Source organism: Zingiber officinale, chromosome 9B (genome assembly GCF_018446385.1).
Source record: "Zingiber officinale cultivar Zhangliang chromosome 9B, Zo_v1.1, whole genome shotgun sequence".
Lineage (NCBI taxonomy): Eukaryota > Viridiplantae > Streptophyta > Magnoliopsida > Zingiberales > Zingiberaceae > Zingiber > Zingiber officinale.
In genome coordinates, this window is record NC_056003.1 from 75,150,255 (window position 1) to 75,222,343 (window position 72,089).

General features: G+C 38.6%; 1 long non-coding RNA gene across 1 annotated transcript; it reads right to left on the minus strand.

Annotated features, from left to right (window-relative positions):
- Positions 1-26,578: 26,578 nt before the first annotated feature.
- LOC122022625 lies at positions 26,579-26,939 on the minus strand. Its single transcript, XR_006123045.1, has 3 exons — positions 26,923-26,939; positions 26,770-26,830; positions 26,579-26,688 (listed from the first exon to the last, which is right to left on the minus strand). It is a non-coding gene; the product is annotated as an uncharacterized LOC122022625 (long non-coding RNA).
- Positions 26,940-72,089: the final 45,150 nt, after the last annotated feature.

Consider the following 72,089-nt stretch of genomic DNA (forward strand, 5'->3'; position numbering starts at 1 on the left):
AATTATTAAATAAATATTTTCCAAGTAAATACCAGTATTTTCCCTCTTTAGTTGACACTCCCCCTTAAAATGACATTCCCCCTTAAGTTACCCTTTTAGTTAGGGGTGTTCATTTGGTTCAGTTCGGATTATTTGAGTTATTCGGTTCGGGTTATTCGAATTTTATAATTTTCTAAATCCAACCAAGAACCAAACCGAATTAGTTATAAACCAAACCGAATTACCCGAAACTAATTCGGATTATTTGGTTCGGGTACCAATTAACCCAATTTTCTTTTCATTTCAAATTTTCAATTTCTTCAAATAAATAAACTCTTAATCATTTACATTTATAAATAAATAAGCTCCGAATTTGATAAAATAGTTTCATTCGATATAAGAAAAAAAACTTATGCATTCCAAAGTTTCCAAAGATTATACTAAAAAAATTAAAAAATATGTATTAATTCCTTATTCGGGTTTCGGGAGAGTTATTCAGATGGGGAGTTAAATCCAAAATCAAACCATTAACCCAATTAACATTTCGGGTCAGTTCATTCAACCGACCCGAATTTCATTTAACCAAACCAAATAACCCAAATGTTATTTGGATCAGGCGGATTAATAGATTGACCCGAATAATGAACACCCCTACTTTTAGTTACAAGGAACTCTACCTAAGTGTCGAAGAGACTTACTGTTGAAAATAGTAATTTTCAAAAAATGTATTATTTTAAAAAACTAGTATTTTCAATTGTCCCATTCAAGTTGTTAATTAACTTGATTAATTTATTAAAATAAAATTATTTAAGTTAATCATTAATCAATTATTCATCAAAAATTAATATCAGAATAAATTGATTAAGTTTAATTAGTCTATGTTAATTAGGTTTAACTTTAACAAAAGTTAAATTAAATTAAATTATTAATTAAAATTAAGATTAATTAAATTAAAGCTATTATAAAGTTAAATAAAATTAAGGTTTAATTAGAGTTATTCTATTATGAAAAGTTAATCAAGTTAATTAAAATTTCATTAGGGTTGAGTTATATCGAGTTTTAATTAAAGCCAAATTTAAATTAGAATTTAATTAAAGTAAAATTAAGATTTTAATTAATGTTAAAGTTGAGATTTTAATTAAGGTTATAGTTAAAATTTGATTAGATTATATGTTATATTAATTGATAAAACAATTTAATTGAGTTAAATTAAATTAAATTAAATTTGATTTCAGTTTTAATTAGGTTAAATTAAATTTAAAATTTTTTATTAAGGTTAAATTAAATTCTCAATTAATACGTACCTAAATCCTCAATTAAGGATAGATTATTTATTAAAGTTAAATTTATGTTAAATTTTAATTAAATTGAGTTGAATTTAGTTTAACATTTTAATTAAATTGAGTTAATGTTATATGTTTAATTACATAGAATTTTTATTTAAGTTTTAATCAAGTTTAATTAGGATATAAGTTCAAATTTTAAATTTCCTTTATTTTTTTTTATTAAAATGATTTTTTTAAAATTTTTTTAAAGAATTTTTTAAAGATTTTCAAAGTGATTTTAAAATAATTTTAGAAAGAATTTTAAAAGATATATATATTAAAATAATTTTTAAAAATAAAATGTTTTAAAAAATTATTTTTTGAAAGTTTTTTAAAATAGTTTTTAAAAGGATTTTTTTTAATATTTTAAAATGATTTAAGTTTTTTAAATGGTTTTAGAAAAATATTTGGAAAAGATTATTTGGAATTTGAGTTTGAATTTTATTTGGAATAAATTTAAATCTGAATTTAATTTGAATTAAGTTAGGTTTTAATTAAATTTGAATTCTATTTTAATTGATCTAATCATCATTTTTTTTAATGTTAATTTATATTTATATTTTCTTTATCTTTTAAGTTTATATTATTTGTTAATTTATTAAGATCTAAATTATGAGTTTTTAATTTCAAATTTGTTAAATAATATTTATTTAACATATTATTTTTAATATTTATGTTTTTATTAATTTTTAATTTTAAATTTGTTGAGTTATCTTTGTCTTAGATAAAAATTCCTAGATTGATATTATCTAAATTATAAAATATATTATTAAGAAAGTTATTAATTTTACCTATATAATTGACTTCGTCATTTTTAGGATTTTTATTAATTAATTAATTTATATTTAATTTTTTTGAATTAATTGAATTTGAATTTTTTGCATTAATTATGTCTGATATTTTATTAAGTTTGGAATTATCATAATTTATTTAAAAATTTTAACTCTAATTTATCATACAAAATATTTTCTAGTTTATTACCCAAATTATTCTCTAATGTATCATTTATAGGGGCATTTTCATAATAAAATGTACTAACCAAAATAGCAATCCCTAATTCTATAGGCTTCTCTATTGGATTGGACTCAAGCCAAGATTTTTTTTGTCTTGTTCCTCCAACTTCAACGGCTCCTCGTGAAGCTTGGTCAAGCGGGTCCAAAACTCGTGTGCATCTTTGACCTTTCCTATCTTGCATGTAACTTTATTAGGTAATACATCTAAAATTTAACTTTATTACCTTTTTATTTACTTTCGAGTTATGAGAAGATCGCTTTAGTGTCATGCCACCATCAAAGTCGTTCATTATGACAAAGCTTTCCATTTGTATCTTCCATTGATTGAATTCGTTTATCTTGTATGTCTCGTATGGAGGTAGTTCGTTGGCATTTCACCCGAGCATCTCTTTGTGCTCTATTTTTCTTACACAACATAATTTCAAATAGAGATTCCAACACTAGGTCTTAGGGTAAGTAGTGTGGGAGAGAATAAAGTGAAAAGAACTTATCAAGTTATGTTGTACCAATTTTGAGGAAAATAAATAATAAATAAAAATAATAAAAAAATAATGATAAACTCAAAAACAATATATTTTTTATTTTAACAAGAAAGTGAAGAAAAGAGGTGAAAACCCCCTACATAATTAGCGGTTGCACCAATTCAAAGTGAACCTATTCTGATACCAATTGTAGGATTATAAAGACTCTAGAGGAGGGGTGAATTGTGATCATCACTTTTTCTAAAATCACAAGAATATGCAACGGGAAAGAACAGAAAAAAATTAGGGCTAATACAAATAGTTTTACTTGGTTTGGAGCTTTTGGCGACTCTTACTACAAAGCCCACACTCGCTGATTGTTTTTGTTGGGAAATCACTATAATCACGAATGATAGATACAGAAATTAAGTATAAACTACAAGAAATAAAAGTATACTAACTGATCCTGTCCGAATCAGAAGTCAACGGACGCTGGGGACGTGGCGCTCCCTGCTGGACCCTCGAGTGCTCCGGCGAACCTGCAACAAACCGAGCCGGGAGGGGTGTCCCAGCGACAGCCCTCCGACGCTCAAGTCAGGCGAGGAATAACAAAGAGGTGGCTTCAGAGATTAAGACCTGCGTCCCTCCGATGAAGAAATGGAGGCCTTATATAGACCTCTCGAAGGAGCCTGGGCGCGCCAATCAAAGCAATCACCTGCTTTCGACCATGCTCAGGTATGGGTTTGTCAGAAGGGCATCCATAAGGCCATACCGCTACTGTATCAACCTCTCCATGATGTGACGGCGAGATCCTCCATCGTGCACTCTCGTGTACGGCGTAATCATCAGACATGCCTTTGCTGACATCCCATATCCTGAGCCGAACGAATAGGCCGCTAGGCTAATCTTTGTATCCTCGCCCTTATCCTTGCCGAGCAGACCACCCGCTCGGCCCTTCGGTCCCAGCCGGGCGGACACCCGCTCGGCCATTCAGTCTTCCCGCCTTGGCGTCGGAAACCCAAGCCCATGGCTGGGTTATCTTTGGCTCCGCTCGGACCTACTCAACTGCTCGGCGCGGCCATTAACCGCTTAGTCAGCCCTCCATCTGTCCTCAAGCTGGGACCCTTCAGGAAGTGGGTCCCCCATTCTTACCGCCAGATCACTAACAATACAAAAATGGAAGACTCGAGCGTAGCTTGTCGGAGCAATTTTTTGGTATCCTAAAAACCTTTTCGAACCAGCGCGCGAGTATGAAAGTCGTAAGAATTGGTGTTTTGAAGCTATTGGTTGAAGCTACTTATATAGGCTGTTCTGAGGACCTGGAGCACCTCTCTGGGTGCCTGGACTGTGTTGACATAGTTGGACCTTGTTGAAAGTTTATCCCATGAACTTTATCCACCTCCGGGTGTCCGGACCCATCCGAGAGCCTGGATCGTGACGTGTGTGAGTCAAATAATAGTCGCTACCTCAGCTAGTTGCCTCCTTGTGCACCCACCTTGTTTGGGCACCTGGAGAAACTCTGAGAGCCTAGACCTCTGCAAGCCTAGACAGCCTTCTTCTAGCTTTTTCCCTGCATCAAAGTGTTTAGTAAAAATACCCTACAACACAGAGTTAGGACAATATAAAATAAATAGAATGATTATTAATTAGATCTCATCTTCCCAAAACTAGAATCTAGTCATGGTCTCAGCTTAAACTTCTAAAATGACTCTAAGCTGAACTGACACCTAACTGGGGCTCGCCCTCACTAGAACTCTCTCCTGTAGTGCTTACCTCACTTACCATTGCAAACCTACTCGACTCTTCAACCCACCAGGTCTTCCTATAGATGCCTCATCTGGACTTCAGCCAGTTGTTAAGTACTATAGACCAAACTGAACTTCCTACCAAATATCATATTACTCCTTGACCTATTTAGACTTCGTGCCTGTTATCAGGTCCTCCAAACTTAACTGAGCTTTAGCCTGGTGTCAAGTCGCTATCTTTCAGTCCTGCATACTTGGTAAAATGATTAGACAAATAACATATCTAACTTTAACCTATTTGTCATACATCAAAATCTAATTATTAATGCAACCTGCACCAACAAGTCAAACTTTTTAGAACAATAATAAGACTTAACTTAGAACCCCACTACAACAAAAACATTAAAAGACAACGGTTTAAAAGTGGGGGGCCCTTTAAACCGTTGTAATTGGCAGTGTTGTTAAAAGTGGGGGGCTACGACAACGGTTTTAAACCGTTGTCTTTGAATGAAAAGACAACGGTTTAAAATCGTTGTTATTTAAAGCATTTTTACTGCCAGTTACAATCATTTTTGGGGCTACGACAATGGTTTTTAACCGTTGTCTTTGAGGGTGATAGACAACAATAACGGTTTTAAACCGTTGTCTTTTAAATTATTATCTTTTAATACCAATATATCATATTTTAATTTAAATATATAATAAAGAATCATAATCAAGAAAGAATATTCCCCACATTAATATCATTCAAAATGTTAGTTATATAAGAATTACAATCACAAAAGAAGAAACACATCTCATGTCAAATAAAATTTATCCCAATACAAATAAACAAATAAAAAATAAACTCCATTTACAACTAATGAACAATAGCCAAAAGACTAGAAACTTGTGATGGTGGTTCATGCTGTTGGATCGAAAGCACTAGAGGGGGGGGGTGAATAGCGCTCGTGGCTATTTTGTGTTTCGGAGTCAAAAATTGTTCGAGAGTTAATGCAGCGGAAACAAAAAGACAATCACATAAGAACTCGAGGAGTTACTTGGTTCGGAGCCTGTAATGACTCCTACTCCAAGGCCCACGATCGTTGATCGCTTCCGGTGGGCAACAACTATAAGCTCATTAATGTGTTTACAAGATAAAGTACAATGATTAAAAGAAGCGACTAAATTATACCAACGACGGTAGGAAAAACTGATGATTCGGAGCTCCGGGTCGTCGGTGTCAATTCGAAGCACTTCTAGGTCGTCTCGTTGGCAGCACGTTGAGGAAAGGAAGCTTAGAACTTGATTGTTTGAGTTCTGCCTCAAGACCTTCTTTTATACTGTGCTGAAGGAGCCTCCAGGCCACCGAGTCGCACGCGTGGATCAACACAGAACTGGTCGCACCTTATCTGGTTTAAGGCGCCTTCAAGCCTCTTCAAGGCACCTTCAAGCCTTGGTCCAAGGCGTCTTCAGTCCCAACGAAGGCGCCTCCAACTCTTCTGGACAGCTAGCTTCGGCTTGCACCCGAGGCACCTCCAAGCTCCATGGAGGCGCCTCGGACACTGTTCATCCGAGGCTTAACTTGTTCCTTTTGTACCTACAAGATATGTTAGTCCCAAAACAATACAGTACCCTGCAAGACAAAGTTGGAACTGATATAAACATGATAAATTAAGAGTTTGGTAGTCATCGAACTGTCCGAGTCTGACTTCGAATTTCCGACCAAAAACCCTAGGTAGTCATCGAATTGCCTACTGTTCCCTCTACGGGAAACGTGTCCTCACCTACTCTCCTCAGGAGAGATTACCTGGTGCCAGTCTGATCCTCCAGACCAACTGGACTTTTTGCCTAGGGTTACCACCCCTAGGACCTAGGGTTACCGCCCCTAGGGTTTTTCTCCACCTAGGGTTACCACCCCCTAGGACCGAAGGTTGCCGCCCCTTAGGGTTTTTCTCCAACTAGGGTTACCACTCCCTAGGACCTAAGGTTACCCCCCCCCTTAGGTTTTTTCCTTCACCTAGGGTTACCACCCCCTAGGACCTAGGGTTATCACCCCCTAGGGTTTTCACCTTGCCTAACCGCAGCTAGGACTTTTGCCTAAGTATCACTTAGGACTTTTCTGTAAGCTCCAAGAACATATTAGATAACAAATAATCTTAACTTTGAATCCCTTTGCCATTATCAAAACTAAAGTTCAATCGTCGGATGCTTCCCGCACCAACAATCTCTCCCTTTTTGATTATGGCAACCAAAATTCAAAGTTAAGAAAAAAGATGCAATAAAGAAAGTCATAACTAGCATAAATTTAGCACAAGGAAAAAAAATAAGTAAGTCCAATAGTTTTATAAATTTTGTAGAATGCTCCCCCTTAATAAAAGTTCTCCTTAAATTTATAAATTTTATTTTCAAACTTTCTTTATAAACTTTCTTGAATTTCTTCTACTCTCCCCCTTTACCATATATCAAAAATAAGTAAGAATGATCAATGGCCTTAGCTTATTTTGAGAAACGTAGCTTTTCAAAAAGGTTTAGAGAAGGAAAAATCGAGGGTTAACCAAAATTTGATAAGCACTTAGCTTTTTTTTTTGAATTAATAATCATTGTGGACCTTTAGCTAAGTGAGAATTTTTTTTTTTTGAAAACATAACTTTTTAGTTTAAAACTAGCTAAGATAAAATTATATTGACTCTGAAAAGTAACTTAGCTAATTGTTGATATCAAAACATTTAGTTAAACTTTGACCAGATACTTAGTAAATCTTGAAAAATCTTTTTGGAAAGATATTTAGTTAGATTTGAAAGCTCTTTGAAAAATATTTAGCTGCTAAAACTTGAAATACTTTGAAAATACTTAGTTTTTGAGAGGTACTTTTAAAAACCATTAATTTCGAATAGCCTTTTTAAAAGCTTTTAAAAAGTTAGGTTAACTTAATTTTTGAAATAAAATTCAAAAAGCCCTTTGATATGATGGCTATAGAAGTTAAAAATAAATTTTTAAGAAATTGAAAATCTTTAAAGGCAATGGAGGAGTTTAAGACCCTAATGTACAAGCATGAGCTGAGTTTAATTATTCAATTTTCTTTTGCAAGGTATCAAAGCCCTAAAGTGCTAGTTGAGTAAATTTGTAGTGTTAATATTCTTAACCAACTGTCTAACCTTTAGCTACTGACTGAATGGCTAGAGGGCTACAGTTTTCACTTGGTTAGTCAAGTTAAATTAGTAATCCAGTGTAACGACCCGGCCCATTTGGCGGCCCATTTAGCGACCCTCGGGTCGTCGACCGTCGACCGTCGGCCGTACCGTAACTCACTAGGACTTTCCACCACTGGCCAGGGGTGGAAAGTCCTAGTGAGTAACGGCACGGCCAAAGGTCATCGGTCGACGACATTAGAGGTCTCCAAATGGGTCGACGACATAAGGGGCAGCCAGTGGGCCACCGCAAGGGCCGCCTAAGAGGCCAAAGGGCCAGGTCGTTACATCTAGTTAGTTTTGACTAATGCTGGATCATTTAACTTGATTAATGTAAAGTTGGTTTTTAACACCCAGACTCACTATGATGCACAAAAATAAGCATTCTGGAGTCCAGACTGTACCCTATGCATCTCACGACGTTCTAATTTTCTTTCAAACACAAACAAGTTATGCCTAGTGTGTTTGTGAGATGCTCTGGCTGAAGCTAGGGGAACATGATTTCTAGGGGGACGATTCTAGGCTAAGTCCAAATTTTGAAAGACTAATAAAGTTGGGATTTTGAAAACATTATTTTTCCTAGAATTTTAAAATTAAGAAATTTTGAAGATAAAAATTTTAAAATCAAGATCTATTCTATCCAATCACATTTCTTTGGGTGCAGAATTAAGTAGAAGAAGGCTGGTAAGTAGCTAAATTTTACTAAGCACAAGTATGACTGGTAAGCACAAAATAAGTAGAGCAACTGAGTACAGCTAGACTGGTAGATGAAGGTGTCTGTGTCTAAAATCTAGGGTACAATGCATGAGATGATAGCGTCAAAGAGTAGGGTCATTAGCTGGAGGGTCGTCAACTGGAGGTGGTGCAAGAGGCTGCTTAGGTGCAGGCTGTCCCTGGCGACGTATCTCACCCCGGAGAGAAGCGAATCCGGCAGCTATCTCGGATCATAGGGATCGGAGGGAGCGATGGCTATCTAGAATCACCCATCACGCCTGAGTGGACTGAACCTCGAGACGAGCGAGTCTGTCCTCGACAGAAAGTGGTGCCATGTCGAAGGTCCGGCCGAAGTGGAAGGCCCGGTGGAGGTGGAAAGTAATGGATCTCCAAAAACCTTCTCGGCTAAGAAGTCATGCCACTCAATGTCGGGCAATGCATGCTCGGCCTCTGGATCAATCGGAGCAGCGGCTGGCTGTGGTCGACCCTTCCAGGCTAGAATCCTCTCAGCGGTGACCTCTATACTGGCTACTCGAAGACTACGCTGCCCTAACTCGTCGTATGATGTAAGCAGGATAAGTGTCCCTACGGCTGTGTCTATCCTGAAGGTTGAAAAGATCTGAGTCAAGATATGATAGTAGGGCATGTGGACTACTCCAGATGTGACTGTACTAGATGCATGTATAATGTTCTAGAACATATGCAGTGCAATATCTATGTCTAAACGTTGACTCAGGGCGTACAGAAAGAATGAGTGAGAGGGTTGCATCTTCGGGACGTACCGAGATGTGATTAGCAAAATGTATGCTGCCAGGACTCTGTACATAACGTAGTCCTGAACCCTAAGAAGAGTGGACCTGAACTCATTCAGGCCGAATGGTCTCTCCTCCCCGAAAAAATGCATATAGATGGTGTCTAGTGTGATATGCGAATAGGGATCACCAAATGGTAGATCTCTACCTAGGTAGCATAGGAATGCACATGTAGACTCCATAAACTCTAAGCTAGTGTGAATCAGGGAGGGAGTAAACTGGAAGTCTGTTCCACCAACTCTGGTGGAATACGTACTATCATCAACCCTCTCGAGGTTGTGATAGAACTGTGCACACAAATCCTAGTTTACTGTATTGTTGCAATAAACTAGTTTCCCTAACTGATAGTGTTCTATCATCTGGATTGCGGGATGATAGAACTGGGTAAAAAATGACCTACCTACATACCTAGGTTTAATGGATTCAAATTTAAATCTAGCAAAGTCTACCCTAAGCCGCTCTGAGGGGAATCTAGGATCCGCAGATGGGGTCCTAGCCGGTGTAGGATCAGCATGTCGGCGTTTTTTGATTTATGCAACATATAACATAAAATGCATAAAAATAACATATAAGGACAATAGGATGTTTGAAGATATACCTAGGAGGCATTGTAGGATGATTGAAGGAGTTTGGATGGGTTGAAGGCGCCTTAGAGGGAAGAAATCGCCGGATTTTGAGAGAAAATCGAGTGGAAACGTTGAGACGTGAACGAACAGAAAGTATTCTGTTCGTTTCTGAAATTAGGGATTTAAGGCACCTTAGACTATTCTGAAGGCGCCTTAAGTAGGCTGTTGAAGGCACCTTGGAGAGTATCCGAGGCGCCTTTAGTTAAGGCGGCGGGAGATTTCCCTCCATGATTGAGGGCGCCTCACTCGTGTGGGAGGCGCCTCTGACGCGCGGCTACGTGTTTAACAGGATTTTTTTTTTGAATAATGTTAAGTTAATTGAATTTTAAAGAAAAGTTAAGTTAATTAGATTTTGAAAAAATGTTAAGTTAATTAAATTTTGAAAAATATTAAGTCAATTAAATTTTGACAAAGTATTAAGTTAATTAAATTTTGGAAAACGTTTAAGTTAATTAAATTTTGGGAAATGTTTAAGTTAATTAAGTTTGAAAAATATTAAGTCAATTAAATTTTTAAAATATTAAGTTAATTCGATTTTTAAAAATATTAAGTTAATTAAATTTTGACAAAGTATTAAGTTAATTAAATTTTGGAAAATGTTTAAGTTAATTAAATTTTGGAAAATGTTTAAGTTAATTAAGTTTGAAAAATATTAAGTCAATTAAATTTTGAAAATATTAAGTTAATTAAAATTTGAAGAGTTAATATTTTGAAAAATATTAAGTTAATTAAATTTTGAAAAAGGATTAAGTTAATTAAATTTTAGAAAATGTTTAAATTACTTAAATTTTGGAAAATGTTTAAGTTAATTAAGTTTGAAAAATATTAAGTCAATTAAATTTTGAAAATATTAAGTTAATTAGATTTTGAAAAATATTAAGTTAATTAAATTTTGACAAAGTGTTAAGTTAATTAAATTTTGAAAAATGTTTAAATTAATTAAATTTTGGAAAATGTTTAAGTTAATTTAAATTTTGAAAAATATTAAGTTAATTGAATTTTGAAAATATTAATTTTTGAAAATATTAAGTTTAAATTAATTTTGAAAAATATTAAGTTAATTAAATTTGAAAAATATTAACTTTATTTAAATATAATTTAATTTTAATTTAATTTTAATTTAATTTTAATTTAATTTAATTTAATTAAGTTTAAATTTAATTTAATTTAATTTAAATTTATTTTAATTATAATTTTACTTCATTTTAATTTAATTTTGATTAATTTTAATTTTAATTTAATTTTATTTTATTTTGATTTAATTTAATTTAATTTAATTTTGATTTAATTTAATTTAATTTAATTTAATTTAGTTTAATTTTAATTTAATTTAGTTTTAAAGTTTTGTTCTTAGTCATCTCACCCGATCTAGATTTCTCAATCAGGGAATCCTATAATTTTGTGAGATGGGTTAGGTTTAATTATAGGGTTTGGTTTAACTTTATGTTAGATTCAGGTTTAGCTTTGGGTTCAACAAATAGACATTCTTTGGATAAACTTCTGGGCTATGGTGAGTCACTTGGACATCATTAAAGTAACCATGCCTTCGAGGTTTTACAAATAGTCCTATCCACTGAACTTAGTACAAAACCTTAGTCTAACTAGTTAGGATCCATAAAGGGTATCTTCGGTCAGTTCCACTTAGCCAAATGCACCAGGTCGAAGCCATATCTTCCTAGGCATGCATAGACTAAGCTTCCCTAACATACTATCATCCAATACTTCACCAGTACCGTGGGTCAAGTTAAACTTAGCCCTTTTTATTCTAGTCATAATTATCATGTCGTGTAGGTTGCGTTTAGTTACCCTGTCGAGTAGGTTCCTTTTTGGAGGTGCCAGATATTCTGGAGCCTCCATTACTGATTTTCCTATAAGATTAAATTAATTTTAATTTAACTGATTATTTATTAAAATAATTTTATTTATTTATTTTTTAAGATAATTTAAATAGTTTAATTATTTATTAGTTAAAATAACTTTTCTTTTTGCTCCCCCTGGATCATAGCCCCGATAAGGTCTATCAAGGTAATGTACTTGATCCTTGGGGACCCAGTATTGACCAAGTCCAACTTGATTGACCAGGTTGGACTTGGGTACCTATGCTTGGACCAGTTTACTATTTAGTTTGTTGTCTAACGATAGGTAAGATCGATATTTCCTTCTAGATTTAAAACCTAGTCCAGTTCTATTGTAAACGACTCTTTGATTTCCAAGAATTAGGTCAAGGTTCTTGGACCCCAAAGAAAACCATTCTAGGGTAGTCTTCAAATCCTTAGCTTGACTTTTCAGGTTGGAATTCTCTTCCTCAAGTTTTTGAACTTGAGTTGAGGTTCCAGTCTGAGCTGGATTAGTCAATGATTCGGTATTAGTCACTTCTTTAAGGAGTGTTACCTCCTTTAGAAGCGACTTGATTCAAACTTTGGACTTAGCTACTTTATACATTAAGTAATTGATTAAACTGTTTAAACGACTTTTACTTATAGAGGGGTTTGGCCCTTCGGAAATGGATGCGGATTCGTGGCTTCTCTCGGACTCGGCTTCCGATTCGTCCTCGCTTTTGGTGTAGTCCCGGGCTGTCAATGCGAGGAGGCTCGCCTGCTCGACTTCTTCGTCGTCGGATTCCTCGGAAGAAGATTCATCCCAAGTTGCCTTCAGAGCCTTCTTCCTTCTTGGTTTCCTTGGGTCCTTTTAATTCGGGCAGTTCACCTTGATATGCCCCTTCTGATTGCACCCGTAGTAAGTCACCTCGAATTTGACCTTTGAGCTTGTTTGGGCTTCTTTGGTTTGGATGGCCTTTTTTGCATCCTTTTTGTTGAAGCCCTTCTTTTTGTAGAGTTTCTTCATCAGGTTAACGAATTCGGTTGTTAGCTCGTCGTCGTCTTCCGAATCTTGTTCCTCTTCTAATTCTTGTTCGTTTCTACGTTTTGATTTTGACTCGCGTGCTCTTCCTGTACCTGCAATCAAGGCCAACCCTTTCTCGGCCGGACGTGAGTTAGTCTGTTCGTGAAGCTCAAACTCAGAAAACAACTCCTCCAATTTAATAGTAGAGAGATCCTTAGAAACCTTGTAGGCATCTACCATGGATGCCCACAAGGTGTTCCTTGGAAAGGCGTTTAAGGAGTACCTTATGATGTCCCTGTTATCTACCTTCTGTCTGATTCCATGGAGTCCATTGGGTAGTTCTTGAATTCGGGCGTGGAGCTGGCTAGCTGTCTCACCTTCCTGCATTTTTAAGTTATACAATTTGTTGAATAACAAATCTCGTTTACATACTTTGGTATCGGAGGTCCCTTCGTGAAGCTCGATCAGCTTCTCCCATAGCTCCTTGGCGCTCGAGAATGGACCGACGCGGTTTAGCTCCTCCTTTGTTAGTCCGCACTGGAGGGTACAAGTTACTCTGGCATTTGCCTCCACCTTCTTGATTAATGCTGGTTCCTAGTCCTCGCAGGGTGTAGGTTTGCCATCTTTATCAGTTGGTAGATCCAATCCATTCTTGACGATCATCCACGTCTCGAACTAGATTTTGAGGAAATTCTCCATTCATCCTTTCCAGTATCCGAAGTCTTCTCCAGTGAAGAGCGGGGGACGAACGATGCTATATCCTTCTTGCTGAGCCATATAGTTAATATGCAAAAACACAATAGTAGAGATGTCCCAAGACTAGGTCTTGGATTAGTAGTGCGGGAATAAGTTTAATAAAATAACGAACTCGAGTGGTGTTGCACCGACTTTGAGTTAAAATCGATTTGAAGGAAAAGTAATTCGAATTTAGCTATTAAGCTAATTCTAATTGACTCCGTAAAACTGAAAATACCACGAAAAAATTTCTTGAACGGTGGTTGCACCGATTCAAAGCTACCCCGCTCTGATACCAATTGTTGGATCGAAAGCGCTAGAGGGGGGATGAATAGTGCTCGTGGCTATTTTGCGTTTCGGAGTCGGAAATCGTTCGAGAGTTAAAGCAGCGGAAAAAAAAAATACAATCACACAAGAACTCGAGGAGTTACTTGGTTCGGAGCCTGTGGCGACTCCTACTCCAAGGCCCGCGATTGTTGTGTTGGGTTCTTCGGGCCGCGAAAACTGCTTTTTCGCGTCGCGGAAACCCCGAGTCACCCAAAGCCATGGATCTCGTGCAAAGATTCGTAAACAAAATTTTTGAAAAACCTTTTCTTGTACGAGTTTGTAAAAACTTTAGATCTACACTAAAGTTAAGATCATTACCCTTGTAGCGAAGCCCTTCGCGTTCCCGCTTGTCCAAGATGTCGCCGGATCTCTAGTTGTCAAAGTAGACAACCTCTATATGTATCCACACGGACACAAGTAGAAGGAGATGACCAAAACACAAGGTGTGCTAGCACCAATGGAGTGTTCGGCCAAGGAATGGGAGAAGGAGAAGAGAGAGAACCCAAGGGAGAAGAAGAGTGAATGAATCAATTGAGAGGAAATTCAAAAAAAAACCCTTAGCCATCAAGTGGCCGGCCACTCTAGGAGGTGTAACCCCCACATTAATTCCAATTAATGTGGAGACCATTAAGAGTTGTAACCCCCATGAGGTGGCACTCTAGGATGATGTGGATCAACACTATTGGTCCACATCTTGCCACCTCACTAAATGACATGGCAACAAGTGTAACCTCCTCATTTAATGTGGGCCGGCCACATTAAATGCTATGGAGGCTTGTAACCTCCATGAGGTGGCACACATTGATGATGTGGAGCAATCCTATTGGTCCACATCTTGCCAACTCACTAGTGATGTGGCAAAAAGTCAAGTCAAACATGACTTTTCTCTTCCTCTCAAATCAAGTCAAACTTGATCAAATCTCTCTCATGGTTGATCTAATCCAACCATATGATTCAAGCCAACTTAATATAATGAATCTAATTCATTAAATTAAGTTGATTTAATGAGTCATAATCTAAATTAGACTCATTGAATACATGAATCAACTTGTGTCCAACTCAATTAGCCCAATTTGGATTACTCTTAATCCAATATGATTCATCAAATGAATCTAATCCTCTTGGTTCATCATATGAACCAAATCTCCATCTAATTGTCCTTAATGTGTGACCCTATAGGTTCTTGTAACGTTGCCAATGCCCTAAACCCATTTAGGAGCATAAGTAATGAGCGGTATCTAGCAACACATCATTACTACCCAAGTTACAAGAATGTCGAGATCCGACATCACCTTGTGACTACCAATTGTGACTCCTCACAAAATATGTCAAATGTCCTTCTATCCTTGACATCTAGATTGATCAATGTGAGGCATAGACCGTGTCATCCTCTAATCAATCTAAATCTTGAACTCCAAGTAGACTCACTCGATCAAATGAGCTCAACATCTCATGTTGACTCATTTGGGCATGGCCATGCACTTCGTGGTCCAACTCTATCAAGAATATTGATGTCGCTCCCGTCATATGGGAGGGATATATCCCATCTACATCACTCACATCCCTCTACATAATTTATTACATACCCAGTAATCGCCTTTATAGTCCACCCTGTTACAGGTGACGTTTGACGAAACCAAAGTACATAACTCCTTATGTAGGGATCCATGGTGACTTCAGGTCAAAGGACTAATAGTCATACTAATAGCCACATGAGAAAGTATATGACACTCATATAACGATCCATGATACTTTCTCATGGCGGGTCAATCAGTATACATTCTCTAATGCATACCCATGTGTCAGCTTGATATCTCTATATCCATGACTTGTGAGATCAAGTCATCGAGCTGACCTACATGCTAGTCTTATTGTATTAACATTGTCCCTGAATGTTAATACTCGACTAGGAATGATTTAGAGTAGTGTTCCCTATATCATCTCACTATCGATTCAACCAATCGATTGATATAGGTAAGAACCTTTCTACTCAAGGACGTTACTATACTTATTTTATCTGGCACTAATACAAATAAGCATAATAACCAAAAATTAAATGCCTTAATATATATACATGAATATGATATACATGAGTCCATACAATCATCAAATGATTGGCTCTAGGGCTCTAACTAACAATCTCCCACTAGCACTAGTGCCAATCAGTATAGGCTCTAAGGCCTAATGACCTAGTGTGACCATCATGCTTCCTCTGTTCCAAAGCCTTGGTCAAGGGATCTGCGATGTTAGTCTCTGTAGGTACTCTGCAAATCTTCACATCTCCTCTATCGATAATCTCTCGAATGAGATGGAAGCGCCGTAGTATGTGCTTGGTCCGCTGGTGTGAGCGAGGTTCCTTCGCCTGTGCTATAGCTCCATTGTTGTCACAATAGAGCTGAACTGGATCAGCGATGCTAGGAACCACCCCAAGTTCAGTGATGAACTTGCGGATCCAAACTGCCTCCTTTGCTGCCTCTGATGCAGCAATATACTCGGCCTCTGTTGTAGAATCAGCTACTGTGTCCTGCTTCGAACTCTTCCAGCTCACAGCACCACCATTTAAGCAAAACACGAACCCTGACTGTGATCGGTAATCATCCTGATCGGTCTGGAAGCTGGCATCACTGTAACCCTTTACAGTTAGCTCATCATTGCCTCCATATATCAAGAAATATTCTTTAGTCCTTCGTAAGTACTTAAGAATATTCTTGACCGCTATCCAGTGACTTTCACCTGGATCTGACTGGTATCTGCTCGTCATGCTCAAAGCATACGAGACATCAGGTTGAGTACATAGCATGGTGTACATGATCGATCTTATGGCTGAGGCATAAGGGATCTGATCCATGCGATCTCTCTCCTCTCTAGAAGAGGGACCTTGAGTCTTCGAAAGACTCACGCCATGTGACATCGGCAAAAATCCCTTCTTGGAATTCTGCATGGCAAACCGAAGGAGTACCTTGTCAATGTATGTACTCTGACTTAGGCCAATCAATCTCTTAGATCTATCTCTATAGATCTGTATCCCAAGAATGCGGGATGCCTCACCTAAGTCCTTCATTGAGAAGCAACTCCCTAGCCAGGTCTTGACAGAGTGAAGCATAGGGATGTCCTTCCCAATGAGTAGTATGTCATCCACATACAATATGAGGAAAACAACTATGCCCCCTACAACCTTCTTGTAGACACAAGGCTCATCTTCGTTCTTGATGAAACCAAACTGTTTGATCGCATCATTGAATCGAAGATTCCAGCTCCGAGAAGCTTGCTTTAGTCCATAAATGGACCTATGCAGCTTGCATACTCTACTAGTATGCTGTGGATCTACAAAACCCTCAGGTTGTGTCATGTACACATCCTCGAGTAGGTTTCCATTCAGAAACGCAGTTTTGACATCCATCTGCCATATCTCATAGTCATGGTAGGCTGCAATAGCAAGCATGATCCGAATGGACTTAAACATCGCCACTGGAGAAAAGGTTTCATCATAGTCAATACCATGAATCTGCTTGAAACCTTTAGTTACCAAGCGACCCTTATAGATAAGCCCATCCATGTCAGTCTTTCTCTTAAAGACCCACTTGCACCCAATGGGTTTTACCCCTTCAGGTGGATCAACCAAAGTCCATACTTGGTTGGTGTACATGGATTCCATCTCGGATCTCATGGCTTCTAGCCATTTCTCGGAATCTGGTCTCATCACAGCTTCTTGATAGGTGGTAGGCTCATCCTTTATGAGCACAATGTCATCATGGTCAGACAAGAGAAAAGAGTATCTCTCAGGCTGACGACGTATCCTATCAGACCTGCGAAGAGGTATGTCTACTTGAACTGGTTGTTGTTCCTCAACTCCTTGTGGAACATCATCCACAACACTTTGTGGTTCCAGTTCAATTTCCATCGAGGCATCAGTGCTATTGTTCGCATCTTGAACTTCTTCAAGATCGAATGTGCTCCCACTAGTCTTTCTAGAAACAAAGTCCCTTTCTAGAAAGACTCCAGTCTTTGCCACAACAACCTTGAGCTGACTGGGAGTGTAGAAGTAATATCCCTTAGTTTCCTTGGGATATCCGATGAAATAGCACTTGTCGGATTTGGGTCCTAATTTGTCTGAGACTTGACGTCGTACGTAAGCCTCACAACCCCAAATCCTCATGAAAGACACCTGGGCATCTCTCCCAGTCCATATCCTATATGGTGTCTTTATCACGGCCTTGGATGGAACTCGGTTGAGAATGAAAGTTGCCGTGTCTAGAGCATAGCCCCAAAGGTATGTCGGAAGATCTGTGTGACTCATCATAGATCGTACCATATCTAATAAGGTACGATTCCTCCTTTCGGATACACCATTCCACTGTGGTGTTCCAGGAGGAGTGAGTTGGGATAGAATCCCACACTCAGCTAAATAGTCACGAAACTCATGGCTTAAGTATTCACCACCTTGATCTGATCGAAGTATCTTAATACTCTTGCCAAGCTGGTTCTGTACTTCATTCTTGAATTCTTTGAACTTTTCAAAGGATTCTGACTTATGTGTCATCAAGTACACATAACCGTATCTACTGAAATCATCAGTAAATGTGATGAAGTACCTATAACCGCCTCTAGCAGCGACATTGAAAGGGCCACATACATCACTATGTATGAGTCCTAACAGATCAGTCGCTCTCTCGCTTTGCCCACTAAAGGGAGTCTTGGTCATCTTGCCTCGTAGGCATGACTCGCATATCTCATATTATTCTAAATCAAATGAGTCCAGTAAACCATCCTTATGGAGCTGGGATAAGCGCTTGTCATTTATATGACCTAAGCGACAGTGCCAGAGATAGGTGTGGTTCATATCGTTCGATTTGAACCTCTTAGTACTAACGTTATAGATAGAGCTCTCAAGGTCTAGAATATAGAGTCCGTTCATCAGAGGTGCACTACAATAGAACATATCGTTTAAATAGACAGAACAACATTTGTTCTTTATTATAAACGAGAATCCTTTCTTGTCCAAACAAGAAACTGATATAATGTTCTTAGTCAATGCAGGCACATAACAACAATCGTCTAACTCTAGTATAAGCCTAGAGAGCAAAGATAGAAAATAAGTCCCTACAGCAACAACAGCAACCCGTGCTCCATTGCCTACTCGTAGGTCTATCTCGTCCTTTGTCAATGCTCTGTAATTTCTCAGTGCTTGTACATTAGTACAAATGTGCGAAGCACATCCAGTATCTAATACCCACGACGAAGAAATAGAGAGGTTGACTTCTATAACATTTATACCTGAAGTAGAAATCTTATTTCTCTTCTTGTTAAGATCTTCCAGGTGTCCTGTGAAGTTCCTCTTCCAGTGCCCTTCTTGTCCTTGATATAGTTGACAAAGATGTGCAACCATATCGTAAGCACCCATCAACTCAAGTTGCTTCTGAAGCTCAGAGTTCATGGTTGCGAGCATTAGACAGGACACATCTAATGCGTCATCTTGATGCTTCTTGTAAGCATCCCGGTCAGCTCGCATGGCAGTGGCAGGAGGAGCCTCCGGAATAGGCTGCTCCAGAACGTACAGTTTACATTCCTGAGTGAGAACTATTCTCAGGTTCCTGTACCAGTCCAGGAAATTTGCTCCGTTGAGCTTGTCCTTCTTAAGAACAGATCGGAGAGAAAAAGTGTTCGTATTCGACGTCATGGTTATCTACAACAGAAAATTTGCAGAAATAAATATCATATTCTTTAAAAATCATTTAATTAGGCCTTTAATTAAATGATGCTCCCACTGAATTCTATAATTCTTGTGGGACAAGATCCACATCATACTAACCCTTGAGTTAGCTTTGGCTAATACGCCCAAGGCTTAGTATGATCGGTAGGTAACGATTACCAATTACATCTCTATGCAACTCTTGTTTATAGAATCAATATCCGCATTTATATTAAAACTCGAGTTAGCTTTGGCTAATACGCCCGAGAGTTAATATAAACGTGATTTTGTCCTACCTTTCCAACTATTGGAAGAATGCCTATAGTTGACTCGATCCAACCGAGTAACTAGGAATACTCAATCTAATTGAGTTTGTATTCACCCATGCGTTGATAGGCGGGACCAAGATTGTCCCTCCGTACCCTACCAAGATAATATGTATTGCTCTGCTTTGGCAGATTCAACAATACATGTGATTGAGGTAATGATAGGTATCACGGCACAGTTAGGCATTTAGAGTTGGTTCGATCTAGATCTAATCTAATCGAGAAGGATGCATCTTGTGCACGACTTAGATCTAATCTAACCGCAAGGGTGCATCATGTGCACGACTTAGATCTAATCTAATCGTTAAGGCACTAATTAATTAATTAATTATTAAACATGCATCAGATACATAACAATTAATTAATTAATCTATTTGTGATTTAGTCATGGCCCTACTACGATCTTCTCAAGCCAATGAGAAGATCGAATGGTCAACCTAGGGTCAACAGCTTCTCCAAGCTCCTCCCTTTGACCACCTTGTGTTGCTCGTGCCCGCCTCGGAACTCCGTCTCGTGTGGACCCTCCACCGCTCCAATTTGTACATTACAATTTGAAACTCGAGTTACATTCGAGTCTAAATCTAATTTACAACCAGAATAAGAGAAAGGCACGACGCGCAGGCCATGAAAAAAAAATACAGCACACACAATCATATGACGGCACGCAGGCCGTATTATGAATTACAACACAAATCCAATCTTATTGGGTATTTTGGGCCATGACAATAACAAATTAATATATGATTCAAAATTATATGTTTTTCATAATTTTTCTGTAATTTTAAAAATAATTTTTACAATTTTTATGAGTAAAATTTCTCGGCGGTCCCGTTTAGCGATTTCGGGCGCAATCGCGGAACGGATCCCCTTGCAGGGCCCAGGGGCAGCGCCCCTACCCGTGATCTAACCATCGCGAGGGTTCTTTTGCGATCCAACAGCGCCTAAACCCGTTGTCCCAAAATGATTTGGGTCGAGACATTGCCGTTTCGGAAAAATCTTCACGGCGGGTTCGTTTTTAGCGATTTCGGGTGCAATCGCGAAGCAAATTCCCTTGCGGGGTTAGGGGCAATGCCCCTACCCATGATCTAACCATTGTGAGTTGCTCCTTTGCGATCTAATGGCACCCGACCCCACTGTCCCAAACGGATTTGGGGCAAAACGAAGCCGTTTAAAAGAAAACTTTTCGGTAGCCGAAGCCTACAAGTGCCGAGACACTTGTGCTTCGCTTCTACGGAAAAATTACTCATAAAAACTCTAAAAACTCAGTTTTTACAGAAAATCACAGAAGGTATATTTTTCATAAAAATACAAACGAACTCGTACAAGTCTTTGCACGTGGCTCTGATACCACTGTTGGGTTCTTCGGGCCGCGAAAACCGTTTTTTCGTGTCGCGGAAACCCCGAGTCACCCAAAGCCATGGATCTCGTGCAAAGATTCGTGAACAAAATTTTCGAAAAACCTTTTCTTGTACGAGTTTGTAAAAACTTTAGATCTACACTAAAGTTAAGATCATTACTCTTGTAGCGAAGCCCTTCGCGTTCCCGCTTGTCCAAGATATCGCCGAATCTCTAGTTGTCAAAGTAGACAACCTCTATATGTATCCACACGGACACAAGTAGAAGGAAATGACCAAAACACAAGGTGTGCTAGCACCAATGGAGTGTTCGACCAAGGAATGGGAGAAGGAGAAGAGAGAGCACCCAAGGGAGAAGAAGAGTGAATGAATCAATGAGAGGAAATTCAAAAAACCCCTTAGCCATCAAGTGGCCGGCCACTCTAGGAGGTGTAACCCCCACATTAATTCCAATTAATGTGGAGACCATTAAGAGTTGTAACCCCCATGAGGTGGCACTCTAGGATGATGTGGATCAACACTATTGGTCCACATCTTGCCACCTCACTAAATGACATGGCAACAAGTGTAACCTCCTCATTTAATGTGGGCCGGCCACATTAAATGCTATGGAGGCTTGTAACCTCCATGAGGTGGCACACATTGATGATGTGGAGCAATCCTATTGGTCCACATCTTGCCAACTCACTAGTGATGTGGCAAAAAGTCAAGTCAAACATGACTTTTTCTCTTCCTCTCAAATCAAGTCAAACTTGATCAAATCTCTCTCATGGTTGATCTAATCCAACCATATGATTCAAGCCAACTTAATATAATGAATCTAATTCATTAAATTAAGTTGATTTAATGAGTCATAATCTAAATTAGACTCATTGAATACATGAATCAACTTGAGTCCAACTCAATTAACCCAATTTGGATTACTCTTAATCCAATATGATTCATCAAATGAATCTAATCCTCTTGGTTCATCATATGAACCAAATCTCCATCTAATTGTCCTTAGTGTGTGACCCTATAAGTTCTTGTAATGTTGCCAATGCCCTAAACCCATTTAGGAGCATAAGTAATGAGCGGTATCTAGCAACACATCATTACTACCCAAGTTACAAGAATGTCGAGATCCGACATCACCTTGTGACTACCAATTGTGACTCCTCACAAAATATGTCAAATGTCCTTCTATCCTTGACATCTAGATTGATCAATGTGAGGCATAGACCGTGTCATCCTCTAATCAATCTAAATCTTGAACTCCAAGTAGACTCACTCGATCAAATGAGCTCAACATCTCATGTTGACTCATTTGGGCATGGCCATGCACTTCGTGGTCTAACTCTATCAAGAATATTGATGTCGCTCCCGTCATATGGGAGGGATAGATCCCATCTACATCACTCACATCCCTCTACATAATTTATTACATACCCAGTAATCGCCTTTATAGTCCACCCTGTTACGGGTGACGTTTGACGAAACCAAAGTACATAACTCCTTATGTAGGGATCCATGGTGACTTCAGGTCAAAGGACTAATAGTCATACTAATAGCCACATAAGAAAGTATAAGACACTCATATAACGATCCATGATACTTTCTCATGGCGGGTCAATCAGTATACATTCTCTAATGCATACCCATGTGTCAGCTTGATATCTCTATATCCATGACTTGTGAGATCAAGTCATCGAGCTGACCTACATGCTAGTCTTATTGAATTAACATTGTCCCTGAATGTTAATACTCGACTAGGAATGATTTAGAGTAGTGTCCCTATATCATCTCACTATCGATTCAACCAATCGATTGATATAGGTAATAACCTTTCTACTCTAGGACGTTACTATACTTATTTTACCTGGCACTAATACAAATAAGCATAATAACCAAAAATCAAATGCCTTAATATATATACATGAATATGATATACATGAGTCCATACAATGATCAAATGATTGGCTCTAGGGCTCTGACTAACACGTTGATCGCTTTCGGTGGGCAACAACTATAAGCTCGTTAATTTGTTTACAAGATGAACTACAATGATTAAAAGAAGCGACTAAATTATACCAACGACAGTAGGAAAAACTGAAGATTCGGAGCTCCGGGTCGTCGGTGTCAATTCGCAGCACTTCTAGGTCGTCTCGTTGGCAGCACGTTGAGGAAAGGAAGCTTAGAACTTGATTGTTTAAGTTCTGCCTCGAGACCTTCTTTTATACTGTGCTGAAGGCACCTCCAAGCCTGTCTAAGGCACCTCTAGGTCGTATAGTCGCACGCGTGGATCGGCACAGAACTGGTCGCACCTTATCTGGTTTAAGGCGCCTTCAAGCCTTGGTCCAAGGCGCCTTCTGTCCCAATGAAGGCGCCTCCAGCTCTTCTTGACAGCTGGCTTCGGCTTCCACCCGAGGCACCTCCAAGCTCCATGGAGGCGCCTCGGACACTATTCATCCGAGACTTAACTTGTTCCTTTTGTACCTACAAGATATGTTAGTCCCAAAACAATACGGTACCCTGCAAGATAAAGTTGGAACTGATATAAACATAATAAATTAAGAGTTTGACAATCATCGGACTGTCCGGGTCTGACTTCAGATTTCCGACCGAAAACCCTAGGTTGACCCGACGCCTACTATTCCCTGTACGGGGAACGCATCCTCACCTACTCTCCTCAGGAGAGATTACCTAGTGTCAGTCTGATCCTCCAGACCAACTGGACTTTCTGCCTAGGGTTACCACCCCCTAAGACCTAGGGTTACCACTCCCTAGGATTTTTCTCCACCTAGGATTACCACCCCCTAGGGTTACCACTCCCTAGGACCTAAGGTTACCCCCCCCCCCCTTAGGTTTTTTCCTTCACCTAGGGTTATCACCCCCTAGGATTTTCACCTTGCCTAACCGCAGCTAGGACTTTTGCCTAAGTATCACTTAGGACTTTCCTGCAAGCTCCATGAACATATTAGATAATAAATAATCTTAATTTTGAATCCCTTTGCCATTATCAAAACTAAAGTTCGATCGTCGGATGCTTCTCGCACCAACACATGCCATGTAGGATTTCACTTAATTATTATCAACCCAAGTCTCATCACAATCTTCAACTTGTAGGATTTCTTGATGGGCCTGAGCACAGACCAATCCAGCATATTTTGTCACCTCAAGCTAGTCTTGAGACGCAATAACCTAACAAACCAAATATAATCAAGATAGTATAGATACATCAAGATAACTATACATAGAGCAAGAAATGAAGATTGACAAAATTACTTACAACTGCGATAGAAGGGATAGAATCTTCCCCAAGATGAGGATGTGTTACATCAGCACCAAATATTATAGTTGGTTAGTCACTAACAAGAGGAATGTGCCTTGACAATGCATCGACAAGAACTCTACCCCTTCCTCCAACCTATGAATCATACCATATCAAGTTGTGTCGAACAAGATCAAGTGCAAGAAAGACATCATACCATAAAAAGAACCATCATTATCAGGCAATATTACAATGAGCAAATCCAGCTCCTTTCCCTGAGGTTGGAGTATGGTCATTGCATCATAATAACGTGCTGAAAGCGCTCTTTCAACATGATCAGGCCGAGCAATTAGAGGATGAAGTACAGGATCTAGAGAAAATTCCTATAAAACATGTAGATAAAAATAATGATCTATGTGTCTCTTCTTAAAATAAGATAATTAAGAATTAAGTTGCATGTAGTAAATCATATAATGTAGTAAAAAGTTGAAGTCATACCATTCCTGATATTTGTCACATCTGAGCAAGCTCATGACAAAATCCCCTAGTCAAATTATCTTGCACATTCTTTACAAAATTGATACATGACCGGCTATTCACTCTCCCACCATTTACCATTTTATACAAAGTTTAGAACAAGATATGAAGTAATAAGATGAGCTTAGATCATCCAAATGGCAATCAATGCTCTTCAACCAGATGACTGGTTGGTCACATTTAAATATAGAATTGTTGCAGCATCTTTGGCGTTTGGTTTGCCTACTACACAAAGAGCTGGTCTAAAGTATTGCAGATCACCCTGCTGCCTCATCTACAAGGACATGCACATGTCAAGAAGTGTAAATGCATACAGTTGTCTAAAATTTTCACTGCTTGCTTTGTAACGACCCGGCCCTTTGGCCTCTTGGGCGACCCTTGCGGCGGCCCACTGGCGGCCCCTTATGTCGTCGGCCCATTTGGCGACCTCTAATGTCGTCGACCGACGACCCTTGGCCGTGTCGTTACTCACTAGGACTTTCCACCCCTAGTAGTGGATTTTTGCCTTCCCCAGGATTCGAACTCTAGACCTCCAGGTTAAGAAGTAGAGTTTATGAATACTGGTAGCCAAGTGAGCGCCCACGACCCCACTTGGCTACCAGGATTCATAAACTCTAGTACTTAAGCCTGGAGGTCTAGAGTTCGAATCCTGGGGAAGACAAAAATCCACTGTCAGGGGTGGAAAGTCCTAGTGAGTAATGGCACGGCCAAGGGTCGTCGGGTCGTTACAATAAAAGGTGCCTTTTTATTGTAACGACCCAGCCCTTCGGCCTCTTGGGCGGCCCTTGTGGCGGCCCAACTGGCGGCCCTTATGTCGTCGGCCCATTTGGTGACCTCTAATATCGTCGATCGACGACCCTTGGCCGTGTCGTTACTCACTAGGACTTTCCACCCCTGGCCAGTGGATTTTTTGCCTCCCCCAGGATTCGAACTCTAGACCTCCAGGCTTAAGTACTAGAGTTTATGAATCCTGATAGCCAAGTGGGGGCGTGAGTGCTCACTTGGCCACCAGGATTCATAAACTCTAGTACTTAAGCCTGGATGTCTGGAGTTCGAATCCTGGGGGAGGCAAAAATCCACTGGCCAGGGGTGGGAAGTTCTAGTGAGTAACGGCACGACCAAAGGTCGTTGGTCGACGACATGAGAGGTCGCCAAATGGGCCGACAACATAAGGGCCGCCAGTTGGGCCGCCACAAGGGCTGCCCAAGAGGCCAAAAAGGCCGGGTCGTTACATGCTTTAATTCAACAATCACCTTATAGAGATAGACATTAGATGAATAGTGCGACTATCCAAAAAGAAGTAAATTGAATATATCAACTTTTGATGCAGGCAGATTTACGAGAATATTTCATTTCACAGATAGGGAAGATCTGACTTACCCCCTTGTTGTCACCTACTTTGTATTAGCATTAAATTCTTTGAACTCTGCAACATGCTGATCCAAGAACAACTGGATTGTTCGCCAATACTGATCATCGCTAGAGTACCATGTATGTATCCATGTGCATGCCATTTGGAAAATCCACAAATCTACAATCTAGTTATTTTCTATAGCTTTAGAGTGCAGCATCTGCATATGCAAAGGGGGAACTAATTCATCTTGCAACCCAGATAGAAACAATGCATGGACAAAATTAGTAGGATAAATACTTAAAATGTTCTTTCATTTACAATTTAATAAATTGAGAACTTTTACTAAAATTGTTCTAGCATTCAACTCACCTTGACAATTTGTGCACATTTACTTGCTTCACCGAGACCAATCATGCTTTCTGCAGATATCTAATAATGAGAGGATTTAATCATTTAACATGATGGTACTGACGTAATTATTTTTCTTTCATCAATAATATCACAACTTACAATCTTGACATATGGGAAATCACTCTCTATACCAATTGTAGCTGCCATTGAAGTTTTGCCACTGACATAAAAGAATAAATAGCAAATTGAATCAGCAAAAAAGTCAGATTAATCAATTAGAAAACTGGATGTAAATTTACCTGCCAGTTGGACCTTCCAGAAGGTATGTAATAAGTGGGCTCTGATTGTCTTTGATTTGCTCCACAAGAAGTAGGGCTCTCTCTTGGATGCGTTTGTGCCTCTCACCACAATCGATAATCCCATTAAGCCTGAAAGCCATTTTCACATTAAAGATAATGCCACATTATGTAACATTAACAAAATTCAGAGCACAAAAATCTATAGGTCCTCCTGAACATCCCCAAGTAGAATTGCTTTCAAGGATGTGGAATCAGCTTCAACCGAGACAATGTCAAACTTGAACATACCTGCGTCATTCAAGATCATCCATTGATGCACCAAAAGTTGGTCCAACCTCATGAAGAGCATTCAAAAAATCATCCATAGTGACTTTTATGCTCTCCTCATCCAAGGGCTTGGTCAAATCATCGAAGCTTATCTGTCGATTCAAGGCATATGAGACAGCACTTCTAACAACACCTTCCAGTTCAGCCCCACTGTAATTTTTAGTTCGTGCAACTGCAGTAAGTACATAAAACATGTAAGGAAATATGCAGCTTAACAAGTGTATCATTTAACCTCCAAATGATCTGAAAATGTATGCAACCAAAATTCAAACTGGAATACCTAGATGATGAACAAAACAAGAACAAAAACTGCAATATCTGAGTATCCAAAACAAAAGAAAGCATGAAGAAAAGTTTGCCTCTAATTTAATATAAGTAACCCAATCAGAAGGCAACAACTACAAGAATAAAAGTTATTAAAAATTAAGACATCAATTAGCAACAAAATATAGCCTATGAAAGTCTCAAACTAGTTGAACAATGAGATTTTAAAAACATTGGCAGGTTCTCTTATCCATTTGTAACAGTTTCACTCCTTCAGTAAGCAAAACACTCAAACTCTTCACAAGGATGCTGACATTCTCTAACAAATATCACATTTACGGCAATAACTGAACTCCAAAAGAAGAAACAAAGAACACATAGAATATTCATCATTGTCCACCAAACAAGATTAAGTGTAAGACAACTCAACTCGAATTTGACGGTTCCCTTCCTCACAACAATGTTTTCGGTCTAGACCTCCGGATTCCACTTCTCCTTCCAGTAGAACTGGGAAGTGATCTCCGACCAGAACCAGCTGGATCCTCTATCGATTTCTATACATGTTCCGATACTGAAAATACATGATATTAGTGCTGAGAAAAAAAGGCAAAACAAGTTTATCCAAGAAACTAAACAACGTTCCATTTTAAAGTTTTCGCATTCTTTCGAATCGGGAAAAAAAGCACACAACTAGTTCTGTACAATAGAAAATATCACAATCTACAAGTTTCCACAAAAGAATAAAACTTACATAAACCTAAACAAAGCCAAAACATACTTACAAAAACAACGGAATGCTCAACAAAGGAGGAACCTTCAAGCCCACAAAACAGAATTAGCCCAAGAAAGCTCGAACCGAAGAGTTCAAGTACAAGAAGCATGCACCTGTTTGGGAGAGGAGAGAGGGCCTGGCTGGAAAATTCTTGTGAGGGGAAGACGAGGTCGTTCTCCTCTGATTCTAGGGACTCATCAAGGATGACGGTGTTAAGGTGTGAGATCCGACCAGTGCCCAAGGGGTGCAGGGACATGGATTCCACGTGCCAGAGGCGGTTGGAGAATGCGACGGCCACCTTCGGAGATGTCGCTGCCTCATTTGTCGTCATCACACACCGATCATGACACCCTTCAGATGAGGAAGAAGACCAATGAGGAGGGAAGAGGTTTTGGCGAAGAGGGACCGAGCACAAGCAAGGAGAGGAGTCGTCGCTGAGATCTAAGACACCCTAAGCCCTTCGCATCCTCTTCCAGGATGAAGAAGAGGAGACAACAAAAGAAGCACAGATTCATTCTGTCTTCCTCTTACAAGATGAAGAAGAGCTCGTTGGGGAAGTTGGGGGGATATTGGTGGCAGCGAGGTGGGATCGAGAAGAGATCAAGAAAGAAAAATGTGAAGTAGATGAAGAGATCGTAGGTTGGACGGAAATGCTTAGGGATCGAGAAGGTAAAGGGGCGGAATCAGCGGCAAAAAATTTCAGGGAAAGGGAAAGAAAAACTCGGTGGTTAAAAATGACGAAGGGAAAAAAATGGCGAGGGAAAAAATAATGGTATTCAACAACACTTAATAGACAACAATTTTTAAAAACCGTTGTCATAACCCCCAAAAAAAGCGCACATAGACAACGATTTTCAAAAACTGTTGTCGTAGCTTTTAAAAACCATTGTCGTAGCCCCAAAAAAGCATAAATAGATAACAGTTTTTAAAAATCGTTGTCGTAGGTTAAAAAAATTGCTAAAAGACAATGGTTTTTGTTAAACCCGTTGTTAAAAGGCAAAAAAACAACAATTTGATATAAAAACATTGTCGTTTGAGTGTTGTTGAATGAGGATTTTCTTGTAGTGCCCATTGCCAATATCAAAACTCAAATTTGATCATCTGGTGCTCCTTGTATCAACAATAAACTCCGCTAGTAATTTGTCTGGCATCAAACAAGGACTTTGAGATGTTCAGTTTTTTTTTTAATTTTTATTATGCAATGAAGTGATTCTTTATAAATGAACCAAAATTTTTCAATGTGCACAATATCATTTAAAAGTGATTTTCAACTAGAACATGCATTTAAAAAGAACTACTCTGATACCAATGTTTGAGTTTGAAATGCATGATCTGATTAAAATATAAATAAAGGGTAAACACTTACAATAATTTACAAGGATGAATCTTGTTTTCCATGCTCGTTGTCAAAAGATTCATGTTTGTCATCTGAAGAGTAATTACAAAAATGAAGAGCTCTTCAATGGTCACAAAATAAATCTATAAAATCTGGCAATTTAATAATAAGGGTTATTGGACAAATAACCTTAATGGAATTTTTAGCAGTTTTCTAGGAGTTAATTGGAGCTCACATGATGAGTTTAAGGGGATAAATTTATATTCTTGGTAAAAGCCCGTTTAGAATACCTAATTAAGGTAGGAGTCGATTAAGGAAAATAACTTAGGCTTTAATTAAGTTAAACCTAGGTTATAAAATTTTTCTCCTTTTATTTTCTTTCTCTCCCCTCTCGTTTTCTATTTCCCCGTGCCCTAAACCCCTCACGCGGCCGACCCCCCCCCCCTTTCCCCTTCTTCATCGCGTCGTCGCCGACATCCTTCCTCTCATCTTTCGACCTCCTCTTTGCCAGCACCCGAGCACCGCCCTTGATATCTCTTGGCATAACCTTGGATAGCTAGCAGCTAGGGTCGCTTCTCTCCATTTCCCTCGTCAGCTTCGTTGCTCGCCTTCGTGTGCTGCTACACGGAGCAAAGCCGACACCCTATAGCTGACGTCGAGGTTCTTCTTTCTGATTCCAACGCCTGCGGGTCTCACGCCTCAGTATTGGCCAACCCGTCGAGCCTCTGATCATTTCCTTGTAGGGAGACAAGGCCCCGGTGAGAATTTGTCCACGGGTGGTTGACGACATACACCAGATCCTCTATTTCGGTTAACCCCTTATCTCTAGGGTTTGTGCTGGACATCTTTCCTTGCTCCACAGTGAGACTCCCGACTGGAATCGCTATTCCAACCAGTGAGTGCTGATTTGGGGTGTTTGATTGGGAAGACAACTGCTCCACTTTGCTCCGATCATGGAATTTCGACAGCTACAGTTTCAGCCGAGGGTCATCAGAGATGTCTTCAAAGTTGGGTAAGTTGTGGAGGTAATTTTGAATATGATCTAGATTCAATTCTAATTGTGGAATGGTTAGGTGTTCTAATTCTATTTTAGATGTGATATGTTGCTTGGATGGGTATGGATATACATCATATTATGTTGGAGATTTTAGAAATTGTTGTTACTTGGATAATTAGTGATTAGCGGATTTAAAATGTTTATAATAAGATTTCATTAGTGATCAATTGGTAATGAATTAAGTGATTCATGATGTTAGGTCTAGTTATATATGAATTACTTAATATGAATTTGGATTGGAAGATGAAACAATTAGTTGATTGAGGATTATTGGATTATCATTAATTAGGGTTAATTAATGATCATTTCGTTTAGGGTTTTCCCCTATTAGTTTAGATCATGAAGTTTGGCTAATGGTTGTAGATGTGATTGTTGGAATGTATACTAAAAGCATAGCTTTTTATATAAACATTTATTTAGAAATAAGAATCACATTAGTCAAATATCTACATTTGTGATAAGTGTAGTTGTCCATTTAATTTATGTTGTAGATAACATGGTGTGAGGAGACACACAGAAGATCATGTTATCAGATCCTTATAAATTATAAATAGTAGCTCACAACCAAGATGGAATGGACAAAACCTCTATTAGTTTGGTATTAGTTTATCTAGACTATAAAATTACATTAGTACACTATGAGTGTATTGAGTATGACCATTTGAGGTAGTTTCTTTTTATACTGACTATATAAAAGAACAAAACCTCTATTATTATGGAAGTACGTACTCTTAATCATGATATAATAACAAACACGTATATTTAATATTTATTTCTTTAATTTATCAAAGGGTGTGATTTAGCTCGTTAAATCAATAAGCCCGATAAGTTGAAAATGATATTATTTATATGGTGTGTTGTTGATTATAGAATGAAACTATGTCCTAGTAATCTAGGTTGATGATGTCCCCTTGAGGAGCTCATAAGGATTGTCATGTAAACCCTTGCAGGTGGACCTAGTCCGGCATGATAATAAAGTTGAGTGGTACTACTCTTGGAGCTAGATATTAATTAAGTGAGTTATCAGTAACTCATTTAATTAGTGGACATTCTATATCTTAAACACAGGGAGATTAATGCACTCATAATAAGGAGCCCTTAATGTAATTTGGGATTGGTGTGGTAGTTTAATATCTTAGTAGTTTCGGGATTAGCTACCTCGATTCTTATTAAGAATGCGCGCAAAGTGGTACAATGCCGGGCCCAAAAGAAGTTTATTATCTATTTTGAAGTATATATATATACATATATATATAAGCTTTTGGAACAAAAGAAATAAACTTAATTTAAGTTCAGAAATCAGCAAGATAGTTCTTTTGTTTCAATTTCAGCAAGTTAACTGTCTTAGTTTTATTTCAGCAAGATAGTCATTTCTATCTCTAAAAATTCAGCAAGTTAGTTCTTTTATATTAGCATGCCATTGAGACTTTCTACTGCTATTTATGAGCATGACTAGCTTCACATGTTAGTATTTCAGTTAGTTATACTTACTTGCTGTTCTTAGTAAGCATGCAGTAGTAGTTTCAATTGTTTCCTTGCTACTAGATTATTCAGCATGTTTAGCTTTACATGTTTAGTAGTTTTACATGTTTAGTAGTTTACATGTTTAGTAGCTTTACATGTTTAGCTTTACATGTTTAGTAGTTTTACATGTTTAGTAGTTTACATGTTTAGTAGCTTTACATGTTTAGTAGTTTTACATGTTAGTAGCTTTACATGTTTAGTATGCTTCTTTTATAGTTTCATTCTTATGAGCATGATTAACTATACATGTTTAGTATTTCAGTTAGCATGATTCCTTTGCTATGTATGAGCATGAGTAGCTTTACATGTTAGCATTCAGTTTTAGCATGTTTTTATTTATATACATGCATATCGAGTTTTTGTGAGTAGATAGCGCTCACTAAGCTTTATGCTTATAGATACTACCTTCCTCCTACTGCAGATAAAGGAAAGGAAAAGATTTAGCAAGGAAGGCGACAAGGTGGTGGTGATGAAGGTGTGTGATGACTGGACTATGGAGAGATCCAGAATGAGCTGGCAAATTGCCAAGACTTTTCTGTTTAGTTATTTTAGTTCTCTTTTAATGCTATGATGAAGTTGAGATTGTAATTGAGTCTATTCCGCACTTGTAGCTTGGTATGTCTTATCGTTGGAGTTCTATTTGTTTACTATTGCTAGAATAGTTTCCTTTTAGTTATTGTGACATTATTACTGCGTGGTTGTGAAGTATTTATACCAGCCGCATGTGGCTGATGGTTTATTATTTGTTTGTATTGCTGATTTGGTCACCGGTACAGGGGAGATTCTGCCGAAATTTTTCGGTAGGGATTTCTCGTAGTTAAGTAGCGTACCGGTTAAGTAGAGTTAGTAGTTAAGTAACGGTCACTCTTAGAAAGTAGTAGTAGTAGTAAGAAGGGTGATCGTTACACACTATAAGTAATATTATTTCCCAACTTATCAGGCCTATTGATTTATCGAGCTAAATCTCACCCTTTGATAAGTTAAAGAAATAAATACTAAATATATGTGTTTGTTATTATATTAGGATTAAGAGCACACACTTCCATAATAACTAAGGTCTAGTTCTTTTATAAAGTCAGTATAAAAAGAACTTACCTAAAATGGTCCTACTCAATACACTTAGAGTGTACTAGTGTAATTTATTAGTCAAGATAAACTAATATTTAATTTACACTATGACTATTCCAATGGTTTGTTCCTTTTTATCTTAGTCATGAGCAATTATTTATAATTTATAAAGAACTGATAACATGATCTTCTGTGTGTGACACCACACACCATGTTATCTATAATATAAATTAATTGAACAACTACACTTAACAAATAAAATGTAGACATTTGACCAATGTGAATATTTTATTTCAAAAATAAATGTTTACAAAAGCTAGGCTTTTAGTATACACTCTAACAATCTCCCACTTATACTAAAAGACTAAGCTGCCATATCTGCTGCCATACATCTGATTCTCATCCCCTCCACATGCCGATCAAAATCTTTCACCGGAAGGGCCTTAGTGAAAGGATCTGCCAGGTTATCTGCTGATGCAATCTTGGCGATGACAACTTCTCCTTGCTTGACAATGTCTCGTATCAGGTGGTACTTGCGCTCTCTATGTTTACTCGCCTTATGGGCTCGTGGTTCCTTCGAGTTTGTAATTGCACCGCTATTATCACAATAAATTGTGATGATTTTGGGCAAACCAGGAATCACATCTAAGTCCATTAGGAAGTTCCTGAGCCATACAGCTTCTTTGGCTGCCTCAGAGGCTGCTACATACTCAGCTTCCATGGTTGAGTCTAAAACGCATTTCTACTTGACACTCCTCCATGCAATGGCTCCACCTCCTAAAGTAAACACATAACCTGATGTAGACTTACTATTGTTCCTATCTGATTGGAAATCTGAATCCGTGTAACCCACCGGGAGCAAATCGTCTGCTTGGTAAACTAGCATATAATCTCTAGTCCTTCTCAGGTACTTTAATATATGCTTTACAGCAGTCCAATGTCCTTGTCCAGGGTTACTCTAATATCTGCTAACCATGCCCATGGTAAAACAGATATCTGGTCTCGTACACAGCATTGCATACATTATGCTTCCCACAGCCGAAGCATAAGGAACTGTCTTCATGTCCTCTATCTCCTTTGATGTCTTTGGAGACATCTCTTTGGATAAAACTACTCCATGCCTAAAAGGTAAGAAACCTTTCTTAGAGTTCTGCATGCTAAAACGAGCAAGGATTATATCTATATATGAAGCTTGAGATAGGCACAATATCCTTTTCTTGCGATCCCTTATGACTTTGATCCCAAGAATGTTGGCACATTATCCTAAGTCCTTCATATAAAATTATTTGGATAACCATACCCTTATGTCCGATAACACTTTGACATTGTTGCTAATTAACAAAATATCATCTACGTATAGTGCAAGAAATACCACCACATTTCCGTTACACTTCTTGTATACACAAGACTCATCCGGACACTGAATAAATCCATATGACTGGATTACTTCGTTAAACCAGATGTTCCAAGATCTTGAAGCTTGCTTCAGTCCATAAATGGACTGATTCAGCTTGTACACTAGATGTTCTTTGCCTTTTTCAATGAATCCCTCTGGTTGGTTCATATGGATGTTTTCTTCAAGACTTCCGTTAAGGAAAGCTGTCTTGACATCCATTTGTCAAATCTCATAATCTATAAGAGCGGCAATGGATAAGAGTATCCGGATAGACTTACACATAGCTACCGGTGAAAAGGTCTTCTTATAATTGATTCCCTCTTTCTGAGTATACCCTTTCGCAACAAGCCTTGCTTTGAAGGTTTCTACCTTTCCATCTGTCCCTCTTTTCCTTTTGTAGATCCACTTGCATCCAACGGCTTTTACACCATCTGGTGGTTCTACAAGCTCTCAGACCTTATTAGAATTCATAGACTCTATTTCAGAATTCATTGCCTTTTATCAAGATACTGCATCTATATCTTGGAGTGCTTCGTCATATGTCCGGGGATCAGGTTCATTTTTACCCTGAATCAAGTCCGAAGACTCTCCCAAAAACATGAATCTCTCTGGTTGCCTCACAACCCTTCCACTACGATGAGGCACTGTCTGCAGTTGTGTATCATGTGTGACACATGTTGCAGTCTCTTGTGGTACTTCATCTTGTACTGTTGGTACTGAAATAGATGTGTCCTCTCTTATTTCTTCTAGAACAATTTTACTTTTGGACTTGTAGTCCATTATATAGTCTTCTTCTAAAAACTGGGCATTGGTGCTAACAATGACCTTCTGGTCTTTAGGACTACAAAATAAACCACCTTTCATTCCTCTAGGATAACCCACAAACACGCGAACTTCTGTACAATATTCTAACTTATCAGCATCTACTTTCAGCACATATGCTGGACTACCCTAAATTCGAATATGTCTTAGACTGGGCTTTCGCCCATTCCACAATTCGGTGGGAGTAGAGGGTACTGATTTAGAAGGTACTAAGTTCAGAATGTTCGTTGTTGTTTCCAGAGCGTATCCCCAAAACGAATTTGGTAATTCTGAATAACTCATCATTGATCTAACCATCTCCATAAGAGTCATATTCCTTCGTTCTGCCAAATCATTCTGTTGGGGTGTACCAGGTACGGACAACTAGTATTGAATCCCGGCCTCTGATAAGTAATTCCTAAACTCTCCTAAGAGGTATTCGCCACCACGATCAGACCATAGTGTCTTGATACTTTTACCGAGACGTTTTTCCACATCAGCCTTATACTCTTTGAACTTATCAAAGCATTCAAATTTGCGGCGCATCAAGTAAATGTATCCGTATCTCGAATAATCATCTATAAAAGAGACAAAATATTCGAAATCACCTCTTGCCTGGATAGACATAAGACCACACAAATCAGAATGAACCAATTCTAACACATCTTTGGCTCTATACCCCTTGGCCTTAAAAGGTCTCTTGGTCATTTTACCTTCCAAGCAAGATTCACAAGTTCAAAAATTTTCCAACACTAATGAACCCAAGAGTCCATCTGCTATAAGCCTTTGAATCCTACTTAAGTTAATATGACCAAGCCTTAGATTTCAAAGATATGTTTGGTTCATCTCCGAAGGTTCCTTTCTCTTATTGGAATTAGAAGATGTGTTATTAATTTTCATTTGTTGCTTTATGGAAGAAATTGGATTTAAAGTATATAAATTACCAACTAATGCACCAGAACAGATAATAACCCTATTTCTCTTTATAACCACATTGTCATTAAAAGAAACAAAATATCCATCCAAATACAATTTAGAAACTGAAATTAAATTCTTTCTAAAACTGGGTACATAAAGACAATTTCTTAAAACCAAACTTCTATTCCTATCGAAAGATAAGTAGATGTCTCCCACTGCAACAGCCGCCACCTTAGTAGCATTGCCCATGTAGACGGTTATCTCTCCTTCAAACAGTCGTCGGGTTTCCTGGAACCTCTGCAAAGAGTTGTAGACATGATCAGTGGCTCCTGTATCTACACACCAGGTGCTAGTTGATAACACCGCTAAACATGTTTCAACTACTAGAGCATGAGATATACCTTTTTTGTTCTCTTTCCTACGAGGGCAGTTCGCCTTCCAATGTCCTGACTGCTTGCAAATGAAGCACTTGCCCTTCGGCTTCTTCATTCCAACTTTTGGTCCTGTTCCTAGAGGTTTATTCACCTTCTTTGCTGAAACAACCTATTTCTTCTTCTTCTTGCCTTTCGACTTAGAAGTAGAACCATTTTCAACATAGTGAATCTGAGAACTGTGACGAAATATACCTTCTGCTGCCTGTAGTTCTGTCAGAAGTTTCGCCAACGTATACTCCCTTTTGTTCATGTTATAGTTCAGGCGGAACTGCTCAAAACTTCTAGGTAGCGTTTGGAGAATAATATCGACCTGGGTTTCCCCATCGATTTCACCTCCAAGGACTTGTATTTCGTTCAGATAAGCCATCATTTTGAGGATATGATCCCTTAAGGGTGTCCCCTCTGACATGGTGGTTGTCATTAACTTTCTCATTGCCTCTTGCCTAGCAGTCCGACTCTGGTTCCCAAAGAGTTCTTTGAGATTGTTCATTATATCATAAGCCGTTGGTAAGTCATGATGCTGATGTTGCAATACATTTGACATTGAAGTCAAAATGTAACACCGCGCCATCTCATCTACCTTTACCCATTTCTTATGATACTCAATCTCCTCTAGGGTAGAATCATTGTTAGGTGTTTTTGGGCACACCACTGACAGTATAAACTTATAGCTTTCAGCAGTTATGGAAATATCCAGATTTCTTTTCCAATCTATATAATTTGGACCAGTAAGTCTGTTCTCTTTCAGAATAATGTACAGTGGGTTGAAAGTCATCCTAAGAATCACAAAATAAACTTTGGTCAGGACTCTAAATTTAGAATAATATTGATTCCTCAAACAATACTATTTTAACCAACACCTCAAATCACCGTGAATTTTGCATGCCACGATAGTGTGGACGTATACAAAATCAAGCATTTGTAAGAGGAGGTTTTACCCATTAATTTTATTCTTGTCATCCTAACTTTTGACAAATAAAATCAATAGTTGATTTTCCTTTGGTCACACAAATAATAGCAGTGACTCCGATGGGGAGGATACTATTAGACGTGCCTAAGTGTATACCATTACTTGACGCTTAGTACATTAATAAGATTGTGCCTCTTCCGATTATTGAAGATCACACGCTCTTGATTAATTTCCTATAGTCATCCAAAATGGAAGTTTGATCTAGTGATCCGCAAACAAACTCATCCGATATGGAGGAAGGCGCTCAGAGCCAACGCGCAAGTTTGTTTGCATCACTTACAAACCAGTAATGGAGACCGTGGAATTTATTTAAAATCCCTCTCCCACTTAGTTATTTAAGGTGAGGAATTTTAACCTATGCTAGCATACATCACATGCGCACACACACATCACAGTAAATAAAAAAGAATAAATATGGAAATTAATTTTCCAACTATTATGGTATTTTCCATCACTGTCCTCAGTGTGTTCCAACCCTACCTGTTGCCATCTTTAGCCACGCCATCGGGTCCAGTCGTCGCATCTATCTTGCTTCTTATTTCATTGCGCCTCTGGTCCTCCAATAGTACCACGCCTCGCAAGGATACGATCCGCGACAAATATAGAATTTTACATATACCGATCCTATATTCCGTAAAAGAATGTTCATGTATTCTAGATCGAAAAAAAAAAAATTCTAAAACTAATACAGCTCCTGCTGTATTTGATACATACAATCATGCACACACAATATAATGCCCTTGACATGTCCAAGGGTCCAATCACACATAATATTTATATGTCATAATAGTTGGAGCCTGCAACCACAAAGTTAGCACATCCTACTATTATTTTGCCTAAGTTATGTATGACATGTGCATAATCTATTTGAAAACCAAAACACACAGAGGCAAACCCTAGCTCTGATACCAATTGTTGGATGGTCCTAGGAAGATCATACCGGTTCCTCTGTACAAAAATTTTGTACAAGTGTTGAACCTTTCCTAAACAACCTATTGTGTTTTTTAGAAGTTAAATTAGGAATCACAAACGGAACTTAACATTATTGATTCCAAATTTAACTTATTTGTTCTTAATGGTTTAGACTTGGATTGCAAGCGGAACTTAACACTATTGATCCAAATCCACCTACGTTATAAATTCAATTAAATATTAATTTCCAAAATTAGCTTCCAGGATTGCATGGCGAGGCACTAGTCCTTCTTGGGTATGGGATCATCCACCACCGCCTAGACAAATCCTTTTAAGGAAAGCTAATATTTAATTTCCTTATATAACTCTAGGTTTAACCAAAAAGAACAATCGAATCACAAATTCAAAAAATAAAAGAAAACACAAACTCGAATTACAATTCGAAAAACTAGAATATAATGCCTCTTGTATTTGGAATTCTTACAAAGAAAAATAACTAGCATGATGCGGAAGAAAATTACTAGTTATACCTTTTCTTTGTATGCTAATAACCTCGAGATCTTCTGTCGTATTCCTCGCCTTGCCTTGGACGTCGTGTGGGTGACGATCCTCCAAGATGAATACCACCCAAAGAGCTTCTCCTCCTTCTCTAAGTTTCGACCACCACCACCACCAAGGAGCAAAAGAGAGCAAAGGGAAAAGAGAGGGAGAGAGGGTCGGCCACAATGAGGAACTCCACCAAGAGAATAAGAATTGATGTGTCATGAGGCCTCTCCTCCCCATCTTATATATTACTTGCCCAAGGCAAATAAGGAAAGACTTTTTACAAAAATTAAAATCTTCCTCTTGTTTTTCCTTTTCCCCTTTTATTTTTCCTTTTCTTTCCTCTTGATTGAATCAATCACCAAATCATTGATTGGATAATTTGATTTGATTGGCCGACCCCTTGCTTAGACACAAAGCAAGGGTGGCCGGCCACATCATCAAGGAGAAAAATAATTTTTATAAAATTTTATAAAAGAAGACATCCTCTTATAAAATTTTACAAGCTCTCTTTCCTATTGTGGATGTTAAAAAGGAATGTTTTAAAAAATTAAAACCAAGTTTTAAAATTTAAAACTTCTCTTCTAAAATTTCCTTTTTTAACATGGTTATAAAAATAGAAAATTTACAATTTTAAAACTTCTCTTCCTTTTTCCTTAAAACCATGAGGATAGTTAAAAAAGGAAAGTTTTAAAACTTTTAAATTTTCTTTTAAACCATGTGGCCTAATTCAAATAAGGAAAGTTTTATATTTGAAAAAATCTCTTTTAAAACTTGTAGTTTTCTACAAAGAGAAGAAGAGAAGATTTTAAAAATTCAACACTATTTGAATTTATTATGGTCGGCCCCTACTTGCTTGGGCACCAAGCATAGGGACGGCCCTCTAGAGGAGATGGTGGCCGGCCCTTGGCTTGGTCACCAAGCCTTGGGTCGGCCCCTTTCTTGGACACCAAGATGAGCTTTTATTTGGATGGACTTGAGGCATTAATGAGGCTACGACAGGGACCTAGAGGAGAAATTGGTTTTGGCCTTCTGATGAGCTTGAGTATCCCGTGTTCGCCCTGAACACACAACTCAAGTTCATCAATAATAACTCATTCCACTAGAGAATTATTATTGCACAACCGCACCAATCCCAAAGTATATTATGAGCTCCTTCTTATCATGAGTGTGTTATTCTCCCTATGTTTAAAATATTGAATGTCCATTAATTTAATTGAGTTACTGACAACTCACTATAATTAATGTCTTAGTCCAAGAGTAGTACCACTCAACCTCATTGTCATGTCGGACTAAGTCCACCTGCAGGGTTTAACATGACAATCTTTATGAGCTTCTCTTGGGGACATTCTCAACCTAGATTACTAGGACACAGTTTCCTTCTATAATCAACAACACACACTATAAGTAATATCATTTCCCAACTTATCGGGCCTATTGATTTATCGAGCTAAATCTCACCCTTTGATAAGTTAAAGAAATAAATACTAAATATATGTGTTTGTTATTATATTAGGATTGAGAGCACACACTTCCATAATAACTAAGGTCTAGTTCTTTTATCAAGTCAGTATAAAAACAACTTACATAAAATAGTCATACTCAATACACTTAGAGTGTACTAGTGTAATTTATTAGTCAAGATAAACTAATACCTAATTTACACTACGACTATTCCAATGGTTTACTCCTTTCCATCTTAGTCATGAGCAACTGTTTATAATTTTTAAAGAATTGATAATATGATCTTCTGTGTGTGACACCACACACCATGTTATCTACGATATAATTTAATTGAACAACTACACTTAACAAATAAAATGTAGACATTTGACCAATGTGAATCTTTTATTTCAAAAATAAATGTTTACAAAAACTAAGTTTTTAGTATATACTCTAACAGTTAGCTGCATATCCTTTACGTGACCAGGCACCACGTGAAGGAAGATGCAGAAGACTACTTATGGGAGTAGAGCATTCCTTGTTGATGATTCTGAGATGCTCTAGAGAGATAGTATTTCTCTACCTCGTTCTGTATAGCTTGTCAGGAGTTCTTGAACCTAAAAAGGAGGAATCATAGTATAATGGTTTATAAGGCGATGGCTAGCTGACTCGCCTAATGTTCTTTCGTGAGAGATCTTGACTCATGGACCGATTGGATATGATTAGATATCCTCGATGGTATTTAGGGATTTATGACCTACAGTGATACCAAGGTGGTGTTAGATGATTAACACCTAGGAAGTTCCACCGTCATTGAGTGGAAATATCATATGATGATTTACAAGAAGTAGAGCGTCAATTGACAATTATGTCAATTAGCTATTTGTTGATAGTGCTTCTCTACCCTTGTTTGCATTTCACTAGGGGTTACTGAACCTCAGGTGGGGCAATCATAGTATGATGTGTTACAAGACAATGGTTAGTCGACTCAACTATCATTGTCCCTATAAGTAGCTCAAGACTTTAACCACACGATCATTTACTAAAGCTCTTGAAGTCTATATGTTAAATCAGGATGTTCTATATTTAATCGACATTTGTCGGAAGACATTTACAGGTATGATTATTAGATTTGTGGTGGTATTCTTTGATGAGTAGACTTTCAGTAGGAGGTTGAGTGACCCTTTGGGTTATGGGTTGTCATTCCTTTACTGTGGATATTAAGTATTTGAAGGATGAAATTTGGCATACCTTTTGGACATTTTTGGATAAGATTAGTAGAGTGTTTATACTCATATCTGATTGACCATATCTTTATTATTTGGGAAGTTGTTGGTTATCGATCAAGAAGTCAAGGGATTCCTTGGACTTCAGTAGTCATACACCATTAGTAGGATGATGATATATTTCTACATCATGATGAGAATTGGTCACTAGGAAAATTCCAGGTTTGATTGATGTTGAGGATGGTTTGAGATTGATGGATATTACTAGATTAGGTGAGGTGATATGTTATTTTCTGATGATCTATTAGTAGATATATGACTTGATGATCTATTGTTTGGTATTTGATGTTGATAGCAACATGAGGAGTAGCACTTGTGTGATATTTATGGATTTGGTGATTTGTAGTTGGTGAACCGATCATAGGCTTGTTGTTGGGGATCTTACGGTTGAGAATGTCTGTTATATGGATATTAAGAGTCCTTGATATTGCCATTTAGGCTTAGCTCTAGATATTTCCATGGACTCGATGAATTTGGTATTCTTAGGATATTTGGATCAGTTGATATTATCTTCAGTGACAATATTATGATATATTCCCAATCCAAGGTGGATCGTGTACACAATCTTCGGATAGTTCTAGAGATGTTTCGACGGGAACATCTATATGTGAAGTTTAGTAGTACGTATTGTGATTGTCTTCTGTGAGATTTTTGGGACACATGGTCACCAGTAGGGGTATATCATAGATAGAGGTTGTTACCAGTTGAGAGTAGTTGTAGTCTATACAGGAGACTCGCAGTTTCCTTGTTCTAGCTAGATATTACCGGAGATTGGTTGACGGTTTCTCCAGCATTATGTAGTTGACCAGACTGTCTGGGAAGAGTGGAATTTATTTGGATAAATGCTTATGAGATCAGTTTCAAGAGTTGAAATGAAAAGCTGATAACTGCAACTATTTTAGTTATACTTTCTAGTGTAGATGGATTGGTACTCTACACAGATGTGTCATATCTAGGAGTCAGTGTAGTTCCGATGTAGCATGAGCAGAGTAGTCTCGTGCTAGTAGTTAGAATTTTCGTGTAATGAGAATTAGATTGTTTATTTTCATGGGAGATTATGTATGTTCTTGAGTCACTTCTTATCCAGGAGGAGTTACTATAGGAAACACATCGATCTGGATTTGTGATACATCCGGATGACATCCGATGTATGGAGACTTGAAGTGTTCCTATTGGTGGAATGACATGAAGAAGGATATCGCGGATTTTGCAGCTTGATGTCTAGTTTGTTCAGTAAATGAAGGTTGAACATCGGAGGCTAGCAGGATTATTTCAGTAGATTCAAATACTAGAATAAGAATGGGAGCATGATATAATAGACTTTGTTGTGGGATTACCTAGGATATCGAAAGGATATGATACGATTTGGGTAATCGTTGGTTTGTTGATTATCTTTGTTCACTTTCTACCGATCCATAGGGCGGACTCTTTGGATCGCTTAGCAGGGTTATACTGTAGAGAGATTACCAGACTTTATAATATATCTCGAAGTATTGTATCGGATTAAGATCCATAATTCACCTCCCATTTTTAGCAGATTTTACAGCATACCATGAGTATAGAGTTCTGTTTTAGTACCTCTTTACACCCTCAAACAGATGGATAGTCTGAGCGCATAATATGGACGTTAGAGGTTTTGCTGACAGTAGGCGTTATGGATTTTGAGATGGTTGATTTACTCACGGTTGGCTAGATAGAAGTGTGGGAGTAGCGGATGTAGGGTGAGCTCATAACCCACAAAAGCATCCTTTACAGTTAAGGATTTGATCATGATACTATGATGGACTAGTATAGGAGTATGGTGCTTGGTTGTTACCTTTGGATGAGGATCACTTAGTTGAACAATAAATTTGGGGACCAAATTTTTATTAGTGGCTGAGAATGTAAAATTCGGCAATTTAATAATAAGGGTTATTAGACGAATAACCTTAACGAAATTTTTAATAATTTTCTAGGAGTTAATTGGAGCTCACATGATGAGTTTAAGGGGATAAATTTATAGGCTTGGTAAAAGCCCGTTTGAATACCCAATTAAGGTAGGAGTCGATTAAGGAAAATAACTTAGGCTTTAATTAAGTTAAACCTAGGTTATAAAATTTTTCTCCTTTTATTTTATTTTTCTCCCCTCTCGTTTTCTATTTCCCTGTGCCCCAAACCCCTCACGCAGTCGACCCCCCCTTTCCCCTTCTTCATCGCGTCACCGCCGACGCTCTTCCTCTCGTCTTCCGACCTCCTCTTCACCGGCACCCTCCGAGCACCTCTCCTTGGCGTAGCCATTGGATAGCGCCTTATTCCTCTCTTCCTCTCTCTGCGTCGCTCCGCCGCCACTGTCAGCACAGAGCAGCGCCGACGCCCTACAGTTGATGCCAAGGTTCTTCTTTCCAATTCTAACTTCTACGGGTCTCACGCCTCAGCGCTGCCCAACCCGTCGAGCCTCTGATCATTTCCTTGTAGGGAGACGAGGCCCCGGTGAGAATTTGGCCGCGGGTGGTTGACGACAAACACCAGATCCTCTATTCTGGTTAACCCCTTATCTCTAGGGTTTGTGCTGGACATCTTTCCCTACTCCGTAGTGAGACTCACGACTAGAATCGTTGTTCTGACCAGTGAATGCTGATTTGGGGTGTTCGATTGGGAAGACAGCAGCTCCACTTTGCTTCGATCATGGAATTCCGGCAGCAACAGTTTCAGCCGAGGGTCATCAGAGATGTCTTCGAAGTTGGGTAAGTTGTAGAGGTAATTACGAATACGAACTAGATTCAATTCTAATTATGGAATGGTTAGGTGTTCTAATTCTATTTTAGATGTGATATGTTGCTTGGATGGGTATGGATATACATCATATTATGTTGGAGATTTTAAAAATTGTTGTTACTTGGATAATTAGTGATTAGTGGATTTAAAATTATTTATAATAAGATTTCATTAGTGATCAATTGGTAATAAATTAAGTGATTCATGATGTTAGGTCTAGTTATATATGAATTACTTAATATGAATTTGGATTGGAAGATGAAACAATCAGTTGATTGAGGATTATTGGATTATCATTAATTATGGTTAATTAATGATCGTTTCGTTTATGGGTTTTCCCTATTACTTTAGGTCTTGAAGTTTGGCTAATGGTTGTAGATGTTATTAGCTAAACTATAAAATATGTGATTTGAAGGGCATTGGTTCGAGATAAGCGTCTCGACGTGGGATTGTTTGGCACGATCGACGTATAAAGGCGGGTACTTCTTGTTTTATCTCTTTAGTACATTGATCTTAGTGCATGAGATATATTTTCGGATAGTTCCTGTATTTATCTTGACTCCACTCGTATTTTTCCTGTGCTTGATACTTATCCACTCAGTCTTTGAGAAACTCGTTTCTATATCTATACAGTCTCGCGTTGTTTTCTATGAAATTTAGCAGATATCAGATATCAGATACCAGATACTAGATAGTAGATATTGGATATATGGATACTGGATACCATGTTTACTTGCTTGAATGTTGTTATTTATACACCTTACTAAGTATGCTGGCTTCATGTAGCATACCTGTTTTCTGTTTATATATATAAGATGACAGTTGCATTTTACACATCATGTCATTGCATGCATGCCAGCGACCATGTCTCCCTTGTGGTTGAGAGGGTCGTTGGCCAGGGCCGCATGCTCGACCACTCATGGGTAATGGTAGCGGGAGTGTGCTGCTTGTCCTGTCATTCACTCACTCGGTCATTCATGGGTAGTGGCGGCTGGTGTAACGCCCGCCCCTCTACTACTACTAAAGAAGGGATGGGGTTACTTACTTAAAACATACATACATGTATATGCATATGAAATGATGGCAGTGGAAGTGGGTTGTCTAAAATTTAATTTGATCATATGCATATGAACTAAACATGACATGTGAACCATATAATCATATAACATAAAAACATGCTTAACATGCTAATCTCTTTAATCATAACATGTGAATGTACTAGCATTCATGCATATAACTTGATTTATCATCAACTACTTAAAACACGATTCATGATATCATAAGCATACCAACATGAAACAAAAGAACATAAGTGCATAAGCTAACCATGCTGGTTCAAGTAGTTATCAAAGCATCTAGCTAAACATAGTTCACATGAAAGGTCAAGACATATATATATAAGTTCTGAAACACAAAGGGATCTATTCCACCATGCCACTTCCACACACATTCTTGCCCTTCCTACTGCTTCTCTTAGTTTAGCCACTCTTTTCCTTTTTCTGCAGTACAAGGAAACATAAAACTATAAGCACATAGGCTTAGTAAGTTCCTTTCCTACTCACAAAAATCATAAATCATACATAACATAAAGTATTAACATGTTCACTTGGCAAGTCATAACCTAGCATGTGAGAGCATAAACATAGAGTCATATAATAGCATGTGAGAGCATAAACATAGAGTCATATAATAGCATGTGAGAGCATAAACATAAATCATAACATAGCATGTGAGAACATAAACATAAAGTCGTAACATAGCATGTGAGAGCATAAACATAAATCATAACATAGCATGTGAGAACATAAACATAAAGTCGTAACATAGCATGTGAGAGCATAAACATAAAATCATAACATAGCATGTGAGAGCATAAACATAAAATAGTAACCTGATCATATAAATATCTTAGACATATTTTCAAGAGCATCTTAAATAAACATAAAGGAAATCATATAACATGAACTTGTAGATACAAGATGTTCTTTGAAAACATGTATCATAAAATGAATATATGCAAGATGTCCTTTTGAAAACATATATCATATACATACTTAAACATAATCTCAACATGAGGGCCCGACTTATACCACATACATACATAAATGCGCGCATCCTAAATAGATCCAAGGTAGCTAATATTGAACCTACTAGGAACTAGGCATGTTTCATAGACCATCGACCTAGGGGCAACTTAGGAGCTCATCCCTTTTACTAGACCCGTTTCATAGACCATCGACCTAGGGGTGCTTATGGAGCCCACCCTTGGTACAAGCCATACAAAAGTAAAATAGCATATCATGTTTCTTATCATATCATAGCATATCATGTTTCTTGTCATATCATGGCATATCATATTCTTGTCATGTCATGAAGAGAGCTCTTAATCCCAACTTAAGGGAAGCATCTCTTAGGCTTTTCATCTTACATAAGTCTTTCATAAACATATCATGATAGCATGAGGTGCACATAACATAAAGCATATCATAAGGAATCATAACATGATGGCATAAGTGCACATACATAAAGCATATCATAAGGAATCATAACATGATGGCATGAAGTGCCCATAACATAAACCCTATCTTTCTTAGTTTGGCCGAAACTTGCAAGTCATGGTTTTAGGTTTTTTTTTTCAACAACATCTAAGCATGAACTTTAAACTTAGATCACAACCTAACAAGTGAGACTCTTAGTAAGTATAAATGAGCTCCTAACCCTAATTCTCAAACCTTGGCCGAAACATACAATCATGGTTTTTAGGTTTTTCAAGCAACATTTAAGCATGAAGACCTTAACTAACATTATATAATGGATTACACATCATGAGAAATCATAAGCTAGCATAGTTTAGGTCTTAAATTTTTCCCTAATCCCTTTATCTCTTCTAGGCCGAAACCCTAAGAGTTTGGGGCTAGTTTCTAAGCAATACAAGGCATGAAGCTTTAAACTAACAACATATAATGGGTTACACATCATAAGAAAACATAAGTAAACATAGTTAGGTTTCTAAATTTCCTTTAACCCTCTTATTCTTTCATGGCCGAAACTTTAAGGGAGCATGATCTAGATTTTTAAGCCACATAAAACATGAAAACTTCATACTAACATCATATAGTGATTTACACATCATAAGAAATCATAAGCAAGCATAGTTAAGTTTCTAAACTTCCTCTAACCCCTTTATCTCTTCTTGGATGAAACCTTACAAGCATAAATCTAAGTTTCTATGCAATAGATAACATGAAAAACTTTAAACTAACAACATATAATAGGTTACACATCATAAGGAATCATAAGCAAGCATAGTTAGGTTTCTAACTTTCCCTTAATCCTTTTATTCTTTCATGGCCGAAAGTTTACAAGCATGAATCTAAATTTCTAATCAATAAATAGCATGAAAACTTTTAAACTAACAACATATAATGGGTTACACATCATAAGGGATCATAAGCAAGCATAGTTAGGTTTCTAACTTTCCCTTAATCCTTTTATTCTTTCATGGCTGAAAGTTTACAAGCATGAATCTAAATTTCTAAGCAATAAATAGCATGAAAACTTTTAAACTAACAGCATATAATGGGTTACACATCATAAGGGATCATAAGCAAGCATAGTTAGGTTTCTAACTTTCCCTTAATCCTTTTATTCTTTCATGGTTGAAACTTCAAGAGAGCATGATCTAGATTTTTAAGCCACATAAAATATGAAAACTTCTAGAAATCATAGATGGCCTCTTAACCTTATTTCCTCATCTTGGCCAAAATCTACAAGGTAAGATCCTAGGTTTAAAAATATAGATATAACGTGGAAGCTACTTGTACTGCAGGTGAGGGGAATACTTACTTCCTCTCGCTTGATTCTCTAAGAAAATGACCTTGCCTTGTGATATTTTTCTTTAGAGAGGACTCTTGGCTTGAATTCGGCACAAAGAAAGGAGGAAGCTTAGGGTTCGGTGGAGAGAGGAAGGAGGAGGAAGAAGAGGGAAGAAGAGAAAATGAATTTTTCCATTCCCTTTTTCCTTTTATTCCAAATGAAAGGAAGAAGGAAAAATGAACTTTTCCTTCCTTTTTCTTTTACTCATCCTAAATGAAGGGAGAAAGCAAAACCCTCTTTTCATTGGAAGAAGAAAAAGAAAACTTAAACTTCTCCTTCTTACTGAAGAGAGCCTTCACTTTCCTTACCTTTAACTATCTTGTCCCTTTCCTTCCTAACAGCACACCCCTGCTGGGGCTACTAGTTATGACATTCATGCATCTAACAAGAGGTCCAAGGTTAAAACCTTGGTCATGCCTCTTTTTGGTTCTATTTTTCTTTTTTCTTTTTTTTTTGAAAATCCACATAAGGCTCATTTTAATCATACATAAATCTATATGAATTATTAGAGATCCTATGGGTGTTACAGCTGGAGTTGTGAGTAGCAGGGACTCTATTGTTATGTAGCTAGAGAACTACTATGCAAATTGTCCACTCGGTCACTCGAGAGTAGTGGCGGCTGGAGTGTCGTACAATTGTCATCGATCCTGCCTCTCGGCCATACAAGGATCGTGGTGTGGAGGGGTGGGCAGGGTGACCATCCATGTTAGTTAGAGCCCTAGAGCCAATCATTTGATGATTGTATGGACTCATGTATATCATATTCTTGTATATTAATAAAGGCATTTGTTTGGTTATTATACTTATTTATATTAGTGCCAAATAGACTAAGTATAATAGCGTCCTTGAGTAGAAGGTTCATACCTATATCAATCGATTAGTTGAATCGATAGTGAGATGATATAGGGAACACTACTCTAAATCATTCCTAGTCGAGTATTAGCATTCAGGGACAATGTTAATACAATAAGACTAGCATGTAGGTCAGCTCGATGACTTGATCTCACAAGTCATGGATATAGAGATATCAAGCTGACACATGGGTATGCATTAGAGAATGTATACTGAATGACCCGCCATGAGAAAGTATCATGGATCGTTATATGAGTGTCATATACTTTCTCATGTGGCTATTAGTATGACTATTAGTCCTTAGACCTGAAGTCACCATGGATCCCTACATAAGGAGTTATGTACTTTAGTTTCGTCAAACGTCACCCGTAACTGGGTGGACTATAAAGGCGATTACTGGGTATATAACGAATTATGTAGAGGGATGTGAGTGATGTAGATGGAATCTATCCCTCCCATATGACGGGAGCGACATCGGTATTCTTGATAGAGTGAGACCACTAAGTGCATGGCCATGCCCAAATGAGTCAACATTAGATGTTGAGCTCATTTGATCGAGTGAGTCTACTTGGAGTTCAAGATTTAGATTGATTAGAGGATGACACGGTCTATGCCTCATATTGATCAATCTAGATGTCTAGGATAGAAGGACACTTGTTATTATTTTGTGAGTAGTCACAATTGGTAGTCACGAGGTGATGTCGGATCTCGACATTCTTGTAACTTGGGTAGTAATGATGTGTTGCTAGATACCGCTCATTACTTATGCTCCTAAATGGGTTTAGGGCATTGCCAACGTTACAAGAACCTATAGGTCACACACTTAGGACAATTAGGTGGAGATTAGGTTCATATGATGAACCAAGAGGATTAGATTCATTTGATGAATCAAATTGGATTAAGAGTAATCCTAATTGGGCTAACTTGAGTTCGACTCAAGTTGATTCATGTGTTAAATGAGTCTAATTTAGATTTTGACTCATTGAATCAATTTAATTTAATGAATTAGATTCATTATATTAAGTTGGCTCGAATCAAATGGTTGGATTAGATCTACCATGGTAGAGATTGAGTCAAGTTTGACTTGACTTGAGAAGGAAGACCAAAGGTCAATTTTGACTTGACCTTTTGCCACCTCATTGGTGAGTTGGCATTAGGTGGACCAATAATGATGTTCCACATCATCATGGGTGCCACCTCATGGAAGTGACAAAGCCACTCTCTTAATGGTTTCATATTAATTGCAATTAATGCAATTAATGTGATTTTATGGTTTCATATTAATTGCAATTAATGCAATTAATGTGAATTTTGAAGTGTGGCCGGCCACTTTGTTTTGGGTGAAGAAATTCATTTTTCATTCACTTGTGTGCATCTTCTTCCTTCTCCCTCTCAAGCTCTCCTTCTCCCTCTCCTCCCTTGGCCAAACCACATAGGTGCTAGCACACCTTGGTTTTGGTCATCTCCATCTAGTGTGTCCGTGTGGATACTTCTAGAGGACCGGCGCTTGACGGTCTTGAGATCCGGCATCATTTGGACGAGTGGGAACGCAAAGGGCATCGCATCAAAGGTATAAAGTGTTTTCCTTTGTAGATCCACTGTAGATCGTAAAGTTTGTCAAACTCGTACTCGTATTTTCGTTCGGTTTTACCTTGCACGAGATCCGTGGCTTGGGCGATTCGGGGTTTCCGCGACGCGAAAAGCGGTTTTCACGGCCCGAAGAACCCAACAGTGGTATCAGAGCCACGTGCAAGGCTTGTACGAGTTTATTTTTATTTTTGTGAAAAATAAAACCTTCTGTGATTTTCTGTAAAAATTAGTTTTTTATGATTTTATGGGTAGTTTTTCCGTAGAAGCGAAGCACAAGTGTCTCGGCACTTGTAGGCTTCGGCTACCGGAAAGATCTTTCAAAACCGGCTTCGTTTTGCCCCAAATCCTTTTGGGACAGCGAGCTTGGGTGCCATTAGATCGCAAAGGAGCAACTCACGATGGTTAGATCGTGGGTAGGGGTACTGCCCCTAACCCCGCAAGGGGATTTGCTCCGCGATTGCACTCGAAATCGCTAAAAACGAACCCGCCGGGAAGATTTTTCCGAAACAGCAATGTCTCGACCCAAATCATTTTGGGACAGCGGGTTTAGGCGCTGTTGGATCGCAAAGGAACTCTCGCGATGGTTAGATCGCGGGTAGGGGCAATGCCCCTGGGCCCCGCAAGGGGATTCGTTCCGCGATTGCGCCCGAAACCGCTAAACGGGACCGCCGGGAAATTTTACTCGTAAAATTGTAAAAATTAATTTTAAAATTATAGAAAATTGTGAAAAATATATAATTTTGAATTATATATATTAATTTGTGATAGTCATGGCCCAAAGCCCAATATGATTGGTTGTGTTGTAATTCATAATACGGCCTGCGTGCCGTGATGTGTTTTCGCGTGTTGTATTTATTTTATTATTCGCGACCTACGCGTCGTGCCTCGTCTTTTATTCTTGTTGTAAATTAGATTTAGACTCGAATGTAACTCGAGTTTCAAATTGTAATGTACAAATTGGAGCGGTGGAGGGTCCACACGAGACGGAGTTCCGAGGCGGGCACGAGCAACACAAGGTGGTCAAAGGGAGGCGCTTGGAGAAGCTGTTGACCCTAGGTTGACCAATCAATCTTCTCATTGGCTTGAGAAGATTGTAGTAGGGCCATGACTAAATCACAAATAGATTAATTAATTAATTATTATGTATCTGATGCATGTTTAATAGTTAATTAATTAATTAGTGTCTTAACGATTAGATTATATCTAAGTCGTGCACATGATGCACCCTTGCGATTAGATTAGATCTAAGTCGTGCACAAGATGCATCCTTCTCGATTAGATTAGATCTAGATCGAACCAACTCTAAATGCCTAACCGTGCCGTGATACCTATCACTACCTCGATCACATGTATTGTTGAATCTGCCAAAGCAGAGCAATACATATTATCTTGGTAAGGTGCGGAGGACAATCTTGGTCCCGCCTATCAACGCATGGGTGAATACGAACTCAATTAGATTGAGTATTCCTAGTTACTCGGTTGGATCGAGTCAACTATAGGCATTATTCCAACGGTTGGAAAAGATAGGTCAAAATCACATCTATATTATCTCTCGGGCGTATTAGCCAAAGCTAACTCGAGTTTTAATATAAATGCGGATATTGATTCTATAAACAAGAGTTGCATAGAGATGTAATTGGTAATCGTTACCTACCGATCATACTAAGCCTTGGGCGTATTAGCCAAAGCTAACTCAAGGGTTAGTATGATGTGGATCTTGTCCCACAAGAATTATAGAATTCAGTGGGAGCATCATTTAATTAAAAGGCCTAATTAAATGATTTTTAAAGAATATGATATTTATTTCTGCAAATTTTTCTGTTGTAGATAACCATGATGTCGAACACGAATTCCTTCTCCTTGTGATCTGTCCTTGAGAAGGACAAGCTCAACGGAGCGAATTTCCTGGACTGGTACAGGAACTTGAGAATAGTTCTCACCCAGGAGCGTAAGCTGCATGTTCTGGAGCAGCCCATTCCGGAGGCTCCTCCTGCCAATGCCCCGCGAGCCGACAAAGATGCTTACAAGAAGCATCAAGACGACGCATTAGATGTGTCCTGTCTAATGCTCGCGACCATGAACTCAGAGCTTCAGAAGCAACATGAGTTGATGGGCGCTTTTGATATGGTTGAGCATCTTCGCCAACTATATCAGGGACAAGCGAGGCATGAGAGATTTGAGATCTCGAAGGCACTGTTTCAGTGCAAGATGTCAGACGGGGCTCCTGTAGGTCCTTATGTACTCAAGATGATTGGGTACATAGAGAACCTACAAAGACTGGGGTTCCCACTTGGCCAAGAGCTGGCCACTGACTTGATCTTGCAGTCCTTGCCAGATAGCTATAGTCAATTCGTTCTCAACTATAACATGAACGAGATTGACAAGCCACTGCCCGAGCTACTTAGTATGTTACGAACTGCTGAGATTAACCTTAAGAAGGTTAAGCCCATTCTGATGGTCCAGAAGCACAAGGGCAAGGGCAAGCCCAAAGGTAAGGGAAAGTCCCAAACCAAGGGCAAAGGCAAGGCACTGAAGCCTAAAGGAGGGGTCGCCAAGGATGCTACCTGCTTCCACTGCGGTCAGACCGGGCACTGGAAGAGGAACTGCAAGGTATACTTGGAGGATCTGAAGAAGAAGCGAAGTGAGACTTCCACTTCAGGTATATATGTTATAGAAGTCAATCTATCTATTTCTACATCATGGGTATTAGATACTGGATGTGCTTCTCACATTTGTACTGATGTGCAGGCGCTGAGAAATAGCAGAGCATTGGCAAAGGGCGCGGTGGACCTACGAGTAGGCAATGGAGCACGGGTTGCTGCTGTTGCTGTAGGAACTTATCAGCTATCTCTGCCCTCTGGGCTTGTACTAGATTTAGATGATTGTTGTTATGTGCCTGCTCTTACTAAGAACATAGTTTCAGTTTCTTGTTTAGACAAGAAAGGATACTCTTTTATAATAAAAGACAAATGTTGTTATGTTTATTTGAAAGATATGTTCTATTGTAGTGCACCACTAATAAACGAACTCTATATTCTAGATCTTGAGAGCTCTATCTATAACATTAGTACCAAGAGGTTTAAGTCAAATGACATGAACCAAACATACCTCTGGCACTGTCGCTTAGGTCATATAAATGACAAGCGCTTATCCCAGCTCCATAAGGATGGTTTGCTGGACTCATTTGATTTAGAATCATATGAGATATGCGAGTCATGCCTACGAGGCAAGATGACCAAGACCCCCTTTAGTGGGCATAGCGAGAGAGCAACTGATTTGTTAGGACTCATACATAGTGATGTATGTGGCCCTTTCAATGTTACTGCTAGAGGCGGTTATAGGTACTTCATCACATTTACTGATGATTTCAGTAGATATGGTTATGTGTACTTGATGACACATAAGTCTGAATCCTTTGAAAAGTTCAAAGAATTCAAGAATGAAGTACAGAACCAGCTTGGCAAGAGTATTAAGGTACTTCGATCAGATCGAGGTGGTGAATACTTAAGCCATGAGTTTCGTGACTACTTAGTTGAGTGTGGGATTTTATCTCAACTCACTCCTCCTGGAACACCACAGTGGAATGGTGTATCCGAAAGGAGGAATCGTACCTTATTAGATATGGTGCGATCTATGATGAGTCACACAGATCTTCCGACATATCTATGGGGATATGCTCTAGACACGGCAGCTTTCATACTCAACCGAGTTCCATCAAAGGCCGTGATAAAGACACCATATAGGATATGGATTGGGAGAGACCAGGTGTCTTTCATGAGGATTTGGGGTTGTGAGGCTTACGTTCGACGTCAAGTCTCAGACAAGTTAGGACCCAAATCCGACAAGTGCTATTTCATCGGATATCCCAAGGAAACTAAGGGATATTACTTCTACATTCCCAGTCAGCACAAGGTAGTTGTGGCAAAGACTGGGGTCTTTCTAGAAAGGGACTTTGTTTCTAGAAAGACTAGTGGGAGCACGTTCGATCTTGAAGAAGTTCAAGATGCGAACAATAGCGCTGATGCCTCGATGGAAGTTGAACTGGAACCACAAAGTGTTGTGGTTGATGTTGTTCCACAAGGAGTTGAGGAACAACAACCGATTCAAGTAGACATACTTCTTCGCAGGTCTGATAGGGTACATCGTCAGCCTGAGAGATACTCATTTCTCTTGTCTGACCATGATGACATTGTGCTCATAGAGGATGAGCCTACCACCTATCAAGAAGTTGTGATGAGACCAGATTATGAGAAATGGCTAGAAGCCATGAGATCCGAGATAGAATCCATGTACACCAACCAAGTATGGACTTTGGTTGATCCACCTGAAGGGGTAAAACCCATTGGGTGCAAGTGGGTCTTTAAGAGAAAGACTGACATGGATGGACTTATCTATAAGGGTCGCTTGGTAGCTAAAGGTTTCAAGCAAATTCATGGTATTGACTATGATGAAACCTTTTCTCCAGTGGCGATGTTTAAGTCCATTCGGATCATGCTTGCTATTGCAGCCTACCATGACTATGAGATATGGCAGATGGATGTCAAAATCGCGTTTCTGAATGGAAACCTACTCGAGGATGTGTACATGACACAACCTGAGGGTTTTGTAGATCCACAGCATACTAGTAGAGTATGCAAGCTGCATAGGTCCATTTTTGGACTCAGATCGAGCTGGAATCTTCGATTCGATGATGCGATCAAACAGTTTGGTTTCATCAAGAACGAAGATGAGCCTTGTGTCTACAAGAAGGTTGTAGGGGACATAGTTGTCTTCCTCATACTGTATGTGGATGACATACTACTCATTGGGAAGGACATCCCTATGCTTCAGTCTGTCAAGACATGGCTAGGGAGTTGCTTCTCAATGAAGGACTTAGGTGAGGCATCTCGCATTCTTGGGATACAGATCTATAGAGATAGATCTAAGAGATTGCTTGGCCTAAGTCAGAGTACATATATTGACAAGGTACTCCTTCGGTTTGCCATGCAGAACTCCAAGAAGGGATTTCTGCCGATGTCACATGGCGTGAGTCTTTCGAAGACTCAAGGTCCCTCTTCTAGAGAAGAGAGAGACCGCATGGATCAGATCCCTTATGCCTCAGCCATAGGATCGATCATGTACGCCATGCTGTGTACTCGACCTGATATCTCGTATGCTTTGAGCATGACGAGCAGATACCAGTCAGATCCAGGTGAAAGTCACTGGATAGCGGTCAAGAATATTCTTAAGTACTTACGAAGGACTAAAGAATATTTCTTGATATATGGAGGCAATGATGAGCTAACTGTAAAGGGTTACAGTGATGCCAGCTTTCAGACCGATCAGGATGATTACCGATCGCAGTCAGGGTTCGTATTTTGCATTAATGGTGGTGTTGTCAGCTGGAAGAGTTCGAAGCAGGATACAGTAGCTGATTCTACAACAGAAGCCGAGTATATTGCTGCATCAGAGGCAGTTTGGATCCGCAAGTTCATCACTGAACTTGGGGTGGTTCCTAGCATCGCTGACCCAGTTAAGCTCTATTGTGACAACAATGGAGCTATAGCACAGGCGAAGGAACCTCGCTCACACCAGTGGACCAAGCACATACTACGGCGCTTCCATCTCATTCGAGAGATTATCGATAGAGGAGATGTGAAGATTTGCAGAGTACCTACAGAGGCTAACATCGCAGATCCCTTGACCAAGGCTTTGGCACAGAGGAAGCATGATGGTCACACTAGGTCATTAGGCCTTAGAGCCTATACTGATTGGCACTAGTGCTAGTGGGAGATTGTTAGTTAGAGCCCTAGAGCCAATCATTTGATGATTGTATGGACTCATTATATCATATTCTTGTATATTAATAAAGGCATTTGTTTGGTTATTATACTTATTTATATTAGTGCCAAATAGACTAAGTATAATAGCGTCCTTGAGTAGAAGGTTCATACCTATATCAATCGATTAGTTGAATCGATAGTGAGATGATATAGGGAACACTACTCTAAATCATTCCTAGTCGAGTATTAACATTCAGGGACAATGTTAATACAATAAGACTAGCATGTAGGTCAGCTCGATGACTTGATCTCACAAGTCATGGATATAGAGATATCAAGCTGACACATGGGTATGCATTAGAGAATGTATACTGAATGACCCGCCATGAGAAAGTATCATGGATCGTTATATGAGTGTCATATACTTTCTCATGTGGCTATTAGTATGACTATTAGTCCTTAGACCTGAAGTCACCATGGATCCCTACATAAGGAGTTATGTACTTTAGTTTCGTCAAACGTCACCCGTAACTGGGTGGACTATAAAGGCGATTACTGGGTATATAACGAATTATGTAGAGGGATGTGAGTGATGTAGATGGAATCTATCCCTCCCATATGACGGGAGCGACATCGGTATTCTTGATAGAGTGAGACCACTAAGTGCATGGTCATGCCCAAATGAGTCAACATTAGATGTTGAGCTCATTTGATCGAGTGAGTCTACTTGGAGTTCAAGATTTAGATTGATTAGAGGATGACACGGTCTATGCCTCATATTGATCAATCTAGATGTCTAGGATAGAAGGACACTTGTCATTATTTTGTGAGTAGTCACAATTGGTAGTCACGAGGTGATGTCGGATCTCGACATTCTTGTAACTTGGGTAGTAATGATGTGTTGCTAGATACCGCTCATTACTTATGCTCCTAAATGGGTTTAGGGCATTGCCAACGTTACAAGAACCTATAGGTCACACACTTAGGACAATTAGGTGGAGATTAGGTTCATATGATGAACCAAGAGGATTAGATTCATTTGATGAATCAAATTGGATTAAGAGTAATCCTAATTGGGCTAACTTGAGTTCGACTCAAGTTGATTCATGTGTTAAATGAGTCTAATTTAGATTTTGACTCATTGAATCAATTTAATTTAATGAATTAGATTCATTATATTAAGTTGGCTCGAATCAAATGGTTGGATTAGATCTACCATGGTAGAGATTGAGTCAAGTTTGACTTGACTTGAGAAGGAAGACCAAAGGTCAATTTTGACTTGACCTTTTGCCACCTCATTGGTGAGTTGGCATTAGGTGGACCAATAATGATGTTCCACATCATCATGGGTGCCACCTCATGGAAGTGACAAAGCCACTCTCTTAATGGTTTCATATTAATTGCAATTAATGCAATTAATGTGATTTTATGGTTTCATATTAATTGCAATTAATGCAATTAATGTGAATTTTGAAGTGTGGCCGGCCACTTTGTTTTGGGTGAAGAAATTCATTTTTCATTCACTTGTGTGCATCTTCTTCCTTCTCCCTCTCAAGCTCTCCTTCTCCCTCTCCTCCCTTGGCCGAACCACATAGGTGCTAGCACACCTTGGTTTTGGTCATCTCCATCTAGTGTGTCCGTGTGGATACTTCTAGAGGACCGGCGCTTGACGGTCTTGAGATCCGGCATCATTTGGACGAGCGGGAACGCGAAGGGTATCGCATCAAAGGTATAAAGTGTTTTCCTTTGTAGGTCTACTGTAGATCGTAAAGTTTTTCAAACTCGTACTCGTATTTTCGTTCGGTTTTACCTTGCACGAGATCCGTGGCTTGGGCGATTCGGGGTTTCCGCGACGCGAAAAGCGGTTTTCGCGGCCCGAAGAACCCAACAATCCATGCATACACTATTATTATTATATCTGCTGATGTTGTTACTTACTTATACTGCTATTACTTAACTATGCTGCAGTTGCTTACTTATGTTGATATGCTCACATACATTGAGATATATACCTGAGGTATGGGTTTAGACACTGGTTTTCTTATTGGTAATATGTATATACCTCACATGTTACCCGTGTAGTTATGAGCAGTACTGTAGCAGGTATTTGCTACACGTGACCTTCTATTACTAGCCTAGGATATGGTTTCAGGTATGAACACTTATTATGATATCACTGTTGTATCTGCTATTTTTCCTACGAGACTGAATACCTTTGAATCTCTAGTTCTTTGTTATGTTCATTCACTATCTATCTATTACCCGATGAGTCTTAGTACTCACCACCCCATAAACTGGTTTATTTCGCCAGGTAGCAGGTAAAAGATTTATGGAGTCGCTTGGAGGTCCTGTTTGCCAGTCCCACGTCACATTCAAGGATGATCTTCTAGTTTCGATTTCTTACGCTATTTTGTTTTGGATTTGTGATCTTGGCATTGTAATAGTTTGATGTGGACTTGGAGTTTAGCTTTGTGATATCTTGTATTTGGTTTGGTAATGATGTGTCAAGCCGAGCCGGCTCACAGTTAGTTGTTTGGTTTGTTTTATGTTCGTTATTTTATGATTTCCGCTGTGTTTAGTTACAGTCGTGTGGGTTGTCTATTAAACTGCATGGTTGTGTTCACTTTCAGCCGTGTGAGCTGCTATTAAACTGTGTGGTTGTGTTTTCATCCAATCATGTGGGTTGTTGTATATTGCTAATGAGTATGCTTGTGGATGTATGTATATATGCCTCAGATTGTCACCGGTACAGGGGAGATGCTGTCGAAATTTTGTCGGTAGAGACTCCTTTGGGGGCATGACAAAATCCTTGTTACTTGAATGTTCCTCTTTCCACGATGAAAACAAATCTCATGTTTTGAACACCTCTCCTCACCCTTCGACGCTCCTTTTATAATAGAAATTATCTCAGGGGCAAAAGGGGCATTTTATCCCAAGAAATGTGGGTAACATGGGCATGCCCACGTTCCCATTTCCTACCGGTAAATATAGGGAAGGGGATCTTTCAACCTCGTTTGGGAAGTAATGAGTTAAGGAGGTGAAGGGAGAAGGGAAGGTAAGCGTTAACCTCGGTGAGGTAAAAGACATTGAATTCCTTACACCCTAAATCGGAGTGTAAGGAAGGGGAAGGGAAATAAAAAAAAATTATTCCAACTTTGTCCCTATCTCGATGACGTCGGTGGCGGCGTGGCTTTGCGCGAAGTAGACTGTGAGGGGAGTGGTGGTGGAGACAGGGTGACAACGCCAATGCTGACTAGTGGAGGAGGCAACGCCAACACTAACGGCTTGTGGAGGGAATGAGTGAACTAACAGTGGCGGCGATGACAGAGCAATGACGATGATAGTGGAGCAGGGGCAACGACGAGTATAGTTGTGAGGAGTTGGTGAGGAAGACAAAGCCAAAGGATCGACACAATGATTTTAATAATTTTTTAATTAATTAATTTAAATAATTCCTTCCTAAAATAAATAATTTTTTTAAACCTCAATAGAATTATTTTATTAAAGGAAATTTTATAATTTTATATATTTTTCCTTGGTGCCTTCACTTTTCTCCCAAACAAGCTAACACATTAGAGAATCTAAATCCTTTATTTCCCCCTCACTCCCCCTCACTCTATGGAGGCACTTTACATGGCAAAGATTTAATGGCAAATCATTAGATATCAATGAGAATGATTTTAAAATGGAAAAATTGTAAATATTGTCAAATTATGCCTTGTGTAGACTGTAATTCATATGATTGTGTTGAAAATATAAACCAGATTAATTAAGTATTTAATATTGTGTGCATGAATATTGAAGGTCTTTTGGAGGATTCATAAATGACTCTTAGGATAATGCATGTATATCATTTATTATTGGTTCATGTATTTGTGTAGATACATCTTGATTATTCTCTATAAATACCCTATGTGCTTAACAATTCAGATATGAAGAAAAGATAATAAGAAGTAGTTTCCTCCCATCTTGAGTGTTATAATTATTATGCTCTCAATCTTCTAACAGAGTGGTATCAGAGCACACCATTTGTGTTTGGAGACAAAGCTTGAAGGAAAAATGTTGAACCCCATTTGTTGTTCCATCTCTCACCAAGGAAATTATGATAATTGGTGCATAAGAATGAAGGTTTTGCTTGGAGCATATGAAGCTTGAGATCCTATAGAGAATGGTGTTGATGAAAATGAGGCATCCACCAAGAAGAAGGACAAAAAGGTGCTCACCCTCATCCATCAAAGTTTGGATGAAAAGATGTTCGAGAAAGTTGCTGCAGCAACTACTTCCAAGTAAGCATGGGAAACTCTTCAAGTTTCATTTAAAGGTGTTGATAAAGTGAAGAAGGTGCATCTCCAAACATTGAGAGGAGAGTTTGAATCTCTATGCATGAAGGATTCCGAATCCATTTCGGATTATTTCTCAAGAGTATTGGTGGTCACTAATAAATTGAAAAGATATAGAGATGATATGAAAGATGATCGAATTGTTGGGCAATTTTGAGATCATTGAATCCAAAATTTAATTATATCGTGGTTGCCATCAAAGAGTCTAAAGATGTTTACACCATGACCATTGATGAACTTGCTAGATCTTTACAAGCACATAAAGAAAGATCGATAAAAGGGGTTCAAGAATCAGTTGAACAAGCTTTGAAAGCAAAGCTATCATTAAAGGACACAAACCAAGGCACATCCGAAAGAGGCCACGGACATGGAGGATCTCGAAGATAGGGCCAAGGTCGAGGCTGTGGTCATGGAAGAGGTGGACGAGGTGACAAAAATACCTCATATAATAATGAGACGAGTCAAAATTCCAATCAAAGAAGAAATCGTGGAAGAGGTAGAAGTCGTAGAGGTCATCAAATAAGGCATGCCAAATCTGAAGTTGAGTGCTTTACTTGTCATCATCTTGGCCACTATTCTTGGGAATGTAGAAATAACATGGAGGAGGCAAACAATTTTGCGGAGAGCAATAATGCAAAAGAAGATTCGAGCTCTACTTTACTTTCATCTTGCAAAAATGATCAAGATGAGAAAGAGAGTACATGGTATCTTGATTCCGGCGCAAGTAGCCACATTTACGGAAGAAAAAATTTGTTCGTGGAACTTGATGAATCAACCGATGGAGATATAACTTTTGACGACTCTTCGAAAGTTCAAGTGAAAGGAAAATGTATGATTTTGATCTGTTTAAAAGATGGGAGTCATCAATTAATTTCCAATATGTTTTATGTGCTAGTCATGAAAAATAACACCATTGGAAAAGCATTATGATATTCACTTAAAAGATAAATACTTAATGTTGAAAGATGAAAGTGGAAGATTGCTTGCTAAGGTACCCATGACAAAGAATCGAATGTTTTTGCTAAATATTCAAAGTGATGTTCCTATGTGTTTGAATTCTTGTTTCAAAGATTCATCTTGGTTGTGACACATGAGATTTGGGCATTTGAACTTCGATTGGCTAAAAATGATCAGCAATGGAAGAATGGTGAAAGGATTTCCCTCCATAAATCATCCTAATCAACTTTGTGAAGGATGTCTTTTTGGCAAGCAAGCGAGAAAGAGTTTTCCCATGGAGTCTTTAACGAGGGCTCAACATCCATTGGAATTGATATACTCGGATGTGTGCAGACCAATCAAGTCATCATCACTTGGTGAGAATAATTACTTTGTTCTTTTCATTGATGACTATTCTCGAAAAATTTGGGTGAATTTTTTGAAGGCAAAAACGGAGGTGTTTGGAACCTTCAAAAGGTTCAAATTAATGGTGGAGAAACATAGTGGCTATCAAATCAAAGCTTTTCGATTTGATAGAGGTGGAGAATTTACATCTAATGAATTCAAGATTTTCTATGAAGAAAATGACATTTATCGTCTCATGACGACTCCATACTCACCACGACAAAATGAAGTGGCAGAGGGGAAGAACCGAACTAATCTCAACATTGTGGAAAGTATGTTAAAGAGCAAGAACATGCTGAGTAAATATTATGCCGAAGTTGTCTCTTGTAGAGTATACTTAATGAATCGGTGTCACACCAAAAGTGTTCATGGTATGACGCCTCAAGAAGCTTGGAGTGGATATAAGCCAAGTGTTTCACACTTGAGGGTGTTTGGAAGCATTGCCTACACGCATGTTCATAAAGAATTGAAATTGTCACAAGAATATCCGACGGAGATTTATGTTGATAATAAATCCGCAATTGCATTGGTTAAGAATCCGATGTTTCATGAAAGGAGCAAGCATATTGATACACGGTATCATTTTATTTGAGATTGCATATCGAAGGAAGAAGTGAAGTTTGAGTATGTGAAGTCACAAGATCAAGTTACCGATATCATCACGAAACCGTTGAAATTTGATGTTTTCAAGAAGCTGCGATTTTTATTTTGAATAATGAATCTGGTTTAAGAGGGAATGTTGAAAAATCTACCGGAGCTGTAGCTAGGGGGTCGACGATGTCAAGTAAGAGAAAAACTCACCGTTGATTGACTCAACTACACTGGGCAGAATTGAGGTAGATTTAGGGACACTGATCCGATGATTTGGGCAACGTAGGCAGAAATTCTAGGCTGCCCATGAATTGTAGGCCCAAACTATCAAGATGTGTAACGTTCCTGAGAGAACGTGTACCTAGGGGATCCAATATCGACATTAATATATAGGTAGAGGTCCGGCCATGGCACACCCGTTGCAGTGTTCAATAAGAACTTCACATGACTGTGCCCATCCATCCTCCAAAAAGCACACGCAATACTCTGCATCTTCTCTATGAAACCATTTTCGGCGAGCTTTCCCATTATCCTACCACAAAGCTCATCATCTTTCTCGATTCACTTGGCTCCCACAAGGTCCCCATGGTGCCGTATAATCGCCTATTGAGATTACAAGTCAAACCAGTACGCTCACTAAAAAGCCAGTCCTATTGTTTTAATTAATTCGATATCTCTTCTCCACTTTGAGTCTTTTTGACCACATCGCTACGCAGGCAGCAGAATGAGCTCGCTCGCTTCGAGCTCTCAGCCAAAAGCGGAGTGGAGGAGCCGAATGGGAAAGCTGAGGTAGAGCAGCAGGACAACATGATGCAGTGTGCAGAGAAGATGACGTGAGATGGCATGATGCTGTGAGTACGAACAACGGCAAAGTGTGAACAAAGTCATGGTGGGTTAACTAGGGACCATCATGGCTGGGCTCCATAGCCACCGTTGAAGGAGGGAGGAACTCAAGCTCCCTGAGTCCATGAGAGGAGAGCTAGCACAACAGCAGCAGGCAAGCTACGTACCTCGCGAGACCATGATGAGATGCTCTCTACTGCCTCGCCCAAAAGCTAAAGGGGCAATTGAAGTGGCCATGGAAATGAGTGCGGAGTGCCCATGGTTCAACAGGCGCGACCAAGAATGAGTTCAACAGAGTCATTAAACTTGCTGTTGTCTTATTTAAGTCAATGAACAAAAGAATTAAACTTATATATGGAGGTGGTAATAGGTGGAATGATTGCTCGATAAATTTGCGAAAGTGGCACGACGTGATCAACATGCGTTAGTTTATGTTAAATCCTTGACAAAGATGGTTGGAAATTGGAAAGGAGAAGAACGTGGGAATATATATAATGTACTTGTGGATAGGAAAGTTTTGTCTTGTTAGTTGTAGCAAAAGGACGAGATTAATTAATTAAGCGGAATTAGGAGAAGAGAGCAGGATTCATTGAATCATGGATTAAGTTTTTGAAAGTGAATTATCTTAATTCATGTGTTGGGGTTTTCGACATTTTAGGGCTTAATGAACGGGGTTATAGTTTCAGTACCAAATAAATCGTACACTCAATGATTTTTATAATGGTGACAATTAGATGTGTGTATTATATATATATATGGTAAATGCCGGGAAATAGTTTTAAAATGATCTCTAATCCTCTCCGGCAGTATCATAGGCATTGATAATATATTTGTATGCTGAGTTATTCTATTAAAGGTTTACACAGAAGTGGAAGGGAAAAAAACAGCAGACAATGACTTGCAATACTTTAATATCTGTAACACAGCTGTAAAACTCATCTGAGATCATTACGATTCCAGATAAGTCTGTCCAAACATCTCCTCAAACAGCTGAATAATTGGAATGTCTTTTACATTACAACCAAAGTCACAAAGGTACTTTCCTCTTCCACCTGCTTCATTCTGAAAAATTTGCACAAAAACACAAACTTGTCCTCCCTTGCACCACCATGAAAATCTACATGAACTTTAAGCTAAGTAACTTGTCCAACAAATAAATAAAATGATGACAATTAAACGAAGGGACGCGACATCTGCCAAGGGTTAAAGAAAATGGGCGTCCATGTGAGAGTGAGTGTTACAGAGGAGAGATTATATGTGGAAAAGGGGAGGAGCACTAGGCATTGAAACTATAACATAATTGAAATGTGAAAAGTAATAATATATGTGAATGCATGGAATGGATTAGGAGCAGGTAGTGGAACGTTGCTGAGGGGTTTGTAGGTCGCACAGGGCACACGCCCCAAACACTCCACTACCCCTGCCCCACATTTGTCTTTAGAGGCCCGCCTCTTACACATATTTATTTAATTTACTTTTCATAAATATCGAGGATTTGTTTATCCATGCGGTTTAATTGTCGAATAAGACTTTAATTTGTAAGCCCGTGAATGTGCACCTGTTTTGTTTTTTTTGTTTTTTTAGTCGGTGTTGATCTAGGACGGATTGATAGGAATATTAAAAGAGAACGAATAGTCTTTTGTCAAATGTAAATATGTATTTTTTTTTTTTATGAATGTGTACTTCTTTTGCAAATATAAATATATACTAAATGGTTTAATTTGATTCTTTGATTTTATGGGAATTCAAGGGGGTCTTCCTGACATTTGAACAATTCAAATCAGTTCGTTTGTCGTCGAAGGAAGATGTTTCATCGACCATTTAAAGGATTTGAACTGTTCGACTGCCGATGGATCAGAATGTTAATGAAATGCCATTGAGATCAGTTGTTGTGTTCTATGATAATACTCTCGATCCTTAATTTGCTGGCCTAGTTTACTGACTCAGAATAAACACGATCTCTTTCGTGCTCTATTTTTTGGCTTAATTTCTAAATTATTGTATTTTGCACTCGGTGTAATTTTCTCAAACCGTTAATTTTATTTTTATCTAAGCTAAACAACTAGTTTAGCATTTTGTATAAATTCGATCGTTGTCAAAGTAGATCGATGAACCATTGAAGCACTGCAGCTACAACCTCTCTATCGGACAAAGCCTGAGGTTGTACCTAAGCAACATATGATCTAATGTTTCAACTAAGTGAACCGACGTAGACATCTAATGACTAACGATGAATATTAATAAGAACGTCCTTGTGATTTTTGCGTTCCTCCGGATGAGTTCTCTTCTTTGTGACTCATACTAACTTGAGTGCCAAAAGATTTGAAAATTCCTAGTTGAACATTTTTTTACAAGAAATAAGGGCAACATAATTCGGCTTAATGTGTCGATCTCCTCCGACTAGCACATCGGCACATCTATATGCCGACTTAGGTTGGCCTGCATTTAGTTGCTCGAGATTGACCAAACCAAAAGTTTCATTGGGGAAAATAAATGAACATAAATCTTAATGAGCTCTTCTTGTAAACATTAAATCATTATTGATTTGTCTCAGGGTTATGGTGTTACGATAGAACATCTATATTGTTACTCAGATACCAGCAGTTTAATCTCTAGTTATAGTGTATTTGTAAAAAAAAATTCTTCAAATGGAGCGTGCAACCAAAGGATGTTAAACTTCTGGGTTGTCCATCGCGTGCGCATTTCAATTTACCCTGATTACCTATGAGAAACTTTCATGGGACTAGACCGGTCACATAGAACTAGTATGAGGCTAACTTCTTAAATCATTATTGATAAAAGTAACTTGAGGTAAAGGTTCTTCCCTGCATAGATACTTAATATATTAGGAGATAACCTCTATATGACCAAATAAAGACACTAGGCGTGATAGAGACTACTAATTCTTCATAGACTACTAATTCTTGTTTTTCATTTGCTCGATGCCATCAAGTGACATAATTGACATAGATTAGTCAAGTAACAAAAGGGTGATTCAGTAATTACTTAGATCGTCATTGTCAACCATGATAACTATTGCACTCCGGGTAACTCTCTCCCTCTCCACCTCTAATTGCAGAAGAAGAGGGGGAGAGATGAAATAGGATCGCTCAAAATAAGGCAGCGAAGAAATCCTAGACAAGAGAATACAAGAAAAAAAACCAAGAATGAAAAAGAAACAAGAAGAGACAACGGAGAATTACTATGGTTCAGCGGCGTACCTACTCCATAAAATTGTTTAAACTTTGTTAGAATTCTCTCAATTCATTACATATGGTTACAATGATCCTATATTTATAGTGCCTAAACCCTTACATGATCTTTCGGACCGAAAAGATAAAAAAACCCCTAAAATCCAAGTTTTCTGTCGCCTCCCGGACGCAACATAGTTGGGTCATGCCTCTTGGCCACAGCCGTGTCCGGTCGTGTGAAGCTTCCATAATCAGAAATGGTGCAACTGTGCCTCTTGGGAATGACTATGTCTGGCCATGCTGTTTCTCCAGAACCGGGCATAGCCAGGCCGTGTGAAGCTTCCATAATCAGAAATGGTGCAACTTGAATCCACCTTGTTGAATGTCTCCCTATAAAGCTTCCTTCCCATAACACTAGGCTTGGTTGACTTGGTTAATCATATCAAAACCTCCACGGGATACTTATAATCTCTCCCTTTTTGATGTGGATCATGTTGGTACCCCAAGGTTGTTTTAATATGATCAAACAAGTTAAGTTAGGTTCTGTTATGTTTAACCTTGTGTCTAAGTGTGCAGGAACTTAGGAGCACAGGAAGTCGAGCAAAATACACAGCTAGCGAGAAGGACGACACGGGAGAGAGCCGACGGGTTAGGTGCGTCTGAGTGACGAGGTGCTGCGGAAGAGTACGCGGGCAGATGAGAAGGAGGCGCACGACGTTTCCGAGAGACGAGAAGCCGGAGCAGAAGGTTGTTCGAGAAGGCCGAAAGTTAGGTTCGGGTGAGCTTTATTCCGGATGCTCGAAATCACCCAAGCGAGCAGAGCTGAAGCGAAAGACCCGGACCGAGGCGAGCAGCACCAGAACAGAAGGCCCTGACCGAAAAAGTCAACGGGGTTAACTTTGAGGGTCCGGGCGCCCGGAACCTAAATTTTATCACCATCAACATGGGTGTTGACCGTTACGTTGGGGATAGATTTCTATCCCACTTCAAGCACCTGGAATGCTTCCAGGCACCCTGACCAAGGCTATAAATACAGCCTTGGTCTAGAAGCTAAAAAACAACAAACAATTTTAGTTCCAACATTTGTGCGCTTTACTTTGTTAGTTTAGCTTCATCTTTTTGTGCTTTCATTACTGTAAGAGGCTTCTCCGTCTGAAGGAGATACTTAATGTGATTCATTTCCTAAGATTAAAAACCTCCTTAGTTGTAACCAAGTAAAATTTGTGAGCCTCGACTTTTAGTTTATTTCTTTATTATTTTATGGAAGTGTTCTTTTAAGTCTGAGAAGAGTTCGTTTTTTTTTTTTTTTTGTGCAGGGCTATTCAACCCCCCTTCTGGCCGGCCAACGGGTCCCAACAAATAGTATCAGAGCTAGGATGTCTCAGAAGGGCTAATTGACGACTAAAGCAACAAGATGATCAGAGCTAACATCCATCCACCAACATTCGAGGGGGAGTTGGTGTTTTGGAAGCGACGAATGGAGGTTTATTTTAAAACTGATTTTAATATTTATCTAATAATTAAGTATGATTTTGATATGCCCAAAAGAAAAGAAGGAGAAGAACTTAAAGAGCATTAATGGGCTGACGAGTAATGTAATGATTTTATGGCAAATGGTAAGGCTGAGTCCCGCCTTCTGAGCATACTACCTTCCCAGGATCTTGACAGAGTCGGAAAATATAAAAGTGCAAAAGAACTTTGGGAAACATTCTTGAAGCTCTACGAAGAACCATTTGAAGCCGAATCCAATTCCTCGATGGACACCGAGTCGTCATCAGAAGCCGAGAACAAGGAAATTGCCTGAACAGCTCTCATAGCCGAGTACCTACTAGAAGATGAAACCAACTCTTCCTCAATGAGCATCGAGAGCATCAATGAAATGGGAGAATCTTTGGAAGAAAATAGCTCTTCAAGGGGAGTATCAGAAATTGGCAAGGTAAGTCAGGTACGGTCTCTACCTCCTGACTAATTGTTTAAATTTATAAAAATATTATCGAAAGAGTCTTGTAAATTAGAAATATAGAATAAAAAATTATTAAAATAAAATAAGGAATTAAAAGGTACTCTAACAACAACCTCTCTGTTAGAAGATTTTAAAAAATTAGAATTAGAAAATGATAAATTAAAATTAGAAAATGATAATTTGAAAAATCATGCATGCTCAAATAATCAACATATTATAACATTCTATGGATTAAATTGGTACCTTAGATACCATAAGGGACAAATAAGAAGAATTTTAAAGAAATATATTGCTAAGAAATTCTTAGTTAATCCTGTAGTGTAACAATCCAAAATTTCTCGTTATGAGTCCTAATGGTACTTAAAAATATTTGGAAATACTTTAGAAATATTCTAGAGATTTTTAGAAATTTTTAGAGTATTTTTATGTAATTTTTGGAAGTCGTTTGATATTTTTACTAAACGAAGGAAGTTTTGACAAAAAATGTCCAAGTCAAGATTCGAACCTATGACCTCCGGTCGAACCAAGCTTTAAGCGGATCCGGCTGACCAAGTGGGCAAGCAGTTGTTACTTGATCAAATAAAGGAAGAATTTTATTTAAGTAGTAGAAGTTAATAAGGGGAAATAATAAGAAGAAAATGGTTGCAGCCGAGATTCGAACCCACGAGCCAAGTCCTAAGCAACGCGCGGCCGACCAAGTGTTCAAGCCATCGGTTTTGTTTAGAAAAGGTAGGAAAATTTACTTAAGGAAGTTAACAGAATTCGGGAATTTAAAAGGAACTTAGGGCTTGATAATTCCCCAGGACCGAAACCTAATTTCCCCGATCTCTTCCTCTCTCGCGTGACAGAGGCAGCTCGGGCGAAAACAAGCTGCAGCTAGGGCATGATTCCGATGGCCGGCGGGTGGCTAACTCGGGGAGGTTCTTCACCGTCGTGATCCTTGCGTCGAGGAGGAACCGTGAGCACAAAGAAGGAGTCGAAGCTTGCAATTTCCGCAAGCCCTAGAAGTTGTTCCGGTTGTGGGTTAAAGAACGCAGGTAAGTGCTCTCACCTGCAGTAAGAGTAGTTCCTTCGATTGGTTTTCGATTGGTTTGGCTTCCGAATAGTAATGGGTAAGCAAAGTTCCGAGTTCCTGTTGAGATGGTTTATAAGCTAGGGATAGATTCGAGTTCCATTGAAGCATAGATGAATTTTTGTATTCTGTTTTGATGTGTTAACTCCAAGTGATGTTCGGTTTTTGTTTGTGAACGGATTATGGATCAGCTACAAGGTTATAGCAAATTCTAGGCAATGAGCATGAGAAACTATTAAGATTTTAGGTTTCCAGTAGCAATTTTCTTGATTCTTTTGTTATTGTTGCACGGAACAGAGGGATTAGCTGTGAGCTCGGTTGGTTTATGAAGTTTTAGGATAGTGTAGATGGTTTGAGGTTTGATTTGAGAAGTGATTTTGGCTTTTATTGAGTCAACTGCAATCTTAGTCTCGGTTCCAGTGTCTTTAGCTGCAGATTTTTCTGTTAAAATCGAACATGAACAATCATGTTTCTTTTAAAGCATTTCAGTTTATTCTTAGCATGAGCAGATTTTTAGTTTGCATTTAGTTCCTAGATTTCTGTTAAGCATTAGTGCAGATTTGTTTAGCATTGCAGAATTTATTTAGCATAGTACGCAGATTTTTGGTTTAAGCACTCCGATGTTAGAGGTTGTTTAAATATTTCAGTTTTAAGGAAGCATTCTTTTATTAAAAGTATTAACAAGTATAAGAAAGATAAAGAAAAGAAAGAAAAAGGCCAAGGCCTTAAGTAGATCCCAAAGTCAAGACTTTAGGGATTTTGGCACACAAGGTGCTAAAGAAAAATGCCGAGGCATTATATATTAGAAGTATAAAAGATAACAAGTATTTTACTTTTATCAGTGGCACTGTGCTGGACTCTCATTTGTCCTTGGGCTGGGCTCCCATAGTCGTCCCTAGGTTTAGATAACCTAGTAATAACGGCACGACCGACGGTCGACGGTCGACGACCCGAGGGTCGCCAAATGGGCCGCCAAATAGGTCGAGTCATTACAATAGTAAACCCTACTAGATTCGGGACTAGCTACCTCGGGTCTAGTTAGGGATGCGTGCATAGTAAGAACAGTTGCCGGACCCAAGAGAAGATGATTATTATTTTGAAGTATTATAAGTATAAGTTTTTGAACAAGTAAAATAAGTTTTCACATAAGTATAAAAGTATTAAAGGATAAGTTTTAAACAAGTGAAATAACGGAATTAGTTTATAACAAATGAATTAAGTTTCACTTTGTTTTTAAAATCAGCAAGATTAGTTTTCTTTTATGCTAGCATGTTATTTAGATTAGCTTACTGTTCTTTACTATTAGAAGAGCATGAGTAGCTTTACATGTTTAGCATTTTAGCCTATTTGATTTCTTTACTATTAGATGAGCATGAGTAGTCTTCAGTAAGCATTCAGTTAATTCATGTTATAGATATATGTACATGCATATCAAGATTTTTGTGAGTTAGATAGCGCTTACTAAGTATTTTGCTTATAGATTGCATTTCCTCTTACTGCAGATACAGGAAAGGAAAAGATTTAGCAAAGGAAGGCGACAAGGTGGCGCGGATGGTGTGTGATGCCAGGACTATGGAAGTCTTGGGACTTAGTTTAAGAATTTGTTAGATTAATTCTGTATATAGGTTGATAAGAAAATTTTGGAGTAAGAAGTTGTATTTTATTTTGTTTCCGCTATTCATTACTTGCATGATTTGATTTTATTAAACTGCGTAGTGATGTTATTTCTTTTTTGTGTTTGATATAAGTTCCAGCCACCTGTGGCTGATGTATATTATGTTTGTATCTCGGTTTAAGGTCACCGGTACAGGGGAGGCTCTGCCGAAATTTTTCGGTAGAGACTTCTCGTGGTTTCGATCATACCGGTTAAGTAGAGTTAGTAGTTAAGTAACGGTCATCCTTAGAGAGTAGTATAGTAGTGAGAAGGGTGGTCGTTACATGTAGGAAGGAATTT